Source organism: Talpa europaea (assembly GCF_964194135.1).
Source record: "Talpa europaea genome assembly, chromosome: 6".
Classification (NCBI taxonomy): domain Eukaryota; kingdom Metazoa; phylum Chordata; class Mammalia; order Eulipotyphla; family Talpidae; genus Talpa; species Talpa europaea.
Genome location: NC_140072.1, coordinates 21,869,422 through 21,941,510, shown reverse-complemented (window position 1 = coordinate 21,941,510; position 72,089 = coordinate 21,869,422). Strand labels below are relative to the sequence as shown.

The 72,089-nt window shown below is 39.6% G+C and overlaps 2 protein-coding genes across 3 annotated transcripts in view; one reads left to right on the top strand and one right to left on the bottom strand.

The window, feature by feature from the left end:
* Positions 1–3,737, top strand: part of CYP1B1 (cytochrome P450 family 1 subfamily B member 1) — a gene marked incomplete at both ends in the record, with an annotated part of 4,640 nt that extends 903 nt beyond the window's left edge. The window contains 2 exons of the mRNA XM_084235263.1: positions 1–140; positions 3,149–3,737. The exon at positions 1–140 is cut by the window's left edge and continues 903 nt beyond it. Of these exons, the coding sequence (XP_084091389.1) occupies positions 1–140; positions 3,149–3,737 (729 nt within the window). The remainder of the gene's footprint in view (positions 141–3,148) is intronic.
* A 30,337-nt stretch (positions 3,738–34,074) lies between these two features.
* On the bottom strand, positions 34,075–70,418 carry RMDN2 (regulator of microtubule dynamics 2; the record flags this gene model as incomplete). Of its 2 annotated transcripts, none has more annotated exons than XM_084235852.1 (10): positions 34,075–34,128; positions 35,138–35,218; positions 35,299–35,352; positions 38,719–38,817; positions 41,002–41,079; positions 41,894–41,969; positions 54,888–54,948; positions 56,307–56,409; positions 56,786–56,960; positions 69,955–70,418. In XM_084235852.1, 10 exons carry the CDS (start codon positions 70,404–70,406, stop codon positions 34,075–34,077), a joined length of 1,233 nt encoding a protein of 410 aa, XP_084091978.1. The 2 variants fall into 2 exon arrangements, with proteins under 2 accessions (XP_084091978.1, XP_084091977.1); XM_084235851.1 differs by having other exon boundaries at positions 41,002–41,076; positions 69,955–70,406.
* Positions 70,419–72,089: the final 1,671 nt, after the last annotated feature.

Sequence of the window (72,089 nt, the reverse complement as noted above, 5' to 3'; positions counted from 1 at the left end):
AAGGAGGCGGACAAGGTCCCCAGCGGCGGCCGCGCGGGGCTGCATGTGAAGTACGTGTCGTCCACCATCACCGACATCTTCGGCGCCAGCCAGGACACGCTCTCCACTGCGCTGCAGTGGATGCTCATCCTCTTCATCAGGTAAAGCCTCCTTTTCTCCTCTGTAAAAAGGGAGGTAGACTAGAACGTGCCCAGGTCGCCAGTAGCGCGCGGGGAGGGTTTGCGCTTTGCCTCCAGGTCCTCTTTCTCGAGGCGCAGCTCCGGAAGGCGTGTTGCGACTGGGCCCCGCCCGCGCGCGCACCCCACCCAGAGGCGCTCCGACCGCTCCCCCTTCCCTGATCCTGTCGCTACCCTCTGCGAGCGGGGACAAATTAGTGAGAACGCCACTGGAAAAAGATTTTTTTTTAAAATAAATTTCATTTTTATATTCCCCATACAATTGCAACCCCCTTATTTTGACCCCAGTCCCTCACCTACCCACCCCACACCCCCCATAGAGTGTCTCTGGTTCCTAGTTGTTTGTTGATTTTGATATTTTCTTTCTTATAGTTATTCATTTTCCTGGTCCCTTATTTAAGTTTTCTAGATTCCTGCTATGAGTGAGACCATCCGGTATTTTTCTTTTTCTTTCTGGCTTATATCGCTGGGCATGATCCCTTCCAGCGCCATCCATGTTGCTGCAAATTGCATGTGTTTATCGGAAAAAAGTAAGATTTTTAAGGTGCCATAGATTCGCCTTGCTCTCTTCGCCTTCCTGGCACACGGGAAGCAAAATTGGAAGGATCCTGGCGGAAAGGAGAAAGCTGGGATGCGCTCAGGAAGCACAGCAGCCCGGAGGGCGCGGCTAGCCATCCGCGGGAGTCCCTGGCCTCCGAGCGCGGACGCTGTAAGGGCTTGGTTCCCGGGCAATAGAAGCGCTGGCAGGAACACAACCCTAGCTAAGCGGGTGATTACTGGGAGGTTTTAGTCAAGCGCCCCGAAACCAGCGGATAATAACGCGTTTATGAAAGCGCCGCGCTAGGAGGGAGGCGCGTCGAGATAAAGAAGTGACAGAGGCAGTCACCTTTACCGTGCGCCCGGCAGGATCAAGATGAGCAAATGGGTTCTCAGGCGGCCCTGGCGGCCCTCGCGGCCTCTGGGCTGGGCTGGGTTATCTGGTCCTCACTGCCTATCTCGACGGAGATCGCGGACCTTCACTACGCACTGTTAAGGAATTAAGGGTTGCCTGCTGTACAAAAGAGTTAATTTTACGCAGTACATAATTATACTAAAAAAATAGCCACTGTTTCTCTAAAATTAAGATTTAACTGGGCGGCATGTATTTTATCTGGCAACCTTATCCCAGGGGCCAATGTCTCTTTCAAGGCATGAACCACTAGAAATCCTGGCCGTGCCATTATTTGAAGCACAAGAAATCGTTGCGGGATGCTGAATTGCGGACGATCCGAAAACTGGAAGGGAAAGAGCGTTATCAGTTGTTAGAATCCACTGCTACTTTTTATTCCTTTAGATACTGTACGGCTACTTTAGCAAATTGAGTATTTTTGTATATTTAGAATCATTTTACTTATTAGGGAAGGGAAGGAGCAAAATCGAATAAAGAGAAGTCAATCATGGGTGAGGAAGAAAACCACCCCCCAAATGGGATTCACAGGTCCTTGGAGATAAGGACAGTATCTTTGGAAACAGCCTTTACTTTCCCTAGAAACCATATTGTAAATGGTTCTTCGTGTACTCCGGTTGGGCAGCAAACAAATAAAACAATGCTGGAGTTACTGTCAACTCAATATAGTTAATTAATAATTTTTCCCTCAATTTAGTGAAAAGACAATATAACAGAGGTTGGCAATTACCCATTTGGGGGTCATTATAAGTTTCATTGAGGTTCAGCCATGTCCATTTTTCTTGTGTATCATCTGTGGCTGCTTTCCTTCACAGACCCAGGCAGAGGGTTTGGTCTACAAAGCCTAAAATATTTACTGACTTTTTATGAAAACGGTCTGCAGACTCATGCAGTATGATGTTAAAGAAGCAATTTTTAGAGCCATCCATAATCCCATCACATATGTGCTTAAATTTCTTCCAGAGTTGCAATAATTATTTACATATATATTTACTTCCAACATCCACTTATTGTAGTGGGCATTCCCCTACATTTTAAACTTTATTTTGGTATTTTTCGATGACTATGTTATATTTTGCCATAATGACATACCGTTGAATGTAATCATTTCTTGAACTTTAATTTTGTTTGCATTTTCAAAAATTTTATCGATTGTAGTTATAAATTTTTGTACCTGATATTTTCTGAAAATATATCTCTAGGCATGGATTACTGGGTTTAAAAAGAGTGGAGAAGAGTTAGCCATTTGAATTTGCTTTGAATGAAGACTTTGTCTCCAGAAAAATCGTACTAGCTTATCTCACCAATAGTGACTAAGTATTATTATTTATACCATGATCTCCTGAGTATCAGGGATTTGTTTTGAGATTTAGAAGATATATAGTTTTACCTATCAGGATACCAGTTATCTTTGTATACAATGAGAACAGTGTGTTTGCTGGAATTGTCCAGAGAATGAAGAGGAAAAAAAGGATCCCTTTCAGTGCCGCATTTTAGCTATTGCCTTTGTAGACTCTTTGTTCATTAAGAAAATTTAAAACATGTTTTATGACTACATCGGTATAAAGATACATATACTAAAATTACATATTAAAACACGTTCTTTGATCTAAAAGTTCATCCTTTCTTTTGATTTTTTAAAAGAAAGGAAAACATTTTTGTGGGACCCTAAAAATTATTGTGGGTCCTTCTCACTGTGTCTGCCATACCTAAAGGGAGAAGCCAGCCTTGTCCACTAGTCTGCTTCTTCAGGCCGAAAAAAACGTAAGCATTTCTGATTTGTAAGAGGAAAGGGAGCTTTTGCCATGTGAAGATTATTACAGGAAATATAACTATGAACATCGATCTTATAATTTAGAGAGAAATTAGGAATCTGTCTAGGATATTTTTTGGTGGGAAACATTCCTTCAGTTAGTAACCAAATTCAGCTAGCTTGTTGAAAATAGAATTTTTAAAAATTGTAATGTGCTTTCTACGTGAAAGAATTAATTTTCCTCACTCATTTTCCCTCTGCATGAAAAACCAGATATCCAGAAGTGCAGGCTCGGGTGCAGGCAGAATTGGATCAAGTTGTGGGCAGACACCGGCTGCCCTGCCTGGACGACCAGCCGAACCTGCCCTACATCATGGCCTTTCTTTATGAGGCCATGCGCTTCTCCAGCTTTGTGCCTGTCACCATTCCTCACGCCACCAATGCCAGCGCCTCTGTCTTGGGCTACCATATCCCCAAGGACACCGTGATCTTTGTTAACCAGTGGTCTGTGAACCATGACCCCGTGAAGTGGCCGAACCCAGAGAACTTCGATCCAGCCCGGTTCTTGGACAAGGACGGCTTCATCAACAAGGACCTGGCCAGCAGAGTGATGATTTTTTCAGTGGGCAAACGGCGATGCATTGGGGAAGAGCTTTCCAAGATGCAGCTGTTTCTCTTCATCTCCATCCTAGCTCACCAGTGCAATTTCAGGGCCAACCCAGATGAAACCTCAAAAATGGATTTTAATTATGGCCTGACCATTAAGCCCAAGGCATTTAAAATCAATGCCACTCTCAGAGAGTCCATGGAGCTCCTTGATCGTGCTGTGCAAAAGTTACAGAGCAAGGAAGATTGCCAGTGAGAAATCAGGGGCAGGTGGAGATTGTAGAAGTCCTCAAGTCTTAGGAGGTGGGGAGTAAAATTAAGGTTTTTTCTTAGTTCCCCTTTGCTACTTTCTTACTTAGCCTTAAAGTGAGCCTAAACTAACAGACCCCAGATGGTGTGCTTCCCACAGGCCTGCTCAGAGTGAGCCCTGGGCTTTACAGGAGCCCTGGGAGGAGTTTTTGAGTCAAAAGAGATAAAGGGCCCAAGGGGATTTTATACATAAATTGAATGCTGGGAATAATTTCTCAAGGGACAATCATTTGGAGTTAAAACACACAGACACATGCTCACATCAGTGAACAGCTCATTATCCATTTACTAGACACACGCATACATATTTTTGTTGTAACAAAACTAAAAGCAACCCCGTAGAGTATCCACTGAAATGTCTTTAGTTGATAAAAAGAAAAAAAATGGAGACTGCAGAGGTGAAGCACATGTACACAGATCATTGGCATCACCCAGCTCTCACCTAAAAAAAAAAAAAAACAAGTACACGAGCGCTCGCGCGCGCGCGCACATACACACACAAACTACCTAATGAAGAGACATTTCAGTAATCATACCTCCCTGGTGGGACTCAAGATTTATGTTTCATGTGTTGTAAATTGCCCCAGAGAAAACTATATTAAGCAAAGATTCAGACTATATCACTGAACTTGCAAAGACAAATAGTTTTGGTGTAGGACATAATTGAAGGTGATAAGGGAAAAGGTAAAGCCCAGAAATTTCCTTCAAACCTTTTCAATAAAACAGCTTAGTTAGGCTCTAGTATCTAATGGCTGGATTAATCTTTTTGCCCACTTTATGTGCTTTTTTTCATCCCTTTATTGGATGAATTGGAAAGCCATTTGCTCAAAAAAAATGAATAGTAGTGGATTTAGTGATTATAGTGCATTTCAGAGATTTAACATGGTTTAAAGTGTAAACTGTTAAATTGCAAACAATTCCAAGCAGAAATCATACCTCAGTACAGAATTTCAATTATGAGAGGGAAAAAAAAGATTTCAGTGTACTGATTTCAGTAAGTTTAATAGGTTAAAAAAGTCACCAAATAATATTCAATATACACTTTATTACATAATCATTCACAAGCAATATACATTGATTATTTTTATTAATTAAAAGTAATTATTTTGATCAAGAAAAGGTTAAATAATGTATGTCTTTTATAATGTCATTAGAAAGTAGAAAAGTACGGTCAATTCAACCAATTTTGACTAATACATATGTGTGTATGTATATATGTATGTATGTATGTATGTATGTGTGTATATATATATATATATATATATATATATATATATATACCTTTTTTTATGTCATGGCAAGTAAATTGAAGCAAGGTCTCTTCTCTCACCCCAAACTTGAATGAGACCTGAAAAATCTCAAAATTTGATCTGTGAGATGTATTCCTTATCACTTTACAACGTTTTTGTTTAAGTCATACTCACATTACAGAATCTCTTTTTGAAAATAATCTAGTTAAAACATAAGCATTCCAAACTCTTGATGTGCTTAAAATTTAATTTAATAGTGAAGTCATTCTGATGATTTTGCTCCATTTGAATTAGTGGAATCTGACCATTACCCTGTGGATGGCAGAGAAATTTAGCCTCTATCTGCCTGGTGAATAGTGAGGAATTCAATGAATTATCTGGATGTTCTCTTTATAAGGTAACAAGGGGAAAAATTCCTATTTTAATTGACCTAGTTTCTCTTTTCAGTGTTTTTTTTTTTTTTTTTTTTTTTTTTAAAGTAGCGTTAGTGTCTGTTTTGGAAGGTTAGAATCAGAAGATGGCCCTTGGGAGGCTGTTTTGGAGATTTGCAGTTGTGTTCCTGTGGAGTTGATCAGATTAGTGGGCAGCTTGGAAGGCAGTCACTTTGGTAACTGTGAAAACAAAACTTTAACAAAATATGTTCAGTTTATGTAAACACCTGAAAACTTAAAAAAAAAAAAAAAGACGGAAGATTGCAAAAGTACAAAATGAAGTTTGAAGTTTTAACTTGCATTGCATGTGTTTGTCCAAAGGAAGTTGTACAGTGTCTTAAAAGCTTATTACCTGTTACATTTTGTTAAGCTTTTTGGACTCTTTTATTTAAAGTTATAGAGATGGGAGGGTAGGATGCTGCTATTGGGGGGAGGAAAGAGACAAGACTGAGAAAATGACAAAGACGAAAGATGATTAGACATTTCCCCATCAGTTCCAAATTCATTCATTTGAAGCACTTAATCTGAAGCATCAACATTTGAGAAAATAATTGTTTCATGTGACATCCCAAGTAGACTTTTAAAAATCTACAACATAGATCTATTTTTAATTTGGGATTTTTTTTCTTAATAAAACTTTCACATAATTTGAATGAATGAAATCTCCTATCAGTACCTCTTGCCAATACATTTCAATTTTTTCTGCACTGGCTATTCTAGAGCATTATAACCCCTCACTACCTTACAGCCCAGCCATGATTTTGGGCTGCCCCAGTCTATTTGTTCTGATTGAGAAATGTGAGGCAGCAAAAGGAATCATGTCCAACCTGCCTCATTAAGTCAGCCAGGTCCAGATGGGCTACAATCTGTTTTCACATAGGCTCAGTCTAGCTGATGTTTTCAGCAACAGAAAAGCTGTGCTAATATAGAAGAGAGTACAGTGAGTGCTTGGCTGTTACCTGGCTGATTTAATGTTTATGGCCGAGTCAAAGGAAGGAAAGCAAAACAAAAATCAGATAACCAAACCAAATTTGGAGCCTACAGTAATCAGATTACTGACTTAATCAGAAAACCTCATTTTATTTCTAACAGAAAGATTATATTTGCTGATTACCATTAAAGTCAGAAGCTCTACTGTAGATGACTGCAATAGCTAAGGTATATCATTTATTAAATGCTTCATTTATAGATTAAAATTTTGAACTTGTAAGAAAATTGCTTTATAAAGTTTTGAATTTTTAAGACAATTGCTTTTTTCCCCAAGCAAAAAGATTTGTTTTGGGATTATCTGAAAGTTTGTTTTGTGGATTATCTGAAAGTTTTCACGTCTCAGAACTTAGCCTTTATCTGTGAAATGTTATTGCAGTCTTAATATTTTCATATTAGATCTATATTAGATCCAATAGTTGCATAGCATTATGTATTAGTGTGTATGATTTTAGCTGTGACACAACTGTGTGACTGAAAAAAAAAAGGTATGCTTTAGTAGATGTTTTTGTGACTCAAGGACAGCTTCTTATTTAACCTTTTCTTATTTTTATATTTTATTACATATGCTTTTATTATGTACATAGCAACTATAATACAGTTGTAACTGAAATAGATTTTGAGGACACGGAATTATTATGTAGCTTTTTCTATTTGATATACCACATTAAATAAATTCTGTATCTGCATTTACCTATAATAAAACACTATTACCCCCAAAATAAAAATCGCTTTCATATCTCTTTGTGAAGTTTGAGTTTGTGTTGTAGCAAATAGAGTCTAATGCATGTATTCATTTCAGCTAATGTTGATAAGTGCTTGAGTGAAGCATTTTAGGCTGCGGGCATTTTTTCCGTCCTGATAAGCTTTTCATCATACAGTTTCCTACTATTTTCCTGATCTCTATATTTTGGACTTAGAAGAACCAATAGCAAACAGCCTAGCAAAGTGGGGATTAATTTGTAATTTTGAAAAATGAATTCTGCTTCATCTAAAAAATGCACAACTTAATATTCCCCCAGCAGTCCGATAATCCTTTCCTTGAATTTTTTTTTGACATGAAGGCTTTGTTTTTAATTTGGTTGATATACGTTGATTCATTCAATTTTTAAAATGCATACATGCCTTAATAAGTGCAATTAATAAGTTGCAGTTAAGTACAAATTAAACTTAAGAATAATAACAAAAAAAGTGTAATTAATATCCAAGAGAATAGAATGGGTTTGAGTACACCATAAAATACTATGTGGTGATTTTTTTTTTTTTGGCTGATCTTTTTACCTAATAAAAGACTTGACTTCACAGGGTCCCTGGGGTGACTGTCCAGGTTTTCAACACCCCACCCTCACAGATGGCAGGGTTAGGTAGGCTAACAGTCCTTATTTCTCCCAGACTTGAGCTCCCATTACTGTGAAAACAGGAAGAGAAATCATGAAGTAAATTTGCAAGAAGTGACACTGATACTTGGGCTTGAGAGCATCACTTTAGCAGCCAAGCTGACTATGAATTTGTTTAAGAAAATACTGGCTTGTTTTCGGGAATACTGACATAAGATCTGGGAAATAATGGTCATGAAGGTCCGGGGCTAATGAAGTAAATATTGTCATAGGAAAGTTTTGTGTTTGTTTTTTTTTTTTTTTAAATTGTAATTGGAGTCAGGTGTTAGCAAAGTTGTCCAGCAGAGTTGAATTCTACCCAATCAGTCCCACTAGAATATAAACTGGACTGCAGGGTGAGAAATGAATACAGCTTTAGCCCTCAAACAGGTACATGTATATTTAAGAAAAATTACAATAGATACAGGGGTCAGTCCTATTTGCAGTTTCAAGCATCCCCTGGGGGTGTTGGAATGTATTCCCCAGGGATAAATGGGAACAAAATAAATCAGAGTCTATTCTTTGATCTGATTCTTGGTTCCACAAGCAATATTCCTACCTTTGCCTAGGGCACATCCAAACAATGGCAGGGAGAAATGACATTGTGAAGTGCCCTGAAGAAGTATAACACCTTTTCTTCTAAGCATCCTTAAGCTTTTTTTTTTTAAGATTTATTTATTTATGCATACACGAGCTGGGGTACAGGCCAGAGGTGCAGAGGGTGAGAGGATTCACAAGACTGAGTGGGGGACAGAACAGTCAGCTTGACCGAAGTACACTGCCGAGGGGAGCAGCGGGCGAGTCAGGAGAGGTCTGCTGCACTATGTGGGTTGATCCCCGGCCCACAAGGTTGAACTAGTGCCTGCAGAGGCTGCGGATTGATTCCTAGTGCGGTGCTTAACTCCTTGTACCACGAGGGAGCACCCCCCTTAAGCTATTCTTTATGTTAAAAAAAAAAAAAAGTTATGTTTTGTCTTGTAATCTTAAAACCTTTGTCCTATAATCTGTTTGGGCCAGGAATCCTGGCTAGCGCCAAAGGCCAACCAGCGATTAGGAAGTAGCCTGACTGGAGAACTGTGTCTGATGGGTGCGCCCTCCCAGCAAATGGCTCCTGGGACCAATCCGTCTCAGAGACCTCACGTAGACTGAACACAGAAAGCACTGACCCAGGGGGGAGAGAGCAAAAGAAGGCATGAGACAAGCATGCTGAAGGGAAGTCATTTTTGAAAAGAGCATGACTGGATTACTGGAACTGGTTTTGAGCCACTTGAAATACTTTTAGGTGATAGAGAGACTGAATTCAGTAGTAAGCTAAATAAACAACACAGAATTACAGCAAAAACCTACAGCTGCTGATGCCTTCAGTTCAGGTTAAGATTCCCTTCCTAAGCCTAAAAATCTTCTTGCCTCTTTAAAATTTTTAATTGCTTTTATGCCTGTCACCCACTTTTGTGTCTCCGCCTCTCAATACTGCTGAATGTGTACTTTTTGTTTGTATGTGTTCCAGCAAAATTTGTGTTGTCTTGTATACATGTGTTTTTAATTGTGTAACTGCTGTACATATTTCACCCTGTTACTTAATCTCTTAGCTCACTATTTTAAAGCCTGTTCCCGTCTGATCCCATGGCTTCTAGGAGTCCATGGTGTTCATCCATCACATTTCCCTCTATAAGTCTGTGGGGTAGGGGCCCCCAGATGACCTCCAACTTCATGTGTTCCCAAATAGTGCTGCAAAGGACATTCTTGTACATATTCCCTTGTGGATCCATGGAAAAGTTATAATACATACCAATGCACAACTACAATTGTTAGGTCTGCAAATCTTGTCTACATAATTTATGCACTGTGAGTGTGTTCTCCAGAATGTCAAACCAGCCACCAGCTGTGTGTGAGAATTCCCTTCTACCTATAGTCCCACCATCACATGGTATGGCTTCATCATTTTAAAATGAAATATAATACCTTCTTGGGAGGGATAATGCATTCAATAAATCTTTCTAACCCAGGCAAGAAAAGAGATTTCCACACTCATTTTTCATTACTCGGATAGTTATATTATAGGACAGGGAGAGGGGCAGCCCAAACCCCACAAACCTGCCTATTCTGAATGGGTTCTGCCATCCGCCGCATCAACACAAAACATATGAGACTTTAATGGGAAGGAACTTTAATAAAACTAGGAAACAATACAGGTAAGGCAAAGAGTCTGGTTTCTAAATGAAGCACCCAAAGTTACCCGTCCCCTCATGGGTAAAAGTCCATCCATATGGGATCGGCCCATAACAAGGCCCCAAAGCCTGCCACAAGTCTAAAGCATCTTCCAGTGGGGACCCACAGAAAAGAGTCAGAAACAACCAGACAAGCCCGGAAGGAAAAGAGCAAAATCAACATCAAGATAAAAGCTGCCATGGTCACCTCCCCACGGGTCTCACCCACATCTGTGTCACCCAGTCCACGACCAAAAGACAAGCGCAGTTTCTTCACGTGTCTCTCGGCTCCATGTGCCTCCTCGAGGTCTCCTTCTGGCTCCATCCTGCTTCCTTCCTCAGTCTCTTCTGCAGTTTCTCCTCTCCCTGCTCAGCTCCACCCTCCCTTGGGTGGGGCAGGGAACCTCCCCCTTTCCTGGGGACCACCCTGTTACAGTTATACTTGCCTTTATACCACACCTCCTCTCCTAGAGGGTCTATATTGAAAGCAGAAGCTGGATCCCAACAGCTCTGTCACCGAGCAGAGTTCTGTGTACAGGAGTGTCAGTGAACACAGGCGTGAGTTCTGTTAAACCTACTGCTCAGCACTCAAGGTCACTGCCATCTTTCTCCTGAAGCAGTTTTCGTTGGTACCCTTGAGTCTCACCTCATTTTCTTCTCCCTGCTGTGGTGTTGAGCTTGTTCTAGGTTTCCTCTAACTCACCCTGAAACATGCAGGAATGCTAACCCTCGGGGCTCCAGCCCTTGGTCTGAATAATGACTTTCAAATGCTATAACTCACAATATGAGATGCTGTAGAGGCAGGACAGCAAGGACACAGTGCAGGTTTCCTGTGATCCAGCAAACCGGGTAAAGGCGGAGTCAGAGTCCTCAGTGGTTTTGCAGGTTTTTATTGGGATTACCAGGTACACGGCAGGCAGGGGTGCTGGGGGGCTGAGAGGCTGGCAGGCCTCCCAGCCGGTCTTTACTCTGGGCTCTCCGGCCTTCTCTCAGCTTCTGCTTCTTTGGCTTCTCTCTCAGCTTCTGCTGCTTCTTTCTCGGCTTCTGCTGCTGCTGGCATCCCCGTGATGTCGCCCTTAAAAGTCCAGTCCCTCAGCCCAGGTGTACCCACTTCAGGTGCCCACCATCAGGCATGCATTCAGGACCACAGGGTTCCCTCATCTATCCTAATGGCGGGAGGGCAGAAAAGCCTGATACCTTCTGCCTTACCCTACAGATGCATTTTGCATTATGACTTAGTAACTGTGTATGTCATGATATAAAAACAGTACTTACATAAAAACAGTATTTATGATTGCATTCTGTAATGCAATGTTTTCAATTGATTTTACCTTTGTCATTGAAAAATACATCACAAAGGAAAAAGAAAATGAGCAAAACATTATTAAAAAAACCACCAAAACAAATAAAAAAGTACCACAATGAACTACCACTGAAAACCTAGGATAGTAATTAAATAAAAAAACAAAAGCGGGGCCTCCCTGGTGGCGCAGGTGGCTGACTGGCAACACTGTGAAGCTGTCCGCAGCCTCTGCAGTGCCAGTTCTATCCCCGCCAGCCTTGGAGCAACCCACATCACCAGCAGACCTCTCCTGTCTCGCCCGCTGCTCCCCTCAGCAGTGTATTTCGTCAGTCTGCCTGTTCTGCTCCCCGCTCTGCCTCTGGTGAATCCTCTCACCCTCCCACGCATCTGGCCTGTACCCCAGTTCTTGTATAAATAAAATAAATCTTAAAAAAATAAAAGCAAGCAACCCTGACAATACCAAGTGCTGGAGAGAATATGAAGTGACTAGAATTTCAAACATTGCTGGGGTGTGGAATAAGTGTGAAATGGTACCGAATAAACTGGCAACCCCCCTCTTGATATTTATCCTAGAGAAATGAAAACTCACTGTTATAAAAGTTTACATAAATGTTTATAGAAGTTCTATTCATAATCATGAAAAACTGGAAACAACGTAAGGATCCTTGATTGGCTAAATAAGCTGTGATACATTCATACAATGGAACCACACTCTGATTAAAAAGGAATCAATTACTGATCCATGCAACAACTTGGATAATAATGTTGAGCCAGTAAACCTGCCTCAAAGACATATACTGTCTGATGTTAACTATAAGGCCTTAAAAAGATAAAATTCAAGTGATGGAAAGCAGATCATTGGTTACAAGAGCTGGGGCTGGTAGGGTAGATGTTACCCTAAAGCATGGTGGAGATTTGGGGGGTTTCTGATAGACAAGGGTCTATACATATATTAACATTCATAAAACTCTTGTTAAAATAGATGGAACAAATTATTTAAGAGGTCAAATGAACATAAAAGAGGATGAGCTGAGGTTAGCAGGAAGCAGGGCAATGCTGTCAGATAAAGAAACACTGAACAAGGTGGGGACCCAGATGTGTGGACCACTGTCATGGCAGAGTGAGTCCTGGCAGGCTGGAGACAAGGTGGTACTAGGTTCCCAGGGCACAACAGGAAAGTAGAACATGAACCTTTGGGAGGAACAACAGCAGCTAAAGCCAAGGCTGAAAAGTGTCACTCAGGGCAATTTTAATGCAGTACAGTAAGTGTTAACTGAGCACCTACTAGGTGGCAGGCTCTTTTGTGGGCATCAGAGATACAACAATGAACAGGATACCCAGGGCTTGAGCCTTTGGGGTTGATATTCCAGTGGAGTGGTTGGGAGGAGAGAAAAATAAAGAAATAAGATTTCAGTTAATTTTAAGTGCTGTAAAAACAAAACAGAGTGGGGGGTGTGTGTGTGTATGCATGCATGCATGTATACACACACGTGCACTGGGGGCTCTTCAGAATGGGTAGGGAGGGAAGCCTTTCTGAAAGCAGTGCCAGGAAGGGGTGGGCATCAAGGACAAGCCCCCCGCCCATTCTGTTGCTGTGAAGGAAATACCATTATTGAGGGATGAGAAAATACTTACACTAAAAAAAAATGGTTGCAAAACAGTCCATGGATCCGGAGCTCAGTAATGGGTCATATCCCACTGTCTAAATAACATCCCTCCGCACACGGAATAGCAAACACTGTCGGTAGGCCTATACTTAGTCTTGGCTTCTGGTTTTGCCAAATGGCGTTGGCATTGTCCAGACCGTTTCCTGCCACTGACTCCCATGCTCAGTCCCCATCACTTTCCCTGGGATCACTAAAATGATTCCTGAAGAATGGCCAGGTAGCAGGCCCTCTATGTCCGCAAGTCAGAGAGAGCTGACATACTCAAAAAATGCAACAAAAAATCCAAGTTAAAATGACGGCTGATTCCTTAATTTTATGTGTACCGAAGAACTTGAAATTGATTCTTTCTAGCACTTAATGGATCTTTTTCTGGATCTTCATGGACTCTATTCTGGCCCTTGAATAAAACTTTTACTATATCTGCCTGTAAAGGATTTCCACCCTAATCTCGGTGGGGTTGCTGAGCAAAGCAAGCAGCTTGGGTTACTATTTTCAGGATCTTACATCCAAGCGCTTGGCCTGCAGGTCGAGCAGTACTTCTTTGCTTTAATTGTTTCACCACACTGCTCAGGCTGCGGTCAGGCTGGGGGCACCGGCGGGGGAGGGCCTACTCAGCTTTCAGAGTGCCACACAGTTTCAGCCCCACACTTGGAGAAAATGCTGGTGTGCCTTTGGGTCTGCAGGCATCTCCTGGGACTTGTTCTTCGCTCACACTTCACTGCTGCTCCCACTTGAGTAAGCTAGCAGGGCCTTTGGTTCTCCCACTGCCCTTCTCAACAATCACCAGCTTAATTTAAAACTCTGCTTCTGCAATTTCCACAGCCCCCAGGCAAATCCACTTAGCACTCTGCTTTCCTAGTGCTGATCTTGAGTGTGAAAGGGAAGCACAGGTTGGACAAAGGAGGGCAAGAATAGTTTCTGTTGTGTTTTCCGACATGGTTTTCTAGGCCTAATTACAGTACACAGCAGAATGAGCCTGCCTACCACTGAGTTTGGTTTTTGAAATTTCTTATTATGACTTTTTAAAAGTCACATTGGTTTATCACATTATACAGGTTTTGCCACTTAAATTTCCAACTTCAAGAGATGGTTCTGAAAACAAGTATTAAGGCTTTGCTAACAAAACTGACCCCATCAGGCTCATTTTCTTTGTGACAAGGTGTCAGGAAGTTCAGTTCGTCATATACACCTGCCACATGGCTCTACAGAGTCCCCCACTTTCTCACTTCCTTTGCCCAACCCCTTCACCTCTCTCTCTCTCTCTCTGGCACCCCAGACCTCATATTCTTCTTCTTTTTTTTTTTTTAGATGCAAAATAGTCATGGCAATGCATTGACTATAAGAACAGAAGACTAGAAACAACCCAATGGAAAATAAGTTAAATTAATTACATTACATAGAATGGATTACCGAGCAATACTAAAAGAATGGATTATGATTTGAAATATAAGGATGCCTTTGGTTGTCATCCTTTTTGTTTTGTTTTAATATATTTTTTACATCATTTTTCATTTTTGCACAATATGCATTTTCATCTTGGTTATAGTCCCCATACAATTCCCACCTTTGTTTTGATGAAGCCTCTCCCTTTAACACTCAGCTGATCTGCACCCCCAGGCACTCTCAACTTGCCTTTGCAGTCCTTTTTCTATTTTATTTTGTTTTGTTTTCTGTTTTTCATAAGACTTATCTCTTGTTAATAGAATGTAAAATTATCTTTTAATTTTGTTTGTGGTTTATCATCTGTCTCTACCAGACCCGGGTCCCATAATGTAAATGTCACAGGAGTGAGCTCCTTAATGTGGCTTGAAGAGTAGAATATCCAGTCACCCTGGTGGATTTTCTACACACTCTCCAACAACTGGCTTGCATTACATTTTAAATTCAGATGGTCTGATTACTGCCCAAATAAACAATACACTCACATAAAGAAATTAGCTAATCATCATTCTATAGATCTGTGCTATCCAATATGGTAGTCATTAGTCACATGTAGTATTTAAACTCAAATGAAAGACTATACTTTCAGGGGTCATTTCTACAGTTCGTCAAATTCAAATGAATTAAAATTAAATAAAATTAAAAGTTCACTTTCTCAGTCTCACCGAGTCTATTTCAGGTGTTCCCTGGGCCCATGGGGTTAGTGGCTACTTTTCTGGGCCTCACATACCCTCATAGCCGACAGCTGCCCTGACAGCATGGCTATAGGTGAATCAGTATGTCAATTTATAGATGCATCTGTTTATTCAATAGGTAACTATATATTTAACATCTACCTTGAGTGAGGTGTCCTGACAAGACAGACGACTGCTCAAGAGACTGAACTAAGGAGATTTCTGACCCTAAATTACGTCTTCATCTTTGTCACTGGTGCGGGTGATACCTTTCCCGGGAGGCACACTCCCTGGCACAGCCAGCCTCCCAGGCCTTGCTGCCCTTTATCCTCCTTGCTGCACACTCTGATTCTGCCACTTCCAAGTACTGAGCCCTTCATGTGCTTCACTTTTCCAGGTGGAAGTTTCATAAAAGCAAAGGATCACCCACACTGCTGCTTTGTATGTTGCTTCCCTGCTCTCATTTCCTTTGGATTTTAGGCATCAACCATTCTGCCTTTGCCTCAGCCAGGATTCTAGACTCAGTAAAACTCACTATTCAATTTTGAATTGTCAAGCTTCTGTTAGAGCGTATCAGAAGGGAATTATAAATTGAGCATATCAGAAGGGAATTATAAATTATAAAAGGCCTTGTCACCAAAAATTAAATAGAAACCCATTTCAATTTCTTAAACTCATGTCTTTTAAGTAGTATCTTGTTTTCAGTGTGCCTAATTTTTTAAGTTCTTTTTATATTTCTGTAGGGTAAAGAAAATATCAGGCTTTTCTGCCCTTCCGCCATCAGGATAGATGATGGATCCTTGTCCTGAATGCATGCCTGATGGCGGGCACCTGGAATAGGGTGTGGGCATAGGTAGATGGGATTCAGCTGAGCTAAGACTGTGCTTTTTAAGGGTGGCGTCACGGGGGGGGACGCCAGCAGCCCCAGCCAGCAGCAGCAGAACCTGAAGGAGAAGCCGAAGCAGAAGCAGAGAACGCCAGAGAGCCCAGATAGAGTAAAGACTTGCTGGGGGCTGGGAGGCCTGCCAGCCTCCCAGCCCCCCAGCCAGCACCCCTGCCTGCCATATGCCTGGTGAACCCCAATAAAAGACCTGCAAAACCACTGAGGACTCTGACTCCTCCTTTACCCGGTCTGCATGGGATCAGAAAACCTGCACTGTGCCCATGTCCTGCCCTTACAATTTCTCATCAGATTTTCTATTACATAGCTCCTATACACAATAGCATATATCATCACACAATAAAATAACATACGGTATTATACTGATTTAATAAATAGGTGAGGAGGTTAAAATAATCATTCAGAGTCATTTAGTGAAATGACCCTTTGTTCCCACATTAAGAAATACACATGGAGTTCATGCAGAATCACATTTTCTCTCACTTTTACTATCTCAATGGGGTGGCTGGGATTTCTGTTGGAAGTTGAGCCATGGCAATATATCCAGACCACCTTTTCTGCCCACCTGAAAACTAGTTTGTTTCCTCGTCAGGCTGGGTATAGGCTCTAAAAACTTTTAAACCTTCCATAAAATCAAAAAACTGAAAAAAAAAAAAAGTCATGAGATGATTCCTTGGCCTCCTTTTTTAAGAGCATGAGAGAAGAATCAGAGACAGGGGTATCTGGAAGGAGATGGATGGTCACAGCAGGTATTCTTGTAAAGTAAGTGTGGCTTAGGCACATGTGTGTGCCAATGACAGTGGTCCCACAGGGAGTGAGCCAGGATGAGGCAAGGAGAGAAAGGGGCTGGTGTCCCAGAGAAGGCTCTGTGGGTGGGACGCTGTGCTCGGTGCATGAAGCTCTTGTAAGGGGCGGGGGTGGGGGTAGGGTGGGGAGTTGTTAGAGCTTCTTCATGTCTTGGGTTCAAATCTTGTCTCTGCCACTTCATAGAAATGTGTGAATTTGTGCAAGTTCATCTCTTTAAGTGGATGTTCCCTCTTGTGTACAATGGAGGGAATAAGGTCTCAGAGGTCTCAAATTCAATAATTATCATGAATATTCACATAAATAGGGCTTAGCTTGGTGCTTGGAACAAAACAAACATGCCATTACTGTGTGCTATACTTGCATTATTATTGCTAATATTAGGCACAGAGGCTGAATAAACAAGATGACAAGATATATAAATCATGGTCTCTGCCAATGAGAGTTCAGTGGGTGAGAGAAATGTGTAAACAATGATAATGCAAAGCAATCACTGCTTTCACAGCCTTCACCTGTCACCCTCAGCAGGCATACAGAGGCCGGTGAGGACCCCGCCGACACAGGACTGGGCCTCTAGGTCTCCATTTAATCTTCTTTCCTCCTTCAGAATAGGTCCAGTCTACCGTCAGGACCTTTTAACACTTGCTGCACCATTAGTCCTAACTTTTCATCCCTATTCCTTTCTGCCTCCTTTCTCACCTTCCTGCCCCATAGGGGGAGGAGACAGATGCTCCTGAAGAAGTGGATTTTCCAGGTCTGACTTGCTCAACCCCAGGGAATGGTGTAATAAGAGCAAACCCCCAGACTGTGAGAGAACTGGCCCCATTTGGAAGCAGTTTTCTGGAAAACAGGATGGATCCATATTATCCATATTTTCCAGGTTAGAAAGAAGAACCTACAAGACAATTTATGTCAACAAGCAAGTTATTCAAGGTCATCTAAATTTTATTCGTTGTCTAGATCTATCACCTAATGCCACGCCTGACAGTGAACAGGTACTCAAAATCTGTTTGTTAAATGACCAGAACAAGTTCAATTAAATGACCAGAACAAGTTCAATTCATCTAAAAAAGCCATATAAATGAAGATTTATTATTGAGCTGCAAACAGATCTCAGGCCTTTCAGTTCATAGCTTTGTATTTCTCTCTATACCTTAAGTTGCAATGGATTTGGCAGCCCTTCTTCCTTATCACCTATGCGGGCTGCTAGCCAGGGATAGTCTAGGTATCCCTACTACTTACTTCTTTTGCAAATCACCTCCAGAGAGAGCAACTTTCACTTGGAAGGACTTATGGATGTCTGATGGGTCTACGTTTGTTAGAGATTCTTTTCCGAATGTATTGACTCCAAATTTAAGCCATCAGCTTTCTATTCACAGCTGAAACTCAGTTACAGGCATTTTACAAATCAGCTGTGGGCCTTCTCATCACTTCATTCCTTTTCATTGCTCAATAGTATTTGACTGTGTGAATATGGAATACTTAGCTGATTCATCTCAGTGGAGAATGAATAAAACAAACATCTGGATTGTTTCTGCTGTTTGGCTGATAAAACTTGCTGCTATGAACATCCACATACAAGTCTCTGTAGACATATTTATATAAATCTACTTGCACCTAGTATTTGCATTTTCCAGTGTTTTATTGTAGCTACAATGGGTGCAAATATAGAAAAGGTGTGATTTCTACTTGTACCATAGATCAGGGAGCTGAAAAGGGGGGTCCAGACTATGCTCACAACCATGGAGGCTCCTTCACTACACTTGCAGTTGGTTCCTCCTCTCCCTGATGCAAAGAGACCTTGGCAACCAACCCTCCTGAACCACACAGGAGATAGTTCTGAATTTCCCAGAAAACAGCTTACACAACATGGGCTATCAGTTTTCTGCTTGGCTCTTCCCCCATACACCAAGATAACTGAACCAGTAACACAGAACTCAGCTTATTTGATTGTTGGGAAAAACCAAAAACACCCTAAGGGAAGGCAGGGCAATGTGGCTTGTGCCCAGACACTCAACCTTGGCCCCCTCCTGCACCATGCTGGGTGCTCCTGCAGGCCCGGCTCCTTGAAAGGAAAGCGGGGTGGCAAGGGAGGACACTGCCTGCCGGAGGAAAGTCCCTAAAGGAGTGATTTCTGCCTGCTAAAATGGAGCCAGCGAGTGTCCCCGGTGTGGATGGGGACTTACAAGACCCCGAAAGTATTGATGTGAGTCTTTTCTCAAACCTCCCTTTCTCTCCCCATCGCATTCTGAAAGCACTGGACGCGACTCTCCGCGGAGACAGTCACTGGCTCAGTCAGCGGCTCAGTTTTGTTACTCACGGAGCTTGCGGGACATCGGGACATCGTCTGTGAAGTGGGCGTGATGACCTTGTGGGGAGCACGGAAAGCCGGGGTGCGCAAGCATTTCACAGAGGCGCCTCTAGGAGTAGTTGTGGATTTCCTCCCGCGAGTTTCTTTGACGCTCTCAAGAGCCCATGCGAAACGGAAAACAGCAGCAAACAAAAAATGTCAACCCCGGCAAGTATCTCAAGGCCCCAAACTCTGGCTTGAGACCTAATTAGGTCAAGAAAAGTAGCAGCGGTTTACCAGCTCGTGTGCGCGCGCGCTCCCCGCCGGCTGCAGGGGCAGCAGCACGTGTGATGGATTAAAGTTGTCCCCTAGGATTACACAAAATTCATTTGATGCTTAAAGCACTTCTGGGGTTCCAGGCAGTGAGCTCATTGCTGACCTTGTTTCCGCAGACTTCTATCAAACCACTAGCATCTAGGGCTATAGCCAACGAGCGCCAAGGGACGTGTGTGCAACAGAGGTGTGGGGCTAAAACACAATGTGGAAAGGTCGCAGGAGGTGGGTAAGTAGCTGGAAGAGACTCCCTGGAAGCTAACAAATATTCTCCCTTCCTAGGAGTCAGTTGTTTTATGTGTATTTGTGGAATCTTCCTAATAAAAATCCTGCATGGTAAGATTTTTTAAAAAAGATTTATTTATATATACAAGAGCTGGGGTACAGGCCAGACATGCGGGGGTGGGATGTGGGTTGGTGGTGGTGTGTGTGAGAGGATTCACCAGAGACAGAGAAGGGAACGGAACAGGCAGACTGACTGAAATACACTGCTGAGGGGAGCAGCAGGCGAGACAGGAGTGGTCTGCTGTGCCATATGGGTTGCTCCCTGGACAGCAGGGGATTGAACTCATGCTGCAGAGGCTGTGGATTGCTTCATAGTGTGGTGCTTAACCCCTTGCACCACCAGGGAGGCCCCATGGTAAGAATTTTTTTATACCAGTTTCCAGATGAGGAAACTAAGAGGTCAACTTCACTTGCTCAATTAAGGTACAACTAGTTACTTGCCAAAGGTCATACATGTTGCAAGTGGATTTGAATTCAACCCCGAATCCAGTACCTTTTTTCTTTTCTACTGTTCCACTTTCCCTAGAAGCCTAAAATTCCAGGAAATAAGTGAAGTTCAGTGATAAAGGCTTACATTTCCCCCATAGGTTTTGCTCTTGACCTCTTCCTATTCTTTCTCTAGAAACATACGCGAAAGCCCCCAGGACGCCTGAGACAGCTTTGCACTCAGCACAGTGGGTTTTTGACCAAGTGACTCTTTGATCTTTAGCACTGAGAATACTGTATCTGCAGCTCAGACCAGCACATCTCTAGTTCTACTTTCTCCCCACAGGAACCCAAGAGTCTGTCCATGTGTTATCAGAACAGCTAAAGAGTTACATATGTCAGCACAGAAGAGAGCTTTGACGCGAGCGCTGCGTCTAGGAAAGGAATGCTGCTACAGTGTTTTGGCAGGAGCTCCGGATCTCTCATTACGTTCCCCTTGATGCCTCGGTGCCTGCCAAAATGAAGGTAAATGAAGCGGGAGCCTCCCAGGGTAAACACTCCTCCCAGGGACCAGCATTTGGACAGGATAGCAAGATGCTAATTACTCCATTACTCTTGACTCCCACTTCCCGTGGGTGAGGTTATCTGGTGCTGGGTCTGCACTGCCCATGTAACCCCTGGCGCCTCTGGAAATAAAGATGACCACAGCCATGGAAGTCTTATTGCAAGCAAGTCTCCACTGACAGTGAACAAATAAATACCTCTGATCACAGCTGGTGAAGTGTATTCACATTTGTCACATCACGTCCTCCATCTGTGAATCCTATGAACCGGGCAAAACAGGAAAGAGTAGCCTCCACCCTCTTGCTGAAGATCCCAAGTCATGCCTCTGGGCTCCGGGTGCCAGTGTTCTGCGGGTGCCGATACCCCCAGAAGACACGTGAGCTTTCTGTGATGAGATCTCCATGATTCCCTGTCACAGATGTCTATTTTCAAGTTGGACCCATCAACAAGGGGCCCCTGGGTATGTGCCCAGCTAGCCTGTTCTTTCCTCCTAAGTTCCTCCTTTTCCAACCGTCCTCTTTTCTTCTGAGCCTTGCTCGCCTTCCTGGTTGGCATGCCTTTCCATGCTGTGGTGTTCAGAGCTAAAGAGCTCATGGTTTTTTCCTGGGCAGTTGCTCTGAGTGCTTGAAATGGAAGCATCCATTTCAGTGACCTGTGAATATCCTGTGCTGTGGAAGGACTAGCCCAAGATGCTGTTGCCCCCTTCTGGTGAAACGGATATGAACCAGTCTTTTAACAACTTTAGTCTATCCTATCATGCACACCCTCCTTTTCTTCTACAGGCTAATTTTTGGATAATCCATTTTACATGCCACTTTATATATATATATATATATATATGTATAATATATATATAATACATTTTTTACATCATTTTCATTTTTGCACAATGTATGCATTTTCATCTTGGTTATAGGCCCCATGCAATTCCCACCCTTCTTGTTTTGATCTTACTCCCTCCTCTCCCCCTTCCCCAGGGTAGTGTGTCTCTGGTTTATAATTGCTTGTTGATTTTGATTTTTACTTTATTAGAATGAGATTTTTTCCTGATCCCTTATTTAGGTTTTCTAAATTCCTGCTATAAGTGAGACCATCGGTATTTTTCTTTTTCTTTCTGTACATGCCACTTTTATTATCTATTTAATGTGGATGTGTATTTGATTGTATTTATTACCTTTCCATTCTGTTTTACAGATTGGTTAATCTACTCACTCATTATTCATTCATTAATTATTGCAGCTTCATAGTATTTTCGTTATATCTAGTGGGTATGGCTGTCCTTCATTACTTCATTACAACACAAGAAGAATCTTGGTGGCATTTGAATTGGAATTAAAACTTTGAATTTGTAAATTAACCAAGGAATCTCAGATAAATTTAACATACTATCTTTTAGTCTTATTTATTTAAACCATTAGGATCATTAAAGTTTTGCTTACTTTTCAGGTACAATTCTTAAGCTTATTCCCGGACACTTGATTTTGTTTTGTGGTTTGGTAAACAGAGTATTGTCTTCCATGACATCTTACTGAATATTATTTGTGTGTGACAGCTATTTGTTTCTATAAATTAACCTTTTACTGCATTACCTGAGTAAATCCTCTCACGGTTGAAAATAGTTTTGCAGTTTTTTTCTTTTCATGTCTGTAAGTTTATTTACCTTAATAAATAATTAAGGTAAATTATCATAATAATCATACTTCACTTATCATACTTCATTGATACATCACTTTCAAATGTTACACTATAATCTTATTTATCTTTTCTAATTAGAACTAATACTTTTAGAACAATATTAATAGTAGTGATGTTATCCTTTTCTTGTCCCTGACTTCTGTATAAATCTGCTAAATAGTGATAATATGTATGAGAATTCATGTAAACATCTTTTATCATGTTAAAAAAGTAGACTTTTACTTCTACTTTGCTAAGAATTTCTTTCATCATCAAGAAAAGAGGTAATCTTATCTCTTAAAATATTCTTTTTAAATGCATGCTTTATCATGAGCATTATAGTAAAAGGTTGAAATGCGTAAGTTACAAAAAATAAATGTAAATATATTGGAGGATGTCTGTTATTTCATATTAACTGAAGCATGCAAATGAAAAGTTTGGAGACCGGTGAGTTTAGAAGGCTATAATAAAATTACTTATATTAAAACATTAGCACTACATACCATTTAATCTTACTTTGTTAATACAGAAGACACTTCAGGATCTTGAATGCTTTAAGGTCATCATTACATTACCGCCCTATCTGGGTCTTATCCCTCAGGCTCAGAAATCCAGACTGAACCATGAGATGTTTCCACAAAGGAAGCCCTTGGTTAGCTGGAGCCACCATGGGAGACTAGCAGTTAGTATTTAAGGAAACCATCTCCTCGAGCGGTGAGTGAAGGAAGATTACAGAGGAAAGAAAATGACATTCGGATGTGAGGCCATGGGCATAGTTTCATTTTCCCACCTAGGAAGGCAGTCAAGGTGCAGTTACAGCATTACCAATGACCTTCCTGGAATACTTGTTTTCTTCTGCGTTATCAGCTTAAAATGGCCCCTACGTGTTCCTCAGTCACTGGTGTTAGCCTAATATTTCATCAAGCATTAACAACCCAGTACCATGGGCCTGAGGAATGTGACCTAGTAAACTGCTAGGTTATAGGTTATCTTTATGTTACCAGCCTAACTGGGTTTGTGTCACTGTTCTTGGCTCAGGCCTGACCACAATAGTGGTTATGGGTTATCAACTAATGGAAGATTGGTTAGCTGGGATCATTCATTGAAAGGCCTTGGTTTTCCTCTCAAAAAGTCTGATTTTTTGGCTTTCTGAATGTGGACAGTTCTAGTGAAGCAGCAATATGTTGGGGTCCCTCAGCTCCCCATCCCCCATCAAGCAGGCACCACAATATGAAGACGCAAGACAGAAGGTAGATACTTGTGGCCTGAGCTTGGCCTCTCTGCATCACACCTCGTAATGAGTATGTGTTGGCTGAAAGAGGCTCAGCCAAGATGAGGTGGGAGTGATCCCATATGGGCAGACCAGGGAGCGGGTTAGAAGGAAGCAAACCTCCATGGCTTCAGCCCAGTGGGACTTTCTGTCAGGGCCCCTGCCAGAAGTCTTCCTGAGTATTTGATTCTGAAAAGTAAGACAATACCATTATTCTTTGTTGTCATAAAAAGGGAATATATAGCTGGAGGGATAAACATCTCAACCAACTAATTCATGTTATGAGCTATATGGCTTTCTGCAAATTTTCACTCAACCAAGACATGTGTTCTTTTAAAATTAATACCTGCAAAACTCAAAGCAATATACTGATTTATTCCATAAAGATAATTCCCTGGCTAACTGGTTTGTTTTACATTGTCAACAAGAGTAAGGTGTTGGCAGGTGGAGGAGGTGGGTGCAGATAGAAATCTCATAAAGTCTTGGAGATGAAAAGCTTGGGTTCACATGAAATAACTGCTCTGAAATCTAGAGTAAATTCAATGTCAGCATCTCTCTCTCCCACCCCTTCTCACCTCCTCCTCCCTTTTTTCCCTTCCCCTTCCACCCAAGCAGTCCTGACCTGGGCTCAGCATTAGGCTGCCAAGGTCAAATCAGCAACCACATCCAGGTTAAGCTGGAGTGTGATAAAGTCCACAAGAAGGCTAGTCCTGTTCTAGCCTGGAGGGCCCCAAACTTGAACAGCCAATGGGTTCAGACCCTAATTCAACCAGAAGCTCCTAAAATGTAACAGGATGATGGCCTCAGCTCAGTTGGAGGCCAGGGGCTCAAAGAATGGATGTCCCTAGGCTCAGCCTAGAGGCTGGGAAGGTCGACCAGCAGGCTGGGCCCAGGATAAGCCTGGAGGCTCTGAGGTCTACCAGCAACCTGCACCAGCCTATGGCTGGAGGGTTATGAGGTTGACCAGCAGGCCGGCCCTGAGCTATAGGCTCAGAGGCGTTAGCTATCAACCATGAACTGCAATTAGCCTAAGACTGGTGGGTGATGAGGCAACAGGCAGACTGGCCCCCAGCTCAACCTGGAGGCTGCCATGGTCGACCAGCAACTGGTCCCAGCCTAAAGCTCCAGGGTGATGAGCTCGACCAGGAAGCCAGACCTGAGCTAAGCCTGGGGTTTGTGGAGGTCGACCAGCAACTGGCTCCAGCCTAAGCCTGGATGTCGCTGAGGTTGACCAGCAGCCCGGCTCAGTACTCAGCCTGTAGGCTGCCGAGATTGACCAGTTATCAACCCAGCCTAAGGCTGGAGAGTGAGTAGGTCGCCCCACAGGCCGTCCCCAGCCTAGGGTTAGAGGAGGTCGACCAGCAGGACAGTCTCTGGATCAGACTGCAGCATGCCTTGGTCAACTAGCAACCAACTTCAGCCTAAGGCTGGAGGGTGATAAGGTCAACCAGCAGGCCAGACTTGGGCTCAGCCTGGATGACGCTGAGGTCGACCAGCAACCAGTCCCAACCTAAGGCTTGCGGGTGATGAGGTCAACCAGCAGGCCAGCACCGGGCTAGCATGGAGTATTCTGAGGTTGAACAGCAATCAGGTCCAGCCTTAGACTAGAGGGTGAGTAGGTCGACCAGCAGGCTGACCCCAGCCTAGGGTTAGGGGGTGAGGAGGTCGACCAGCAAACCGGCCCCTGGATCAGACTAGAATCTGCAAAGGTCAACCAGCAACTTGTACCAGAATAAGGCTGGAGGGTGATGAGGTCGACAAGCAGGCCAGCACTGGGGGCTCTACCTGTACGCTGACGAGGTCAGCCATAACCTGGAACCAGCGTAAGACTTGTGGGTGATGATGCAACAGTCAGGCCAGCCCCTGGCTCAGCCTGGAGGCTGCCGAGATTGACCAGTTATCAGCACAGTCTGAGGCTAGAGGGTGATGAGGTTGACCAGCAACCAGCCCCAGCCTAAGGCTGGAGGTAATGAGGTCAACCAGTAGGCTTGCCCCAGCCTAGGGTTAGTGAGTGAGGATGTCGACCAGTTGCCGGCCCCTGGATCTTACTGGAGCCTGCTGAGGTTGACAAGCAACCGGCCCCAGCCTAGAGGGTAAGGAAGTCGACTAGGCTGGACCTGGGCTCAGCCTGGAAGTAGCCAAGGTTGACCAGCATCCGGCCCAGCCTAACACTGGAGGGTGATGAAGTCGACCAGCAGGCCTTACCTGGGCTCAGCCTGTAGTCTGCTGAGGTCAACCAGCAACAGGCCCAGCCTAAGGCTGGAGGCTCATGAGGTAAACAAACAGGCTGAACCTGGACTCAGACTGCAGGCTGCCTAGGTTGACTAGTTGCCCAGCCCTGGGCATTGGAGGAGGTTGCTGAGATACACTAGTAGACCAACCCTGAGCATTGGCTGGGGGCTGTCGAGGTCAGTGGCTCCAGCTCAAGGCTTGAGGCTAATGAATTTGACCAGCAGGCTGGCCCCTGGCTCACACTGGAGACTACTGAGGTTGACCAGCCTAAGTTTGGAGGCTGATGAGGTGGACCAGCAGACTGTCCCTGGAATAAGCCTGGAAGTTGCTGAGGTCAACCAGCATCAGGCACCAGCCTAAGGCTACAAGGTGTTGAGTTCCACCAGTAGGCTGGCCCTGTTCTAGCCTTGAGCACCCCAAACTTGGGCAGCTGGTGGGTCCAGACCCTAATTCAACTAGAAGCTCCTAGAGTGTAACAGCATGATGGCCTTGGCTCAATCGGGACACCAGAAGCTCAACTAACTGGATGCCCCTGGCCTCAGCCTGGATGTGGGGATAAGCCCATAATAGAGTAATGTTTTTGCAAGGGATGGCATCAAGATGGAGAAATACTTCATGTATTCCTGGTTGTGAGAAGAGAAAATAGAGGCCTTAGACATGAAATTTTGCCTTATGCAGTTTTTAAAGAATTCTGTAGTAGCTTTAATGAAAATGGAATACGAAGCTCTTTTACTAAGGGCATGTTGGAATTGATAAGCACTAGACATGAGCTGAATGCCTGGGATTGGAGAGTACTTGTAAAAACTGTACTGACTCCGGCACAATATTGTGTATGGCTCCAAGAATTTCGTGACTGTGCTGCGATTACAGCGGCTGCCAATGAAACAGCAGGTGATGCCATAACATTAGATATGACTGTAGGAGAAGGGCTTTATGCCACGCCCCAGGAAAAAATTCTGTTAGGGGAGTTTTTCATCAAATTTCAGAAGCTGTTGTTAAAGCACGGTAAAAATCCTGGAAACAAATACCCCTTCAGGCTCATTTTCCACAATTAAACAACGCCCCACTGAGCCTTATTTGGATTTTATTGATCGGCTTCAAAGTGCGATTACTAAACAAATTGATAATAAGGAAGCAGCAAATGTTCTCCTGTTGTAATTAGCCTGTGAGAATGCAAATGGAAATTGTCAAAAGGTTCTTGGCTCCCTAAGGGCTACTGCCCATAACATTCCTGAAATGATGAAAGCCTGTCAAATTGTCGGCACGGAATCCCATATGGCTCAGGTCTCTGCAGCAGTTTTATAAACTGTTTCCAAAATGTTTTACCTGTGGTAAAGAGGACCATTTTTTTCTTAAAAACTGCCATTTACAACAAAATAGTCCAACCCAACCCAGAAAAAGATGTTCCAAATGCTGTAAAGGATTTCATTGGGTCATCGATTGTTACTGCAAATATGATGCTGAAGGAAACCCGATTTCAGGAAATGAGCCGGGGGGCCACCAGCTCCTGCACCCCATCAAAAAAAGGGATTCGAACGTACAACATGCAAACCCTGACTTGGAAACCACAGAGATGCACCCCCTTTCCTGCAAGCGCAAATCTCAGAACTAAAGGCTACACCCAGCAATGCAGGGCTGGACTTGCAAATTTCACAAGATTTAATTTTAGATGAAGCAGGTGGACCTTTGCCCATGGGCTATGCTGGTTTGATTTTAGGAAGATCCAGTTTTTCAGCTCAAGGAATCCAAGTGCTACCTGGAATCATTGACTCAGATTTTTTTTTAATACTATATACATATATATGTATTTTTTAAAGATTTATTTATTTATGCATACAAGAGCTGAGGTGCAGGCCAGAGATGCATGGGGGTAAGAGGATTCACCAGAGTGGGGAGCAGAACAGGTGGATCTACTGAAATACAATGCTGAGGGGAGCAGTGGGCGAGACAGGAGAGGTCTGCTGCTCCATGTGGGTCACCTCCCTGACCTGGGATCGAACTCGTGCTGCAGTAGCTGCGGATTGCTTCACAGTGCTGATGCTTAACGCCTTGCACCACCAGGGAGGCCCCATTGACTCAGATTTTACTGGACAGATCAAGCTAATGATAACCAGTACTGGATATCACATTATTTCCTCTGGAACCTGGCTCACTCAATTAGTGTTAATTCCTTTTTCACACATGTGAAATTCTGGTGCATTATGATCACATGTGAGATTATGGTGGTTTTGGTAGCTCTGATGCCTATTGGGCAACAAAAATTTCTTCTAGTAGACCCCTTCTGACTTTTAATGTTGATAATCACCACATTACTGGGTTAGTTGATTCTGGGGCTGCTATCACCATGATAGCTTCCAAAGATTGGTTACCTAATTGGCAAACTTGTTCCTCTTGCTTTTCAGGATTAGGAGGAACACAAATTCCACGTGAGGGCAAAAAACTTTTAAAATGCTTTGGCCCGGAGGGACGGAGGGACGAACAGCTGTAATCTCACCCTTTGTCCTAGCTCTCCTAGTTACTCTATGGGGGAGTGATCGTCTAACCCAATGGAATTTTACACAGGAACCTCCCCTCCAAATTTATATTTAAAAAAAAAGATTTATTTATGCACACAAGAACTGGGGTGTAAGCCAGAGGTGCGGGGGTGGGGGTGGGGGTGAGAGGATTCACCAGAGACAGAGCAGGGAGCAGAACAGGCGGACCTACTGAAATACACTGCTGAGGAGAGCAGCGGATAGAGACAGGAGAGGTCAGCTCCCTGGCGGGCTGGGCATGCTGCAGTGGCTGGCTATAGCTTGATAGCACTGTCTTTAACCCCTGTGCCACCAGAGAGGCCCCCAAATTTATCATAATGCCACTGCTGTGCTGTCACCGCTCCGGCTACGGTGGACCCCAGGGCCACCAGACTGGATGGAGCAGTGGCCCTTAAAAGGAGAGAAATTACATCAGGCTAAATAACTAGTGCAGGAACAAAGAGAAGCTGGCCATATAGAGCCTTCCAACAGCCATGGAACACTCCCATCTTTTGTATACCTAAAAACTCAGGTAAATGAGGAACCTCCACCCAGCTTTCCATAGTGGTTGGACCAGCTTGCACTCCCACCAGCAGTGCAGGAGAGCTCCTTTTTCTCCACATCCTCGCCAACAGTTGTTGTAGCTAGTTTTTTTTTAATATGTGCAGGAAAAAGAAGTAATTATAATAAAGTAAAAATCAAAATCAACAAGCAGCTATAAACCAGACACACACTATCGAGGGAGGAGAGGAGGGATTAGGGTCAAAATAAGGGTGGGTGAGAATTGTATGGGGAATATAACCAAGATGAAAATGCATACATTGTGCAAAAATGAAAAATGATGTAAAAATACATAAAATTAAATTAAAAAAAAAGTCAGGTAAATGGAGGTTACTGCATGATCTCAGTCAGGTTAACGCCCATATCATCCCAATGGGGGCTCTACACTTGGGTATCCCTAACCCAGCCCTTATTCTACAAGGACATCATCTCTTAATTATGGACATAAAAGATTGCTTTTTCACTATCCCTTTACATGAGGAAGATAAAGTAAAATTTGCTTTCTCTTTACCTAGCATTAATGCAGGGGCTCCTCTAAAACACTAGCAGTGGAAGTCTTGCCTCAGGGAATGATAAACAGTATTTGTCAAAGTTATGCAGATCAGGCCTGAGAGGCATTCCCAGGTGCCCTCATTTATCATTGTATGGATGGTATTCTTTTTGAAAATTTTTTTATTTTTTACATTATTGTTCATTTTTAAACAATATTTGCTTCCCCCCACCCCCTCAGATGTAGTCCCCATAGAGTTTCCTTCCCCATGCACCCATGCACCATCACCTCAGTCCCCTATGCTCCTCCCTCCCTCCCTCTGATCCCTCTCCCTCCTCCTCCCCTGCAGGATGCCTCTGATTTATAATGGTCTGTTTTGCTTTGTTGTGTTTTGTACTGTTACTATTTTTTCACACTGATGTCTTATTTGGTTCCCCTATATTCCTGCTATAAGTGAAACCAACATGGATGATATTCTTTTGGCCTATCCTGATGCCAATACCTTGGCTAAATTATACACCCATTTACTGGATAATACTTCCCAGGCTGGTCTACAAATAGCACCGGATAAAATTCAAAAGACTGAACCCTGAAAGTATCTTGGTTACACTATTACACAAAGAAGTATTTGCCCAAAGAGAGTTTCTTTTAATATTCCTGACTAGTTAACGCTTAATGATTTACAAAAATTACTGGGCAATATAAACTGGCTTTGTCTCTTCACGGGAATCCCTATCAGTTAACACACTTAGTTGGTATACTTAAAGGAGCTCCCAACCTCTCCTTTCCTCCAATTCTTTCATTAATGGCCAAATCTGAACTTAAACAAATTGACCAATGGTTGTCCACTCATCAGAATGTGTACCTCAACAAACCAGTTCACCTCATTATTCTCAACACTCCTCATAGTCCTACAGGACTGATATGTCAGTTCCATCCTGCTGTTGGAGTGATTGAATGGATATTTCATACCCCCCACCCCAAGAAAAAAAATATGCACTCATTTAGAGGTCCATACCTTTCTTCCAGAACAGGGATGGCTCAGATGCAAAATGCTCACAGGATCCTGATATTATCAATCCTGGCCTCACTAAGTCAGATTTTCATGCCACTCTCCGACAATCTGAACCCTTCCAAATAGCCATGGCTGACTATATTGGACAATTAAACTTTTCTTTGCCTCATGGAAAATCTTCATGATAAAGTCCTCCAAGGAGATCAGTTATTACCTGTTTCCCTTGCTACTATGTTTCTGCTTCACCCATTCTGGGTGCACTTACTGTATTTCTGGATGGGTCTGGAAAAACGGTTAAAGGTGCATTTACCTAGCAGGATCAACAACAGTGGAAACATTTTATTACATCCTGGCAGAGTTCCACCCAAAGAGCAGAACTGGCAGCAACTATCACTGCTTTCCAACATTTTTCTAATCAACCATTAAATTGTAGCTGAGGTGTTTCAAAATAGAAGCAAAATTATAGAATCTTAAAAATTGTCAAATACCACAAATATTGACCACAGGGACCAAATAAGGATTCTGTTAAAACAAATAAAAACTGGTTAGATCTTACGTCATATTCCAATTATAAGTCCCAAGTCCCATCATTACCCATGAAGAATATTCTCAATGTTCCTCTTAGCTGCTCCTACAAATGAGCAGCTCATTTGGAATGAGCTGCTCCTGCAAAGCCTGCAATGTGGTTGGTTCTGGGTCATTTGCTGCCAGTTTGCATCACCTGTCTCCACTTGCACATTCTTTTAACTGTTCAGAGCTAGGCAGAGGGATATGTAAGTTCACTGTGTAGATGTGAGGGGAACTGCAACACTTTTGCCCCTTTTAACCAGCAGTTTCAGTATTAGGTCATTTGTCAGAGGAAAGTGGGTTGGACTCAGTGTACTGATTCAGGTATCTTGATAGACTATTATAGAAGATGAGAGTAGCTCAGTTTGATTAATTGGTATCACTAGGTGACAGCTTGAAATTGTGTGTATGTGCATGTGTGTGCTTGTGTGCTTGCATATCCATGTATTTGGGATAGTAAACAGGAAATACAATTTTGACCTGATTTCTAGGATGATGCTGGTTAAAGAATAATGGGCACTCTATAGGTCACTGACAGCTAAGTTAAATTTAAAAATGCCTTTTAGTTTATTATTAAAAGTTGGGAGGTGTAAGATAAAAACAGGACTCCACAGAAATATAAACTGCTACAGTTGAGGATATTTTCTTTTTTTTTAAATTTTTTTAATTTTTATATTCCCCATACAATTGCACCCCTCTTATTTTGACCCCCCCCATAGTGTGTCTCTGGTTCATAGTTGTTTGTTGATTTTGATTTTTTCTTTCTCATAGTTATTCTTTTTCCTGGTCCCTTATTTAGGTTTTCTAGATTCCTGCTATGAGTGAGACCATCTGGTATTTTTCTTTTTCTTTCTGGCTTATTTCGTTGAGCATGATCCCTTCCAGCTCCATCCATGTTGCCGCAAACTGCATGTGTTTTATCTTTTTTGATTGCTGAGTAATATTCCATGGTGTATATGTACCACATCTTCTTGATCCAGTCATCTATTTTTGGGCATTTGGGTTGTTTCCAAAGCTTAGCTATTGTAAATAGTGCTGCTATAAACATAGGGTTGCAGGTGCTCTTTGGAATTAATGTTTCTGTGTCCTTTGGGTAAATACCTAGGAGTGGAATTGCTGGATCATATGGAAGCTCTATGTTTAGTAGGTCCAGAAATCTCCACACAGCTCTCCATAGTGGTTGGACCAGTTTGCACTCCCACCAGCAATGCAAGACAGTTCCTTTTTCTCCACCTCCTTGCCAACATTTGTTGTTGCTAGTTTTTTTAATATGTGTCATTCTCGCTGGTGTAAGATGGTATCTCATGGTAGTTTTGATTTGTATTTCCCTGATTACAAGTGATGTTGAACATTTTTTTCATTGCCTATTGGCCATTTGCATTTCCTCTTTGGAGAAGTTTCTTTTTAGCTCTTCTGCCCATTTTTTGACTGGGTTATTTTCTTTGTTTTTGTTGATTCTCCTCAGCTCTGTGTAGATTTTGTGATCAGTCCTTTATCATTAGTGTTGTGTGCAAAATTTTTCTCCCAGTTGGTGGGGAGAAACAATTTTCTCCCAGTTTCTCTTTGTTTTGGTTATTGTCTCTTTTGCTGTGTAGAAGCTCTTTAATTTGATGTAGTTCCAGCTGTTCATCTTTGCCTTCACAATCACTGCTTTGGGTGATGTGTCTGTAAAGATGTCTTTGAGGTGCATGTCATGCAGTGTTTCACCTATATTTCCTTCTATATATTTTATGGTTTCACGTCTTATGTCTAGTTCTTTAATCCATTTTGAGTTGGTTTTTGTGCATGGTGTGAGGTAGTAGTCAAGTTTCATTCTTTTGCATGTAGCGACCCAGTTTTCCCAGCACCATTTATTGAACAAACTTTCTTTGCTCCAGTGCATATTCTTTGCTCCTTTGTCAACGATTAGTTGACCATAAATCTGTGGGTTTATTTCTGGGTTTTCTATTCGGTTCCATTGGTCCATGTGTCTGTTCTGGTTCCAATACCATGCAGTTTTGATTATTATGGCTTTGTACTATAGCTTGAAATCTGGGAGAGTTGAGGATATTTTCAATAGATCCTTTTCTACACACATTTTCATATAGTTGAGATGATATGTATATAATAGTTTGTCTTATCTTTGCACTTCAGATTCTCAGGCATTTTCTTATAACATTTCTGTAATTATTTTTAATGTCAAAATAATTCAATGTAGTTATAGTCTAATATGATTAACTGCTTTCATATTGTTGGACATAGTGTTTTTTCTGTAACAAATAATGCTGTTGTGAATCTGTGTATAAATAATTGTACTTTTTATTTTTAGGATTATTTCCATGAAATGAAATTGTGAGAGTAAGGAGGTAATATGTTTTTAAGGTTATGGATACACTTTATGAAATGTTTGTGTAAAAATAAACTCCCTCACCAGCAACATATGAGAATGTCCACCTCACAGCATCATTGCCAACACTGAATGTTTCTTGAAAGAAAAAAAAATCTCTGCTAATTTGAAAGTAAAACAGCAGGTTATTATAATTTCACTGATTAAATTTCACAGAAAAATTAATAATCTTCCTCATTATTAATTATGATATATCTCCTTTACTTTTTCTCTTCTACCAGTAACAAGTTCATGGCCTTTCCCATTTTTTCCCCACTCTTCATCAACTTTAATGAAATGATTTTCTTTTGTAAAATTTCCACTGAAGCAACAATAACTCACCAGAGTTCATTTCATTGCACTAATTTAAATATTTTATTTAGAGAAATATACTGAAGACTACTGTTTATTGATAGGAAAAAATATAAAGCATACATTTGTAAAGATCATTTTGTACTAACATTATAGGAAATAGAATTCTCCAAAAAACATGATTAGTTTTGTAGTGCTACTGAATGCAGAGATTGGTTTTACCTTTACATCTGAGCACATTACTATTACATCAAAAAGAAAAAGGATAATAAAAAATAACCCAGAATTTTAATTAATTTAACCTTTAGTAGACCATGTCTGACTTGTTGAAGAGTAAGTTCTTTTATTTACCTCTTCAAGGAAGTGATCATTTTTTCCACCATTTTCTGTATATCCTTATCCTATAAAAAAAATATATACATGGTGAAACATCACATTGTCCTGATACTCTAGGTTCTTTGAGACAGGCCTTTGTTGAGTGAGGGGATGTTTTGAAAGACCATTAGAAAGTAACTGGGAATTTCTAAGGAGCAGACATGATTCAGATCTCTGTGAATTGGGATAAAGTAGGGAATTCTTTCCAGATTTTTCCTCTACCAGGCCTGGAGTGGTGGGACACAGGAAGGAGAGCCTTCCAGGAAAGCTGACTCACTACATCTTACTGGCGTGTTAAGGATAACACTGCTTTCTCTTTCAACACTAAGATGTGGAGGTAATACTAGCCCTAGCAGCAGGATTTGAAGAGATCTGAGCCTCCAGAAAAATCCACACTCCAATACTGACTTTATCAGGGAGTTTATATTTAAGATTAAAATTATGTAATGTGCTTTGTAGGATACCATATGTATTTTTTTAGGGGTATGTGTGGGAAACTTTCATTTTTAAATTGAGTAACAATTATCTTACAATGCTATTTAAGTTTCAGCAGTATAGTTTCACACCTTAATACATATCTACCAAAGCATGCCCACCACCAAGGGTCTATTTACCATAGACCAACATCCATTTACCCCTTCCACCTATTCCTTTCCCCAACCCCTTCCCTCTGATTTCACTGTCAGATTTTAAGACTTTATTATTTGTTTTGTTTATTTATTTGCACCTCAGAGACCAAAACAGACTGCATCAGAAGGGAGAGATCCAAGCACATGTGTGATGGAAGGTGGGTGCAGAGGCACATATGGAGGTGGCAGTCAGAGACTGGAGAGGCCCAGGCCCTGGTGATTGTAACATAGTATATACAGATGCTGATTTACAATGATGTACACCTGAAATATACTGCTAAAAACAAATGTTACCTTAGTAAAACATAAAAAGGAAGACTTCATATGTATCTAAGTCAGTGGATGGTGTCTGACACTGGAATAGTACTGAAAAGGCAAGAGCACCATTGTCACTGTTTGGACTTACCTCATTGGTAACACAAGGCAGCAGCAATGCCAAGTTACAGAACTTCAAAGCCTCAGCTTTCTGTTCAAGATCTATATAACACTAAAAAAAAATCAATATAATGATAATCACATTTTTATGTAATGGACTCAAAGTGGTCTTAAAATAGTGATTTTCATTACCTTGGCTAAGTACATGTAGTTGGACTTAGAAAAACCAGGGTTTAGTTCTTCAACCTGATTTTAAGAGAAAAGAGAATAACAGGGCAATATTAAAACAATAGTAGTAGCCACTGAAGAGGATATGGTTCACTAAATCAAACAATAGGCAAATTGTATCAGAATTTGGGTTGGTTTTATCATATCTAAATTATGCATACAAGAGCTGGGGTACAGGCCAGAGATGCGGGGGGTGAGAGGATTTACCAGAGACAGAGTGGGGAACAGAACAGGCAGATTGACCAAAGTACAGTGCTGAGGGGAGCAGCAGGCGAGTCAGTAGAGGTCTGCTGCACCATGTGGGTTGCTCCCTGGCCAGCCGGGGACTGAACTCGTGCTGCAGAGGCTGAGGATTGCTTCATAGTCCTGTGCTTAACCCCTTGTGCCACCAGGGAGGCACCCCCATATCTAAATTATCTTATTTCAAGTATACTTTGGGTAGAAACGTAGCTTTTGACTTTATCCATTAAAGTGAAATTACTTTTATGGTCAAAAAGTTGACAAAGCAATGAGATGCTCTAAGGCTTTGGGGTTCCTTTGTATAACCATCTCTATGCTTTCCCTTTTTTCCATTTAAGAACAATGCCAACTGCTGCTACACATGCCCAAGAACAAGCTATGGGCATTTCATAGTCTACACAGAAAACTGGAGTGGAGCATGACTGATGTCACATGGCCAATATCTTCCACGACATTAATATTTGATTTATTATTTCAACACATTCCACTTTAGTTGAATACTATGAAGTCCAAGATAGCAAGTACTTTCATGGAAAAGAGAAATCCTTAAAACAAGTAATAGAGCTACTTATAGATTTTAACAAGAGAACACTATGAAGTACTTTACTCCTCATCTACTAATTTTTAGTGTACCAGTTCCTTTTCTTTATCACTGGTAACTAAGAATTCTTTCCGGTATATGGCACTGCTACCAGAGGGCTCTCCTGGGACCCTAAGCCAGCTTGTGCCTCACAGTGAGCTTCTGCAGTTATAAATGGAAGGCAAGTCTGCTCCCAACCTGATCCTGCCCCACCCAGAGGGATGCAGAACCCTAGAGAAGCTGTAAAATATTTACAAAAATTGCTTGTTTTGGGACTCCCCGGTGGCGCAGTGGTTGAGCGCTGGGTTGCGAAGCTGCCCGCAGCTTCTGCAGCGCCGGTTTGATCCCCGGCCACCAGGTGAGGGTCCCACATGGCGCGCAGACCTCTCCTGCCGCCCGCTGCTCCCCTCAGCAGTGTACTTCGGTCCTTCTGCCTGCTCTGCTCTCCCCTCTGGCTCTGGTGAATTCTCTCACCCTCCTGCACTTCTGATTGTATCCAGTGCTTGTATAAATAAATAAATAAATAAATCTTAAAAAAAAAAAAAAGCTATAAAAAAAATTGCTTGTTTTACAAGACACAAACAGTCCAGGAATTTCCAAAATTAGAAGGTGAATGTTTCTCCATTTCAGTTTTACTCTCAATTTGTTGCAGGGAGTATGGGGAGCAGCATTCCTGGTGCTTCTCACTCTCTTTTGACAAGCACCTTGGAATGGATTTTTCAGACAGAGTTTAAGTCAAGGTCCCCAAGATGGTTTGTCATGGTGTTTACATTTTAATAAAGCTAACAGTCTACAGGATTTATCGAGCACTTACTAAGCAATTTACTTTTATTAACCTATTTAATCTTCACAGCAACACTATGAGGCAGGTACTATTATCTCCATGTTATTGATTAGAGAGAGAGAGAGAGAGGGGTTGGGGAAGAGAGACAGAGTGGTGCTAAGTAACTTGCCCAATATTAATCAGTCAGTAAGTAGTAGAACTGGGATACCAGAGTTTCCAGAGCTTCCACTCTATTTCTACATTATTCTGCCTCTTAATAACTTGATTTTATCTTATAATATTTCAGGTCTGTAAGCACCTTGAGAACTTTTGTGCAGGGCCTCCCCTGGTGGTGCAGTGGTTGAGCGCTGGGCTGCGAAGCTGCCTGCAGCCTCTGCAGCAATGGTTCGATCCCCGGCGGGGGTCCCACATGGTGCACAGACCTCTCCAGCAGTGCCCACTGCTCCCCTCAGCAGTGTATTTTGTCAGTCTGCCTGCTCTGTTCCCCGCTCTGGCTCTGGTGAATTCTCTCACCCTTCCGTGCTTCTGACTGCACCCAGTGCTTGTATAAATAAATAAATAAATCTTAAAAAAAAAAAGAGAACTTTTGTGCAGTGTATTGAAAATATGACCCCCTTCCCCATTATAACTTTGATATTATGAAGAAATATTTAATTTGTTATAATTTAGCATCTTTTATAAATCATTTATCTCAAATATACCATGATCTGTAGTCTTATAACATTTAAAGTGAACTACTAATTCTCAGTGGTAGAAAGTGAAAATATGGGGATGATGCAGTCACAAACTTCATTCTTTTGTAGATTTTTGTGTGACACTCGAAAAAATTAAGTTCTTATGGTCTTGATTTCCTTTCTTTTTTAACATAAAGGATCATACTAAATAAAAAATAAGAAAAGGATCGTCCTAGAACTCTTTTGTGCTCGATCTCAGCACACTAAATTTTCCATTAAGCACTCGAGAAGCCAGTAGCTAGCTCAGAGAAGTATGAGGAAATTCATTTACACTCTGAGACTGTATGGTAGCTCAATTCCCTCTCAGTTCTACAAAATTGATACTCAACAACAAAAAAATATCACCAAGTACAATGTGGTGGACAATACCATTCAGGGCCTAATTTTGTCTATATGGTTACAAATCTGAAATAGGTAGGAAGGGAAAGAAAAGACATCTTTCAAGATTCTATAATTGGTTCCCTGGAAAGGGGACAGGATTAGCCCAATAGGAAGTTGATTATATGGATGTGTATATAGTTGCATGTGTGCACCACACATATTACTAGGCAGTTTTATAGCATAGCAATTATACATTTTAAAACAGGAATAAAAATGCTGGCTTGGTTTGATGCTCCAAGAATGTTCCAGAGAACTGTTTGCAATTTATGAAGTGGTTTACGAAATAACTCTTCCTTTTGCATCCTTTAGTTCCTTAAGATTAGTCTCCATATTAGCCTCATCAAGAATTTTTGGACCTAAGTCTAATAATCAGGGCATGAATGCTCTTGCACATACTCCCATGACCTGGAGAGCTGCTTTTGGATTTGGTAGTCAGGGCTGCCACACCTAGGACCTAGAGTGTAGCCTGAAGCACTGAGAAATAGTTTGGATTTAAAACACATTACAAGAGCCCTCGAACAGAACATGCCAAACATAGGGTTCAAACTGTGGCTTCAGTAAGAGGTCTACTCATGAGAGGAGAAAGACTTCATTAACAAAGGTAGGAGGGACAGGTGGAGAGAGCAGCCAGTCTGGCACTCAAATAACTAACAGGCAAAATATACCTTAAGGAAATTTTGCAAAGCTTCTTCTACAGTTGAGGATGGTGTTTTTCCAAACAGAGTAGCAGCCATTTTTTTCTCAAGCCAGCTCAGTTTTGAGACCTGCAAATATAGAGCAGCATCACTTTTTGAAAGTTGTTCACCATTTGAATAAATAATCATTTCCAAGTTAGGTATGTATATATGTATGTACATCATATAATATACAGAAACATATTCATAAATAATAAATATATGAGATTTATTGCCTTTGTCATATTTTGTCTTTCTTTTCCACAATTCTGACAAACTAACTCAAAGACCACTGGTTAAAAAACCCTTTGGAAATACACATAAGAAGATTTGTATTCAATCAGAGAAAAGGGGAGGGGTAGGAAGTAATGCTGATTTTGTTTGTTCTGATGGTGAATCTGAGATGAGCACATGGTGATTCTCTGCACAGAGTGCAGTAGCTGTTAAGACCCGCCTTTGCCCTCTTCTTGCCTATTTCATGCTCCCAACCTGATCCAAAGAGCAGCATCTCCAAAAGAAATTATCTCACATAGATACTTTTAAATTTTATCCAATGGGTAAGACTAAAATAGCATCTCCTTTTGGTTTTTATTATCCTTTCCCATGATATCTAATTTCAAGATGTATGTTTGTTGTTTTGCCTTTTTATTTCTAATTGCATTATGATCAGAAACCCTGTATATCAATTCTTTGAAATGTATTAAGACTTGCTTTACGACCTTACATAAAGTCGAATTTAGAAAACATTCCACATAAACATGTACCCTTTAATGATTAGATACATATTTTCATAGATGTCTATTAGATCAAGATGATTAAATGTGAGGTTCCAAAGTTTTATGTATTTTTTTTGTTTCTTGTCTTATTAGTTACCTAAAATTTACCACTAGTGGTATCCTTACTTCACTTCCATGTCTTTTTTTAATTCTTCCTTTCATATTTTCCATCTCTTTGTTTCTCTGGACAACATTCCAGGTAACATTTTTAGACTGAGAGTTCATGAATTCTTTCTTAAGGAGTGGCTATGTACTATTAAACCTTTCCACTGAGTTTTCTTTTACTATCAATTAATATACTTTTTATATAAAAAGTTGTTTCATCATTTTTTAAATTTTCCTTGACATTTTTATAGTTTCATACTTCTTGTTTTTTTTCCCCTTAATTCTTCTAATTTTTTTGAAACATGATCCATAGATGTTTAAATTCTATATTCTGTGTTTCCAAAATCTGAAATATGTTTAGGTCTATTTCTGTTCTTTTTTGTTCACTTCTGTTGACTTGTCATTCTGACATCTTATTTCCTCTTGTATTCCTCTACTTCTGACTGTGAGCTCATCAATGCAAGGCCATGCTGCAAGAGTTTTACAACTTTATAACTCTGAGAAGGTGTGTTCCTCCAGGAGGTTTAGCTTCTGCCATTTATCTATGGTCTGAAGATTAGGATTCATTTTGAATTAAAATTTCTTTCTTGGCATTTTTAAGCCTAAATAAATAATATATGTCTAACTACTAGACTCATGTGATGTTGAGTCGACGGTTTTTAAATCTTAGGGGGCATTACCCACCTTCATGAAGACTCAGATTCTTAATATTTAAAGCTGCAATAATATAAAATATTTATAGCACTATTAGAAGTACTAAATAAAATAAGAAATATCAAGTATTAAATGCACACCATAGGTGCTCAATAAAAACGATCTTCCTTTATTTATTCTTTATCGCTTTCAAGAATATTTAAAAGACTATTCTTGCCTGCCCTAATTTTCTCATTCAGAAACAGCATTTCTCTTCAAGGTAATTTTTTCATAAATCTCAACACACATTTTCACATTCTGCTAACATTCCGTAAACTAAAGTCATTTAAGACACTGGGCCTTCAACTTAGAATCTATCTTAATTCATTGCATCTCACATCCCCTTCAAGTTCCTTGAAGACAAGGACAGTGTTTTATTAACCTTAACGCAAGTGAGCACATAATTTATGCTCAATATAGTCTGATAAATGAAAAAAATCCCTCCCACAAAATGGAGATGAGTGCTCCAGTCCAGGGTGCACATCACAAATGCAGAGGAGAGAGCACAAAGGAAGCATGTGACTGCTGTAGTAAGGACAAAATACATCAAATCACATTAGTATACAAATTATAAACTCATCAAATATGTATTGAGTTTATAATTTTCCCTACCATTGGCATCTGGTAAAGCAAAAGCCATTGAAAATACGTAATCTTAGTATACTCAAATAAAATTTATAGATAAAAGTATTTAACTTACAGTGTAACAGTATCTTCCCTTGAGGTAATACAAAAAGGGTTCTTCAGGTAAAAATAGGATTGCCTTATCTAGATGGTCCTGAAAGAAAATGCAAAAGAAATATCATCTCCCAAGTTACAGGAAGTATTGGATAGAAGTGCACTCAGTGAATTCACAGGGGCTTTACAGTGCTGTTTCATCCTCCCCCCCAAACCCCATCATTAATTGAAGTCTTACCAATAATTCAATTCTCAAAAACAATTGCTCGCAGCTAGAACCAGAACTGTGACTATGATTTAATTAGGCTACAGATAATTTAAAGCCAAAATGTTACTATAAAAACAGAAAACATCCAAGGCAAATGTTCATCCATAATTTGCCTAGATAACACTTACTGATTCAGAGGCAAACTTACACCTAGCAAATGATTAGCGTATAATGGAGGAAAGAACAGCAGAACTAGGTGGGAGAGGAAACTACTCACCTGGTATTGTCAAAATGGTTATAGGAAGCTGGAAAGCAAAGAATTCTTTGTCCATCCCTACAGGGCACTTCTGATGGGGATTCTACTTTTCCCACCAAGTCAACATGTGGAAAATATTAACTAATTATGATGGTGAGGATCTCGTGAAAAATAAGTTAATCCTCTGTCTTTGAAAAAAATAATACCCATGCACTATGTGACTTCATTCAGGATCTAAAATGATCATCTTAAATCACCCACAGTTTTAATTCTTTTTGTCACAATACTATTTAAAGACTGCCATTTCATTTAAAGAAAAAAATAATTCAAGCAGAATAGCTCTGAGTAATCAAAGATTAGTAACTAGTAGTTAATTTGTTGAATCATTTGATTAATACCTGTTAGTGGAACATGAAGCTACACCAATACATTTTTAATATCAAGAAATACCTTGAAATGCTGTCCATAGTTCACTTTGTTTTGTAAGCTCTCAAACTCAGATACATGGCCACATAAAACTGCATACCTGCAAAGGAAAAGAAACAGTGGGTGTTGTGTGAATTTTTGACATTCATTAATGTTTAACAAAGTATTCATATAGGTGCCAGGACGCTAACAACAATAAATATTTACTTTAACATGAGGTCAATAATGATGTCATGGTCTCCTTTAATGTCATTTGAAAATAAAATAAATATCATGACTAAAAATGAGGAAAAGTTAAAGATAACTTTAAAATATACTTTTCCAAAAAATCCCCCATGTGCCTCAATCCCTCAGTACATAACTAGAAAAGAGTATCCCATGGATTTTTTGTAAAGCTTTCTTTTTTCCATTGGGAACACAAAATTGATATAATTATTTGACTGTAAATTGGGTGCAATATTTGTTCAACAATTTGCTTACTCTAAATATTGGGAATATATTACTTTTCACATTCAGAGTGTTTTTGTGCAAAGGTCTTCAATTATTTCATGGTGTTTCTGTCTGAGGCAAAATACTCATTTACTGGAATTATTTTAAGAGTAGGTGTTTATTTTCACTTGCATTATTATAATAGCAAATAGGAGATGTAATTTTGAGTATCTTGATAAGCATAACTTTTAGGTACAAAAATTACAATTTTTTTAATCTAGAGCAGAAGACCCTTCCTGGACACCAAAGATCACATAATTTCATTCATTTTATACACAACCAATTAGTCGACCATTTTTAGTGATGACTTTTTTGACCTCTTAATTTCCAATTTCTTTATAACCAAAAAGTCTTCTATTCTAGGAGCAAAAATGATGACTAAATTAACCTATTAAAGATGATCCAAGAATGTAGCCAGATCAGGAAATACTACTACTTCTTACAAATTCTAAAATCAGACTGTATTTCACATACTTGTCTGCACCTACCAGAGACTGAACTTTTAAGGAAAGACTGCTGGAAATGACTGTTGAGGTCTCTTGTGAAAACCGCTAGCATCACCTTTGGCTGCCCTGTGTTCTTTTGAATGACTCTGTCATTCTGTTCTATGTCATTCCTCCCAGAGTTCCAGATGGGGGAGCAAAATTTCACACAACTGCATCCTTAAATTCCTCATTTTTTGATATGGGAATCGCCATTTCCCAAATTTTTTGAGCTTAAAACCAACCTTAAGCCACTTTAAAAAAGAAACACTTTGGAGGGGGCGGAGCAACATGGCGGCGAGGAGACGCTGCGAGTAAGATCTCCCATTAGGGCCTCCCCGGTGGCGCAGCGGTTGAGCGCTGGGTTGTGAAGCTGCCCGCGGCCTCTGCGGCGCCGGTTCGATCCCCGGCTGCTCCCAGGCCACCGGAGGAGGGTCCCACATGGCGCGCAGACCTCTCCTGCCGCCCGCTGCTCCCCTCAGCAGTGTACTTCGGTCCTTCTGTCTGCTCTGCTCCCCGCTCTGGCTCTGGTGAATTCTCTCACCCTCCCACGCTTCTGACTGTACCCAGTGCATGTATAAACAAAACAAACAAACAAACCAGCAAACAAATAAAGCATGCCTCTATAAAAAAAAAAAAAAAAAAAAAAAAAAGATCTCCCATTAAAAAAAGTTAATAGGGAGGAAAAGCGGCAGGTCCCAGTGAGAACTGGGACACGGAAGATAAACGGGTGACTCCAGCAAACTACCCGAAGAAGAAAGTGGCCATAAAAGAGGACTAGAAGGGAGGGAAGCGCAGAACCCTGCTCCCCTCCCCCGCCCACAGAGGTGGCACTCTCCCGGCAGAGAGGAGGGAAACAACAAACCAAAACGGCCAACAAGAACAAAGGACGCAGCAAGCGGGACTGTGAGTGGAAAGGAACTATTGCAGCCACCACACCCCGTGAACGGGAGCTGAGGCGAACCCTGCAGGATTCGCCGCTGCGGTGCGCGAACGGCTCCGGGCGCCATTAGAGAAGAACAAAGACCCCGGGAGACGCGCACACAGCCCGGGCTGCCGGTAAGCTTGCGCGGAAAAGGGCGCGCTCGGCGCGCTTGAAAAGCAAGTGCAGACCGGGATAGCGGCTGCCCAGGTCCCCGCGCCTGCGACCTAGGCTTGGGAGACGACCTAGGCTTGCGGGGAGACGCGCGGAGGTCCTCACTGAGGTGAAGGTCCCTCCCTGAGTAAGCAGGAACCAGGCGCCCAGGCACGGGAGCGGTGCAAAAGGCGCCATTCCCGCGCCACTGATCTGGGCTACAGCCCGCGTCCTGGAACTGAGGGCTTTGGAACTGAGACCCGGGGCACGAAATTAGGGGCGTGGGTTCCCCACGACGGCGGGGCACAAGGCAGACACAGCACCCCAAAGCCGTTGAGGTGTACCCTACCATCCCCGCTCTGCTCCCTGTCCCACGGGGTGGAAAATCAGCTCCCCAAGGGCTCTAGGAGAGATCTCTGGCGCCACCTAGCGACTTGAAGCCAGCACAGGCTCCTGAAGGAGCTAGTGGCCAGCTGGGGAGTTAGCCCACATCCGGCCCCTTCCGAACAAGTAGTCTGAGCCTACAGGGAGAGCGAGCACCCACAGCCAGGGCAGACCAGGCACGCAGAAGAGTGTGCCTGACACCGGACGCGCAGGGAGTGTGTCCCACATCACCATTTTAGAACAGGGACATTTTTTCAGTAAAGACTACCTGCAGAAGGCTTCCTCAGGAGCCAGAGGTGAGCGGGGGAAGTTCACCCACGACAGACCCCCTCTGGCCTGCAGTCCAAGCCCAGAGGGGGAGCAGGAACCTACCGCCGGGGCAGACCAGGCGCACAGGGGAGTGTGTCCCCACATCGACATTTTAGGACAGGGACCTTTCTCCAATAAAGACTGCTTGAAACTGACAGATGACTCCTGGAGGAACCAGAGGGGAGCAGAGAAGCTCACCCAAGATGCCGGCCAGTCCCAACAACACAGTGTCCCAACGCATACGGCAAATTAGAAAACAGACAGTAGGGAGGAGAAGAACCACACACAACCTAGCAACTCTCCAGAGAAAAAGCACACCACAAAAAGAAAACCAGCCCCCAGATTGCAACGACAGTAACTTGGAAGAACTTCTGAGCCTTCCAGAAAGAGAATTTAAAATTGCCGTGATTAAAAAACTGACAGAAGTCATAAAGGAAAACAATGATAAGGGAAAAATAATCAACGATCAGAAGAATGAAATTGAGTCCCTAAAGAGGGAAGTAAAAGAAATGCAGGAGATCAAAGTATTAGTGGAAGAACTAAAGAATTCTGGGAAAAGCAATGAAAGCAGAATTGATGAAATGGAAGAACGAATAAGTGCTCTTGAAGACACAGAAATAAAAAGAACCAAAACAGAAAAGGAAAGAGAAGTACGAAGGAAAAAGAATGAAGAAAGACTTCGGGAACTATCTGACTCCATGAGGAAAGGAAATATAAGAGTTATAGGAATACCAGAAGGAGAGGAGAGAGAGGTAGGAACAGAGAAAATATTCAAAGAGATAATTGAAGAGAACTTCCCAAATGTGAAGAAGGAGCTGAAAATTGATATACAAGAAGCAAGAAGAACACCAAACTTCCACGACGAAAGAAAAAATACAGCAAGACACATAATAGTAAAGCTCCCTAGAATCCAGGACAAGGAAAAAATAATGAAGCTGGCAAGAGGGAAGAAACAGATAACATTCAAAGGAAAGCCAATCAGGCTGACATCAGACTTCTCCGAAGAAACACTACAGGCAAGGAGAGAGTGGAGGGACATAGTCAACAGACTCCAAGAAAACAGATGCCAACCAAGAATACTCTATCCCGCAAAGCTCTCCTTCCTCTTTGAAGAAAGAATATGGACCTTCCCAGACAAACAGAAACTCCGGAATTTCATTGCAACTAAACCCCCACTCCAAAAAATACTACAAGGAGTCCTAAAGCCAGAACCTCAGAGGGACGAATAACAATGAAAGAAGGCCAAAAAAAAAAAGTTATTAAAAGAATAAATAAATAAAATCAAAGGAAAGACAAACACAATGGCAAATACAGATGTTAACATATCAATATTAACTCTAAATGTAAATGGACTAAACTCTTCAATAAAAAGACACAGAGTTGCATCCTGGATTAAGAAACAAAACCCAACCTTTTGCTGTCTCCAGGAAACACATTTAGCTACAAAAGATAAAAATAGGCTCAAAGTTAAAGGATGGAAAACAATCCTACAAGCAAATGGACCAAAAAAGAAAGCAGGAACAGCTATACTTATATCAGATAAAACAGATTTCAAACTCAAAAAGATAAAGAGACCCCAATGGTCACTACATTATGATCAAGGGGACAATACTTCAAGAAGAAATAACACTCATTAACGTATACTCACCAAACGAAGGAGCACCAAAATATATCAGACAACTGTTGTCCTCTCTGAAAACAGACATCAGAGAAAACACATACGTAGTGGGAGACTTCAACACACCACTATCAACAATGGATAGATCAACAAGACAAAAAATAAGTAAAGAAACCAAAGCTCTAAATAAGGACCTAGAGCAATTGGGCTTAACAGACATCTATAGAACACTAAACCCCAAAAAAACGGAGTACACATTTTTCTCAAGCGCACACGGATCATTCTCCAGGATCGATCACATACTGGGGCACAAGACAAATATCAACAGATACACCAAGATTGAAATCATATCAACCATCTTTTCTGACCATGAAGGCATCAAACTAGAAATAAACCATAAAAAGAAGGCAAGGAACTTTCCTACCTCATGGAGATTAAAAACCACACTACTGGAAGACCACTGGACTAATGAGGAGATCAAAGAAGAAATTAAAAATTTTTTTGAATTGAACGACAAGGAAGACACCAATATCCTAAATGTATGGGATGCAGCAAAAGCAGTAATAAGAGGAAAATATATAGCAATAGAAGCTCACATCAAGAAACAAGAAAGAACTCAAAGAAACAACCTAATCTCGAAGCTCAAAGATCTAGAAAAAGAACAACAAAAAAACCCCAAAACCAGTAGAAGAAATAATAAAAACCAAAGCAGAAATAAATGAAATTGAAACTAAAAACACAATCCAAAAGATCAATGAAACCAAGAGCTGGTTCTTTGAAAAAATCAATAAAATAGACAAACCCCTAGCCAGGCTCACAAAGGAAAAAAGGGAGAAAGCACAAATAAACAGGATCATCAATGAAAGAGGAGAAATCACAACGGACACAGCAGAAATCAAAAGAATAATCAGTAACTACTATGAACAGTTATATGGAAACAAGTTTAACAATCTAGAGGAGATGGACAAATTCCTACAACTCTACAATCACCCAAAGCTAGATAAAGAAGAAATAGAACACCTAAACAGACCAATTACAATTAGCGAAATTGAAATGGTAATCAAAAACCTCCCCAAAAACAAAAGCCCAGGACCTGATGGATTTACAAATGAATTATACCAAACATTCAGAGACGAATTAGTGCCTATCCTTCACAAACTCTTCCAAAAAATTGAGAAGGAAGGGACAATACCAAACACGTTCTATGAAGCCAACATTACACTAATACCAAAACCGAACAAGGACAACACAAAAAAGGAAAACTACAGGCCAATCTCCCTAATGAACACTGATGCAAAAATCCTCAATAAAATTTTAGCCATCAGAATCCAACAATGTATCCATAAGATAATTCACCACGACCAAGTAGGATTCATTCCAGGGGCACAAGGATGGTGTAACATCCGAAAATCAATCAACGTTATCCAATACATCAACAAAAAGAAATATAAAAACAATATGATAATATCAATAGATGCTGAGAAAGCTTTCGACAAAGTGCAACACCCATTCATGATAAAAGCCCTTGAAATTCTTGGGATACAAGGAACATACCTCAACATCATAAAGGCCATCTATGACAAGCCAACAGCCAGTATCATTCTCAATGGTGAAAAGCTGAAAGCAATTCCATTAAGAACTGGAACAAGACAAGGATGTCCACTCTCACCACTGCTTTTCAATATAATACTGGAAGTCCTAGCCAGGGCAATAAGACAAGAGAAAGACATCCAAGGAATCCAAATAGGAAAAGAAGAAGTCAAACTATCACTATTTGCAGACGATATGATATTATACGTAGAGAACCCCAAAAACTCCACAGAAAAGCTAATTCAACTCATCAATCAGTTCAGTAAAGTGGCAGGATACAAAATCAACACGCAAAAGTCAGTAGCCTTCCTATACACAAACAATAAATCTGAAGAAGAAGAAATCAAAAAAACCATCCCTTTTGTTATTGAAACAAAAAAAATCAAATATTTGGGAATAAATCTAACAAAAGAGGTAAAGGACCTATACAAAGAAAACTATAAAACACTGTTAAAAGAAATAGAAGAAGACACAAAGAAATGGAGAGACATCCCCTGCTCGTGGATTGGAAGAATAAACATTATTAAAATGGCCATCCTTCCAAAAGCAATATACAGATTCAATGCTATTCCAATCAAAATTTCAATGTCATTCTTCAAAGAAATAGAACAATTATTGATGAAATTCATATGGAATCACAAAAAACCCCGAATAGCCAAAGCTCTCCTGAAAAAAAAAAGAAGGGAATGGAGGCATTACACTCCCAGACTTCAAACTATACTACAAAGCCATAATCATCAAAACTGCATGGTATTGGAACAAGAACAGACATACAGACCAATGGAATCGAATAGAAAATCCAGAAATAAACCCACAGATTTATGGTCAACTAATCTTTGACAAAGGAGCAAAGACTATGCATTGGAGCAAAGAAAGTTTGTTCAATAAATGGTGCTGGGAAAACTGGGTCGCTACATGCAAAAGAATGAAGCTTGACCACTACCTCACACCATACACAAAAATCAACTCAAAATGGATTAAAGAACTAGACATAAGACCTGAAACCACAAAATATATAGAAGGAAATATAGGCGAAACACTACGTGATTTGCACATCAAAGACATCTTTACAGACACATCACCCAAAGCAGTGATAGTGAAGGCAAATTTCAACAGCTGGGACTACATCAAATTAAAGAGCTTCTGCACAGCAAAAGAGACAATAACAAAAACAAAGAGAAACCCCACCAACTGGGAGAACATTTTTGCACCCAACACTAATGATAAAGGACTGATCACAAAAATGTGCAAAGAGCTGATGAGACTCAACAACAACAAAGAAAATAATCCAGTCAAAAAATGGGCAGAAGAGCTAAAAAGAAACTTCTCTGAAGAGGAAATGCAAATGGCCAACAGGCATATGAAAAAATGTTCAACATCACTTGCCATCAGGGAAATGCAAATCAAAACTACCATGAGATACCATCTTACACCAGTGAGAATGGCACATATTAAAAAAACTAGCAACAGGGCCTCCCCGGTGGCGCAGCGGTTGAGCGCTGGGTTGCGAAACTGCGCGCAGCCTCTGCGGCGCCGGTTCGATCCCCGGCTGCTCCCCGGCCACCAGAGGAGGGTCCCACATGGCGTGCAGACCTCTCCTGCCACCCGCTGCTCCCCTCAGCAGTGTACTTCGGTCCTTCTGCCTGCTTTGCTCCCCGCTCTGGCTCTGGTGAATTCTCTCACCCTCCCGCGCTTCTGACTGTACCCAGTGCATGTATAAACAAAACAAACAAACAAACCAGCAAACAAATAAAGAAAGCATGCCTCTATAAAAAAAAAAAAAAAAACTAGCAACAACAAATGCTGGCGAGGGTGTGGAGAAAAAGGAACTCTTCTGCACTGTTGGTGGGAGTGCAAACTGGTCCAACCACTGTGGAAAGCTGTGTGGAGATTTCTGGACCTACTAAACATAGAGCTTCCATATGATCCAGCAATTCCACTCCTAGGTATTTACCCAAAGGACACAGAAACATCAATTCCAAAGAACACCTGCACCCCTATGTTTATAGCAGCACTGTCTACAATAGCTAAGCTTTGGAAACAACCCAAATGCCCAAAAATAGATGACTGGATCAAGAAGATGTGGTACATATATACCATGGAATATTACTCAGCATTCAAAAAAGATAAACACATGCAATTTGCAGCAACATGGATGGCGCTGGAAGGGATCATGCTCAGCGAAATAAGCCAAAAAGAAAAAGAAAAATACCGGATGGTCTCACTCATAGCAGGAATCTAGAAAACTTAAATAAGGGACCAGGAAAATGAATAACTATAAGAAAGTGAAAATCAAAATCAACAAAAAACTGTGAACCAGAGACACTTTTAGAGGGGCGGGGGCGGGAGGGGAGGGATTGGGGTCAGAATGGGGGGCTGCAATTGTATGGGGAATATAACAATAAAATTTATTATAAAAAAAAAAGAAACACTTTTATTTTAAAATAGCTTGAGATTCACGGTAAAGTTGTAAAGACAGAACAGAGTCCCTGTAGACCCACACCCAGTTTCCTCCACTGTTTATACCTTACAGGCTATGGTACATTTACTACATTACCACATGTTGACATATGATAGCAATACATAATTTTTCAATGAACCAATGTTAAAACATTACTAAGTGATCTCTACACTTTATTCAAATTTCTATTTGTTTTTTCTTAGTGTTCTTACATTTTGACACTTTCCTCTCCATCCTTCCTTCCACACTTATTCCTATTACTTTACACCTGGTTATGTATCTTTTTCAACACGTGAAAAAATTTTGAATTGCTATTATCACCCATCATATGCCTTTCCCTCCCGTTTTGTGTTATTTGCAAGTTTTATAAGCATGCTTTCAAAATCTTCATTACCCAAAAAAATTACTGAGTACACTACTACATAAGATATTCATCCTGGAATCCTAGACTTATTTCTATATTGACAATGAGATAGCCAAAACTATTCTGCTGAATAACTTGCCTCCAAACTTTCCATCGTCACGGACAAGCCAGCAGTTGCTTGCCCATATTTCCACACATTTGTCCACAAGAATTTATATGTGAACTTACCTTGATGCTTTGCTTAAATATAGATATAAGAGCTCAATTTCCCTATTCTACCTACTAGTAAAGAAGTAAAAGAGCATGTCACATTTTTAGAAATATCTTATGTTGGGTCTATTTGAATATCTTCATCCAGAAATTCAAAGAACAATCTAGCTGACTGTTGGAATCACAGAAGAGCACATGTTCACTCATCGTTAGTGGTGGCATCAATCCTCTATTTTCTGAAAATTAGAACTACTTATGTCAATCTTATATTGCTAGTATTGTTCTTATATTGTTCTTATATTGCTCTCTCAGCACGTTCTCTCCAAGTTTCTGAGTGATGAAAAAAAATCCATGAACTATGAATACCTTTATATGAAATTTGTATTTTTTTCTTATAAAAAAACTTCACTAGGGACTTATAGTTTTTCATAATCTTTCTAAAATATGCTTCTTAACAGTCTAAAATATTATTTATCTTTCTACACATGATAAATTCAGAGTTTACCTGACCTCTTTTCCTCAAAGAATCATCACTTTTCTGGCAATCAATTTCACCCATTTCAGTGTGTGTGTGCGCGTGCACACACACACGTGTGTGCATGCATGAGTTATTTTTATGTATTTTTCATTTAAAAAATGGGATTGTAATTTGTATTTCATAAACTCTCAGGTTGATGGGAACTCTGAAGAAAGTTGATTCACTATATGGTCTATTACCTCCATCTAGAGGTCATTCTAACTAAGCTTTCACAAAAATTCTGTATTTTCTTTGTATTGATATTGAACTATATCTTTAATAATTGACAAACATCCTGTTTCAACAACTGCTGGAATAACCTCATTAGCTTCCTGTAGTAGTAAGAAAGACAATTCAGCGTCAATGCTATTTATACTGCAAGAAAGCAGAGAAAGACTATTGTATAGAAGGGACACTCAGTATATAAGAATATAAGAACTGGATTTTGTTTTTGGTTTTTTTTTTTAGATTTATTTATTTATGCATACAAGAACTGGTGTACAGATCAGAGGTGCAGGAGGGTGAGAAGATTCACCAGAGACAGAGCGGGGAGCAGAACAGGCAGATGGATCGAAAACACTGCTGAAGGGAGCAGCGGGTGAGACGGGAGAGGTCTGCCCCACCATGTGGGTATTTCCACGGCCGGCTGGGATTGAACCAGCACTGCAGAGGCTGCGGACAGTTTCACAGGGCTGCGCTCAACCCCCTGTGCCACCAGAGAGTCCCAGAACTGGATTTTGTTTTTCCACTTGTTTGATCCTTGGTTATGAGTAGCCCTCCTTACCACCCTACACACAAGCACACTGCCTTATCTACTCTAGCCATAAAATGGGGGAAAAAAGAAAACTAGCAGGCAAACTATAACTTGAGACACACAACAGGGGAAGGGGAGGAAGAAGGGTTAAAGCGAGAGAGGGAAAAGCACAAGAGACAAGCCTGTTGCCAAAAAACTGCAATCTATTGGTGATCTCAGTCTTTGATTTTAGGAGTATTTTAGGCTGGTGCAACAAAAACAATAGGATCTTATTGAAAGTTGATAAAGCTTATACAGCTCATATACAAAGCAATTCTACTTTAGAAAAGATGAAGATGAAAAACAAGTCTTTAAAATGGTATTTGTTTTTCAGTTATTCCCCCAAATGTCAATCCTTTATAGTAACTACTCATAAACTCTGCATCTTTTATTTCAAACTGAGGGCATATAAACTATGACATAACCTTATAAACCAAAATTTTGCTGTAGAGCTAGATGGCAAACATTTTAAATCTTAGGGTCAAAGAGTCTGTTATAACTACTCGACTTTGTCACTATGCTTATAGGCTACAGTTTGTCAACATTTGTGATGTTGAATGAAAGAAAAAATATCTTAACATATTAAGAAAGATTCCAGCAGAACAAGATCTTTTCTCGACATTTTATTATAATTAACCTAAATTTCATCCATTGTTTCTTAAGTCAAAGTTTTTCTTTCTTTTTTCATCACTTTAAAGCTCCACTATTTATGGAATGAGAACTCTTATATTCAGTAGACACATTATAATAAGCTCTATGAATTAAGGTAAAATTGAAATTTGAATTTAGTGTTAACTGAGTAGACTTAATTATATTTTTTAAAGATTGATTGATTGATTTATACAAGAACCGGGGTACAGACCAGATGCACAGGAGGGTGAGAGAATTCACCAGAGACAGAGCGGGGAACAGAACAGGCAGACTGATGAAATACGCTGCTGAGGGGAGCAGCGGGCGTGGCAGGAGAGGTCTGCTGCAACATGTGGGACCCTTGCTGGCTGGCCGGGATCGAACTGGCGCTGTAGAGACTGCAGACAGCTTCACAGCGCTGTGCTCAACCGCCTGCGCCACCAGGGGAGACCCGACTTTACTATTTTTAAATAAAAAACTAATACTAAATAAGAAATCATATGAAAGACAATTGGATCATTACTCTGTGTGCGTCAGTAAGATATAACTTTAGATTAAACCCCACAGTTATAAACAAGGAAGTTAATTCAGAACAAAAAGATGAACAAAGAAGAAGTAGCCAGACTGGGAAAGACAGACTAAAAAACTCTCTAAGAGAATTAATAGTAATTTTTCTCATAATTTGTTCTCATTAAATGGATTTCAAGATATTTATACACCTGTATGCCCATTACAGCATTATTTATGATAGCTAAGATATCGAAACAACCTGTGTCTGTAGATGAGTGAGTGAATAAAGATGTGGTAACATGGTGTGTGTACACACACACACAAACACAGTACCCATACATGACACACTAAAGAAATGATTCACAGGTTCTGCCAAGCTTACCCTTCACCTACCTCTGGCTATAGGCTATGTGAGCACAAAGAATTCACTGTGGAAGGAACAGACCTGGAGGGAGAATTTCTGTTGATAGAATTGTTCGGATTTTACGGATTCCACCATTTACCTTTTCATGGGAGATAATTGGGGCTAGACTTGCATTTCACCTTAAGTCAAGTGAAGATGGTTTCAAAAGATAATCTTATTTTGGCATGTGTTTAGTGGCGTTTAGGGTACATAAAAAGGGTTACACACCTGACTCCTGCCCAGGAAAGCTTTTAAGATAAGAGTTTATGAGTGGAGCTCCCCCTGCTGGTAGCAGAGTAAAGAAATAGGTCTGTTTTGGAAACTGGTTTGCACTTCACTTTGGTGGGGCAAAAATAAATCTTTCCTAGGAGAAACGTGGTCTTATAGAAAGTGAGCCTTTGGGAGAGGTTCTGCCTAAGAGTGCCCCAGAGAAATAAAATAATTTCAAACTGGGGTGCATTTCTGGAAAGCTAGGGCTGAGTGAAGGGGGATAAATTAATGTTATCTTCCTAAGCAGCAAGTATACCTGTATCACTCAGGAGAAAAAAAACAACCGAGAAACTAAAAAAACATTATATACATGGAAATACAGGTAAAAGGAAGCATTAATTGAAAACAACATATTTCTTATTTATGTTTTACAATTCTAAACATACAAAGGATTTAAACTAAAACATATATTCAATAATTTTTTCCCTCTAAGACATTCACCTATACCCATTTAAGTAATGAAATTCCCTTTTTTAAATCTTTCTTACATTATAAATGGCTTGTCTTTGCCTTGTGAAATTTGTATATCCTACTCATGAAGGTATAAGAAGAGGCTAATGTGCTTTTATTCTTTGAAGCATTCTCCCTATATTTTATTTAGAAACATGATATCATTTTAGTATTTGCTGTCAAACAAAATGTTATATTAAATTAGATTTAATTAGAATTTATTACATACAAAGTCACTGAATATGGTAGATTCATTTATGAAATCTTCAGTGAAAATTAACCTAAATATATTTAAGATATACATACTGAAAAATACATGAGAATAAACAGAACAAGAACAGTTACTGGACTATTTACTAAATACATGTTTCAGTGAATGTGATGGACAGATTAAAGGAGTCAATTATCATTTATAAAGAGGTATGTCAGAATTTAAAGAGACTCACAAATTCTATGTACTTACCACAGATGACAATATCCATTCATGGGTGCTCTAGATATAGCTTTTTCACCTAATGTTTTCCCTATAAGATAAATGTACATATATTTAGTACTTTCATGTGAGCTGGTAAGATTATTGAATTCAGTCAGTGGTTCCCCAAAGTATAGTCTCAAGACTAGAGGTATGAGTGTCACCTGGAAACTTGTAAGAAGACATGAATTTTTGACAAAATGAGATCTCCTTGATCACAAAATCTGGAACTCAAGTTGTTTTAATGAGCCTCTAGTTGAGTTTAATATATGTTCAATTTTGAGATTCATTGACCAAAGTGATTTAACCAAGTGTAAAAATGTCATCCAATCATTTAAAAGCTTTCACAGAAATAGTTTTTTTTATTAATGAATTACCATTGTTTTATATCCTTGTTAACATTTTGACAATATAGGATTTCTCCCCTTAGGTGTGGTCATAGCAGCTCTCCCACCATAAAAGCAGAGTCCTCAGCTTCAGTCCCCTGTATTCTACCCTACCCCCCCTTTCCCCCCAACCCCTTCCCCAGCTCCCTCTTAAGTCTGCTCTCCTGCTCGCCACTTGGATGCCTCAGATGGTCAGTTTTCAAAGATTAGTTTTATATAGTTTGCCTTTATTTGACCCTTTGTTTGGTTTCTCTACATGTAAGTGAGACCATCCAGAATTTCTTTCCCCTTTTAGCCTACACAGATAATTTTGTAATTAACTCAAGCAACATCATTGAGTGTTTACTAAGTACTATATTATATAAGTCTCTGGGAATAAGAAGTCAAATAGGATACAGTTCTTGACTTCTAAGGGTTCACAGTGGAGAAGGCAGCAAGTAAGTATATACAATATATGAAAATTAAAAGCAAGATTTGACATACTTGTTTTTCTTTTTTCTTTGTTTCTTTTCTTTTTATTGTTGTTATGGAAAATTTAGAGGACAATATAATGAATTACCATATACTCATCATTCAGCTTAAACAAATGTCAACTCAAGGCTCATTTCATTTTATCAAGATAAACTGAAAAATATTGAAGTCTGAGAAGTTATTTCTTTGTGTTACATGGAGTTCTAGTAATGGTTACTTTTGGTGAATGACTACTGCTGAAAACAATTGCCTATTATTGCTTCTTAAACATCACCACTGAATGTCTTCTCTTTCTGTGATTTTATAAGCTTTAAAGGCTAAAATGACTTTTTCAGTTGCCTAGTACAATATGCACAAATATTTTAAAAGAATATATACTTTAGTATTTAAAAAAACCTTTCTGTCCTAAGGCTTTGTGCATTTTTTAGCAACAGGTAATACTGTAATAAACATATTGGTTTTAGCTAAGATAATTGAGCTTTAATTAAAATTCATTATGGATTATAGACAATAAATGTGGAATATGGATAATCAATCTTTACAAAATACTTACCAATATTAGCATAATGTTTCTTTTCTTGTTTATCTGTAGATAGCTCACACATGTCTCCATATGCACGGGCAAGCCGCCAAATAAACTCAATTTCATCTCTAAACTGAAAAGGTAGAATTGCACTTCAGATTAACTCAGTGTGTGTAAATGCTAAGTTGTTATATTAATAACTAAAAGACAGAAAACTTAAAATACAGTTTCTCCTTCACCCAGAGTAGTATGTCTTATTCTTTGTTATAAAAGTCATTAAATATATATCAAATGAATAAAATAACCAGTAAATCTGCATAATCATATTTCTAGCTCTTAGAGACTAATGAATTCACATTTACTTTTCAAAAATTTTAGTCATATTAAACAAATATTTTGCATCAACTATTCAGCTTATGTCACATTTGCTATAATCATAATATGAATGAGGTAGTAGATTAAATAAAAATAAAAACTATACAAACATGTTATTGTCATATATCTCTTACCTTTTCCTTGTGGTCACAAAGTAGTTCAAAACTCTCCATCTTACTAGCCTCATTCTTACGTAAATTATCTGCCTTTTGAAGAAGGACATCTAAATTTAATTCTTCTATTTGTGTGTTAAATGCCTTTGGGTCAGGAAAACTCTGTTCTTCTGTGTCAGTATTAGCTGTAATATACCTAAAATTGCAGAAATAATCATCAATACCCTTGAAAATTATAGTATAATAGCCAGAATGATCAAATCATTCCATACTTACGCTTCAAACTCTGCAATGGTGTTCCTTTTAAACAAGGCTCTATAAAATTTGTCTCCTAACCCTGTCACCTTTCTGACCTTGCTTTCCTACCACTCATCTCACTCACTTAATTCCACACTGCCTGCCTAACTGCTCCTTAAAAGTGTCACGTATGCTCCTACCTTAGAACCTTTTGCTTGCTATTCCTTCTGATGGAATGCTCTTCTCTCAGAGAGCATATAACTTCATGCCCTCACTTCCTGTAATGTCACCTTCTCCATGTGGCCATTCAGACCTTGCTAATGCTGCAAGCCCCACACTCCAACCCTCCCCATTCCCTTTACTTCCAACCTCTCTTATCATGCCTGACTTTTTTCTGTAGTATATATCATCTTCTAATATACTATTTAGTTTACTAATCTACTACAAGTGTAATTTTTCATCAGTATCTCTCCCACTAGAATACAAGCTCTCTGACAATAGGATTTAACTTATGCATCAAGTGCCTAGAACAGCACCTGATATACAGTGGATACACAGTGAATATTATTGAATGTACAATGCAGAGTTGTAGGAACTGAGAGGACATTCAACTTTATAAAAATAATATACATTTATATATTTCATAGAAATATTTTTACATGCAAAACATTTATTTATAGTTTAGGATGATGTTCTGACTCAGCTTAGTTTTAAAAAAATTCATGTTGGGGCCTCCCTGGTGTCGCAAGGGGTTAAGCACCACACTATGAAGCAATCCACAGCCTCTGCAGCATGAGTTCGATCCCCAGCCAGGGAGAAACCCACATGGTGCAGCAGACCTCTCCTGTCTTGCCTGCTGCTCCCCTCAGCAGTGTATTTCAGTCAGTCTGCCCATTCTGTTCCCCACTCTGTCTCTGGTGAATCCTCTCACCGCCCCCCCATCCCCCACATCTCTGGCCTGTGCCCCAGCTCTTGTATGCACAAATAAATAAATCTTAAAAAAAAATTAAAAATTCATGTTACCTCCACCTTTGCTTTTGGTGACATACAATGCAAATAAATCACTTTGATTTATTCAAATCCTGTCCTGTTCTGAAAAGATTTTAAGGAGTTATATGAGGATATACAGCATAGAATACATTGGAAATAGAAAAGATAAAAACTAGGTAAAATGTTAGTGAGGTCAATTAAAAAAATACATCTACTTTAGATATCTACACTTGCCACGAGAGACACAAACGCAGTTCTTTATCTTCCAGCAGCCAATACAGTCACATTTCCTTGCAGATACTAAAAAAATACAAATGCAGCAAGTTCTTGAGAAAAGTGTAACCATTTCTAATACTAAAACTCAAACTTCTTGCAGTCTTTATTATAAAGACTTTATATAAAATGATATTTAACTTCTTCAACAAATTAATGGAAACTTCATTCTTCCAGTTATTTAGAATCATCCATAACTCTACTTTTTCTCTCTAAGCAATATCCAGTCTGTCAGAAATTTCTTTTGGTTCTATCTTCAAGATACATCCAGAATACAGGTACTTCTCACTACCTCAACTTACAACTGCCCTGGTCTAAACCACCATCTTCCTCATCTGAGGTCCTACTAAGGGCTTCCTATCATGACTCCCTGCTTTAATATTTTAACACATAGCTTATTTTCAACACAGTAGCCAGAATGATCCACTGTAACCTTTAAATGATCCTTTAAAACCTATATCAGATCATGTCAGTCTTTGCTAAAAACTCTTCACTGGATGTCCAAATTAAAATGAAAGCCGAATGGTCTGAGGACCCTAAGTATTCTGAGTCAATTCCTCCAATCTCATCTCCTATCCCTCTTTTACTTTTGCAGAGTACTGCAGGCATGCTGGTTGGTATTTCTGGAACACATCCGTGACACTCCATCCAATCAGTCAAGGAAATGAAATAAAAGGTGGTCAGATTGGAAAGAAAGAAATAAAGAACAAGATGGGCCTCCCTGGTGGCGCAGCGGTTGAGCGCTGGGTTGCGAAGCTGCCCGCGGCCTCTGCAGCGCCGGTTCAATCCCCGGCTGCTCCCCGGCCACCAGAGGAGGGTCCCACATGGCGCAGACCTCTCCTGCCGCCCGCTGCTCCCCTCAGCAGTGTACCTCACTTCTGCCTGCTCTGCTCCTCGCTCTGGCTCTGATGAATTCTCTCACCCTCCCACGCTTCTGACTGTACCCAGTGCATGTATAAAACAAGCAAACAAACAAACAAATAAATAAATAAAACATGCCTCTATTAAAAAAAAAAAAAGAAATAAAGAACAAGATGACATTATCTTGTTCATACAAAATTCTAAAGAATACACACACACACACACAAAAAAAAAAAAAACAATTAGAACTGGGCCTGGTGGCGCAAGGGGTTGAGCACTGCACTATGAAGCAATCCACAGCCTCTGCAGCATGAGTTCCATCCCTGGCCGGCCAGGGAACAACCCACATGGCACAGCAGACCTCTCCTGTCTCGCCCGCTGCTCCGCTCAGCAGTGTACTTCAGTCAATCTGCCTGTTCTGCTCCCCACTCTGTCTCTGGTGAATCCTCTCAACCCCCCCTTTTCTGGCCTGTACCCCAGCTCTTGGTTGCATAAATAAATAAATTTAAAAAAAACTATTAGAACTAATAAATGAGTCCAACAAGGTTGCAAGATACAAGATCAACCTAAGAAAAGCAATTGTATTTCTATATACTAGCAATGAACAATTCAAAAATAAAGAGAACAATTTCACTTACCATACTATTAGAAGAACTAAATTCCTAGGAACACATTTAACAAAAGATATGTAAGACCTGTACACTGAAAACTGCAACATGTTGAAATTAAAGAACCTAAATATGTCTCACTCTCATTGATTTAAAGATGGTATTATACAGAGATAAAGCAGTTCGTACTAAAATATCAGGTGGAAAATTTTTTCCAGAAATTGACAAGCTGATCCTAAATTTCACAGGTAATGCATGCAATGTAGGGTCATCCAGGATACCCCAAAAAATCTTGTTAAAGGAGAAAGTTGAAGGATTCAGGCTTCCTGGTTTCAAAATTTACTATCAAGTTACCATAATCAAAATAGTGTAGTCCATAAGGATAAACATATGGAATACAGATTAAAGGTCTATTAAAAATTAAGCCTCCAGAAATAAACCCTTATGTTTATGGTCAATTTATTTTGACAAGAATAACAATACAATTCAATGGAGGAAACAATATTATTTTCAACAAATGGTACTGGACATCCACATACAGAAGAATGAAGCTGAATCCTCTCTCTCTCTCTCTCTCTCTCTCTCTCTCTCACACACACACACACACACACACACACACACACAGACAGACACACACATACACATATATATACACACACACATATAGCACATAAATATTTATGATATACACACACACATACACACACTCTCTTCAACTCCCAATGAATCAAAAACTCAAATGTAAGAGCTAAAGCTAAAAACTCTTAGAAGGAAACATAGGAGGAAATATTTTGAGCACACATTAAGCAATGGTTTCCTAGCTATGACACCACAACCAACCAAAGAAAAAATAGATAAAATGGATTTTTTCAAAATTTAAAACTTTTGTGCTTTACAAAACAAAGCGTAACACAAAACCAAATCAATAACAAACCCTGGAAATCTGAATATGGAACTGAGGCTACAGGAGCGGGAGGGGAGAAAATGGAATGGGGAGGGTGCACAATGGGCTAAGATGGGGGACTAAGGGCGCTTTGGTGCAGGATGTGGTGTGATGACATACATCTGCCTCTGAACCACATATAGAGCTGGAAACCAATATTACCTCAATAAAAAAATAAACAAAATTTTTGTTTTCAAAGACATCATGTAGAATAAAATAGTCATTTTATTTTCTAAAAAGGAAATACTTAGAAATCACATATCTAATAAGAGGCTTGTATACTGAATATAAAAAGAACTGCTGTAACTAAATAATAAAGACAATAACTCAAGTTAAAAATGGGAAAGGACTTGAACAGATATTTCTCTAAAAGATGCTAGAAAGGAAATACACAAAAAGATACTCAATATCATTAATCATTAAGGAAATAGAAATCAAAACCATACACAAAAAAATCATTTAACGCCTTCTAAACTTAAACGAGATAATAATAAGTATTGATAAGGATATGGAAAAACTGGAACCTTCCTACATTGCTGATAGGATTATAAAATGGGGTATCAAGTTTGAAAAACAATTTGATAGTTTCTCAAAATGTTAAATACAGAACTACCATGACTCAGCAATTATACTTTTAAGTACACATTTAGGAGAAATGAACACATATGTTCACATAAAACACTGTTCAGGGAATACTCATAGGAATATTCATAATAGTCAAGAAGTGAAAATAACCCAAATGTCCATGAACTGAAGAATGGGTAAACATTATGATGAAACAAAGAAATATTATTCAACCAAAAAAAAAAAAAAAAACCCCGAAGAAGAATGCATGATACAACATGAATGAACCTTGAAAACATTATGCTAAAGGAAAGGTCACATACTGCATTGCTTCATCTTATGACATGGGCAGGGGCAGGGAAACAAACCATGGAAATAGCAGATTAATGGTTGACAGGGCCTAGAGATGGAGATAGGGAGTGGGTACAAGGTCTCATTGTGGGGTGATGAAAGGGTTTGGAAATTAGACAGTGGTGACAGCAACACCATTCTGTGAATAAAACTTTCAAGCTATATACATTAAAAGGGTCAATTTTATGGTGCATGAATAGTATCTCAACAAAAATGTTATATTTTATGAGAACAAAGAATAAAAACTTGAATACTCCATAACCATTAAATAAATCAAATCAGAAGTTATATTTATTCACACAGAGACAGACACCCACATTCACACCCACATATGCATGACAACAGAGAGAGAACACAGATAGCTTTATAGTGAAATCTATGAACTATCCAGAGACTCAGACTTACTCAAATTCTTTTAGTAATTAAAAAAGAGGAAACAACCTCGGTTCATTTATGAAAAGCTGAGACAAAACCAAACAAGGTTAGCATAAGAAATAAAAATTATATACCAATTTCACACATAAACATAAGTGTAACACTCCTTAATAAAACTGTATCAAGCAAGGGAGAATGCATCATCATAACCAAATTGAGTTTATCCCAGGAAATACAGCACAGTTTAATATAAGACAATTTCTCTAGTTCAACAAAGTGAGAAAAACTATATGATAATTTCAGTGGTTACCAAAAATTCTTTTCAATAATATTCAATACCATTTCAGGACAACAGAAATATCAAATCCACACACAAGGAATAGAAGAGGATTTCTAAACCTGATAAAGGTTAGATACCCAAAATTATAATACATTTCACACTCAATAATGAGGAAACATTAGAAGCATTCTCCTTAAAAATCAGAAGGATGTCCAATGTATAATAAACTATCTTTCAAAAAATACAGCAATTGAAGTTAAATTTAAACTGCAACATAGAGATCTTTTGAGAAAATGCAGTAAAGCTTATGAGGAAAGAGACTGCTATGAGAACCAAGTAAAGATTTCTAGACTACAGTCGTTACGTCTGAGATAATCTCTGATTTTAGATGCCTTCTCAGAGAGGATAAAGTCTGAGGAGACCTTATTTAGGAATTTTAATAGGTGAAGATTTGCCTTCATCTTGAGATGAGATCTCAATTTTTCAACTTCAAAGGGAACTGAGATGATGTTATTTTGAGATGGGGTAAAGCAACTACCATTTTTATAAAAGGAAGAAAATCCAACATTAAGAAGAGGAGAAATTACACGTTGAGAAGGATGCTGTTGAATTAAAGCCGTAGAATAATTTGTACCACGCCTTTGAGAATCAAAATGAAGGGAATCTTTCCTTATCTGGTCTCTTTCTTCATCCTCAGAGAGAATTCCACTTGGCTCATCGGAAAAGCTACTGAGAGTTGGGAGAGAATTAAAGGTTGCTTTGTCTTGTTGATAGGTGGTTTTCTCTGTAGAAGTCCATTGGGGTGAGTAATTAATTCTTGTTTCAATCGTTAATTGCATAGTGCTATATTCAGGAAGAAAAGAACTCGTGTATCTTCGAACATCAGTAATTCTTGAGTTTCTAGAAATGATTTCAATTTCACTCAGAAAAAATGTGTTCTGACTACTTGATTGAAAATCAAAATTATTAGAGTCCTCATAACAAGTAACCATACTTAGTCTAGGGCTAGACCGCAGTCTTAGGGATTTGAAACTGAAGAAGCGTGAGGGTTTTAAATCACCAAAGCTTGTTTTTCCTTGCGACTCAAAGTTAGCTCTACTTTGTCGACCACGAAGGTAAGCATTGCTTTTCTGAAATTTAAGAGATAAAGAACGTCTTCTTTTAGAAAAAGATAAGCTAGTAGATATATCTGAAGAAGATAAAACTTCATTTCTTTTAGCTGAATTGTCTTTACGCCTTGAAGGAGGTCGATGGGTTTTTTTAGGACGAGAAGGTTTGGCTGAATGGGTTTTAGAAGGGGCTCCGGGCTGTGGGTCTGAAGTAACTTGGTCTGCATGATGCTTTCGTTGGAAGCGCCAGTCCTGTTTGCAGCAGCTAGAGTGAGAAAAGGGTCAAATGAGGAAAAAAATAGGGAGCTTCCAAACCTCCTGAAGAATAATATCCACCTTATCATTATGGAAACAATACAGAATAAGAAAATTATGGCAGGTGAAGTTGATGGTCACACAGATGGGCCCATAAAAGAATGCCTATGTAAAAAAAAAAAAAAAAAAAAAATCTCTCTAATTATCTACACAGTACCTGCCCAGTCTCATAATCCTGGGGAAGATAAGTTGAAGACTCACAGAAAAAGGAAGAAAGAAAATGGAGGGAAAACATAATGTGAGTGCTTCAGAACTAAAGGGTCCCCAGAAGGAAAAGGTAGAACTTCCTGTTTTAAAAATAGTAATACTATCTGTTCCAGACTATTAAACTCCTATTTGAAAAGAATTAAACAGAATAAACGTATATTTTGTTGACTAATGCATTTTACAATATTAACCGTGGATGAAGCAGAACCTCTCTGGAGAGACTATCTCAACTGATAATTCAGGTACTCAGTTATTGTGGGAAACTGAAGGAAGCATTAAAGCTTGGTCTATGGATATGTCAATATTCATTAGCACATGAAACATAAAGAGAAGGCGTTTTTCTTCTTAAAGGCTTACCTTAAGCATTTTCCCATACTGAATTTAACAAAAAATAGATCTCTCCCCTCTTCTCTAAGCCATCTTCTTTAAGTCATAAAAATGCTCTGTGTAGGTGGAATGGGTCAGAAGACTGAATGCTTAAATTGTATGTGGAATTAGCATGGCAATAGCACAGAATGTGATGAGAGCAGACTCTAGAATCTAATGACATCAGCTTAGAATAAAATTCTTCAGTCGCTCCCCTTTCTGTAAAGTTGAAAAGCTCTTGACTATGGGATGCATATTCTGACTTCACTGTGTTCAGAGTCAGCCAACACATCAAAAGGTGAGAAAACAGCAGGATGAAGGCAATGACATATGTGATATCTGCATAAACCTTAACTTGCGATTCTCTCACAAGTTGCTCTCTACACCCCTGGTCTAGTAACTTCTTCTTTCACTTGAACCCTCTTTACTTCAGGTTTTTACACCATCCAGTGGTAAGGAAAAATGATTGTTACAAACTTTGGTCCAAAGATACATTGAAAAGGGAAAGGGAAAAAAAGCATAGATGCTCCCAAATGAAACAAGTTTCATCGATGTCAGCGGTAAAGTGTGTCACTGGACTGGAAGGGCCACAAGCACAGATCATGGAGATCTGCTCTGCCATTGTTCACGGCCCCTTGAAACAACTTAAACCCACTAACAGGCAAGGTTAACAGAATTATTACAAAGGAAATACTGCTCTCTCTTTTTCCAAATCAACTTGGAGCACCATCCATACAACAGGTATGTATAAACACACCTATGCATAAAACACAACCCAAATACAAGTTTGATTTCTCAGTATCCTACTTTGGGGTATCCTTTGGGAATCTCTTAAATTCCTTTTTAGAGGCCTAAAGCTCTTTAATTCCCACCATACAATTGTTAATTTGCAATTTGATTTTACACTATATACAAGCTAATAAATTAATCTGTTACTGTTTCCTGGATACTAACAGAAGATACACAATTATTAGGTCAGAGACAGAGAACTTTATTACTCACAAGCATATCAAGCAGTGTGATCACCAGCATATTACATTGGTTCTCCTTGGCTTCAGGTCCCGCAAGGTTCATGCAGAGGACATAGAGAGTTTTGCATTCATGGTTAGTAGTATCACACACAAAAAAGAACATTAAGCTTAGGGAATCTACTACTTTTATAGCAAGCAGTAAGTAAATATTCTAAGCCTGCTCTTGGCCCTGGAGGGAAACATTATCTTGTTCCTCAATGTTTCTCACCACAACCATGAGAAATGACCCGGCTAAAGAGGGATCACACAGACTATTACGACCTTCACAAAAATAACACTAAATAGATCACAGACATAAATGCAAAACTATAAAACTACTTAAAGATACATAGACATAAACCCAGATAAACCTGGTTATGGCAATGACGTTTTAGATGCAAGCACCAAACGCACAATCCATGAAAGGAAATAATTGATAACTTTCTGTGAAAAACGATGTCAAGAGACAGAGAAGCCAAAGACTGAGAGAAAATATCTGCAAAAACACATGTGATAAAGGACTATTATCCAAAACATACAAAGAGTTCTTCAAACCAACAATAAGAAAACAAGCAGCATGGTTTAAGAATGGGTGAAATACCTTAACAGATATCTCACCAAAGACAACACAGATGCCAAATAAACAACAAAAAGATGTTCCACATCATATGTCATCAGGGAGATGCAAATTAAAACAGCAAAGAGATAACTACTATATACCATTTAGAATAGCTAAAATCCAGAACACTGACAACACCAAATGCTGGTGAGGATATATAACATCAGGAACTCCCATTCATTGATGATGAGAATGCATATGATACAGCCACTGTAGAAGAGTTTGGCAGTTTCTTACAAAACTAAACATATTCTTACCATATGATCGGGCAATCATATGGATGTTTCTTACCATATGGATTGGGCAATCAACTCCTGGATGTTTACCCAAATAAGATGAAAACTTATGTCCACTCAAAAATCTGCACAAAAATGTTTATAGAATTGTCTTCATAATTGCCAAAACTTGCAGGCATGCAAAATGCCAAGATGTCCTTCAGTAGGTACATGGATAAATAAATTGTGATGTATCCAGATGATGGAATATTATTCAATGTGAAAAAAGAAATGAGCTATCAAACCATGAAAATATATGGGGGAAACTTAAAGGCATATAACTAAGTCAAAGCCTACTTTACATACTTTATGATTTCAAGGATATGGCATTCTAGAAAAAGCAAGACTATGGAGACAGTAAAAAGGTCAGTGGTGGGGGTAGGAGGTTGTCAGTAGGAGGGATGATAAGCAGAGTACAAGAATTTTTAGGGCAATGAAAATATTCTGTAGATACCATATGATAAATACTATGATTACATGTTTATCAAAACCCGTATAATGCACACCCAGCTTGGAGCAGAATGTAAACTTGGGTGATTATGGTGTGTTGTACATTGTAAGTGCATCAATTCTAACAAATGTGCCACTTTGGTACAGGATTGGAAGGGGGCTATCTGTACATGTGTGGAGGTAGGGGCATATGAGCTCTCGCTATATACCTTCCCCTCAATTTTGCTGTGAAAATGAAAACTGCTCTAACTAAAGTATTAATTTTTAAATATCAAGGACATAAAGTGTAGTTAGGATCTTACATTCTCGGCACACCAAACAAGATGTGCAGGAGAATATGAGGGCCAAGGATGATTCTCACTATAGCAATCTATCATTTATCTCCCCTTTTTTTGTGAGATTGTTGTCTGTTCCTAATAATGAGACGATGAACACCTTTCAAGTGCCTATTTGCCATCTGCATATTTTCTTTGGAAAAGTGTCTATTCACATCTCTATTCATTTATTTTATTTTATATATCTTTTACAGCATTTTTCATTTTTGTACAACGTATGCATTTTCATCTTGGTTATAGTCCCTGCAAAATTTCCACCACCCTTGTTTTGATCCTACTCCCTTGTCCCCCGCTGTAGTGTGTCTCTGGTTTATAGTTGCTTGTTGATTTTCTGTTCATTTTTTAATTGGGCTGTCTGGTTTTATTTTGTTGTTGTTCAGCTTTATGAGTTCTTTACATATTTTGGATATTAGTCTTTTTTCAGACATGATGTGCAAACATTTTCTCCCATTTAATAGGGTGTCTTTGTTTTGGTGCAGATTTGTTCTTTCACTGTGAGAAGCTCTTTAGTTTGATGTAATCCCATTTATTTATTTTTGTTTCCTTTGCTGTTGGAGTCAAATTCCCATTTAGCAGTAGGTGGTCTGTGGCTTTACTTTTATGTTGTTGTTGTTATTATTGTTGTTATTATTATTAGGATTGGCCCCAGTAGGTTTCTGTAGGCCAGTGTTACAAGTTGTTGTGTCAGCGAGGTAGGGGAAGGACATGAAGAGGAACAGTCACTGTTGCAACATATTACAAAGGGGATCAGGATCATGTTTGTGAAACCTCTGATAACCTTCTTTTCTGTAGTCCCAGAACTGAGACTAAGTGCTCTGCTGTGAGTGCACCTCACCATGTCCGTATAGGTTCTGAGAGCTGCAGTGGGGGCTGCATTCTAGACTGCTTTCTCTGCTCTCCTTGCTGGGATCTCAGCCCCTGCGGAGAACCTGTTTTCTTCCCATGGGCTTTCACCTGTGCGAAGGGCATGCAGCTCCATAGTGTCTACTCTTTCCTCCCAAGGGCTGTGGGTGGGTGGTACCCTGCCCGAAGTGTCTCCTGCCCTGCACTGCCAACTCTACATATTTCCACCCATCGTCCATCACACCTGTGCTTGGATCTTGCTGACGCCCCTCTACTTAGTGTGTGGTAGTTGCTGTGGTGCAGGGGTTAGTTCAGCCTCACTCTGTGCTGTGGGATTCTCAGAGTGGCATCTCTTTCTCGCTAATTGTTAAATATTCCTCTTGAAAGCAAAGCAAAGAACCTCCTCTATTACCATCTTGTTGACATCAATGTTAAAGTTTCAATATGTTTAGTTTTTCTTAATAACCTTATGTGACTGTTATTCATAAATCTTACAAATCCTTCTTGAACCCACATAAACAATTTGTTCATACCATTACTTAAAAGTAATTAGGTTCCATAATTATCTGCTTCTTATTTGTCCTAAACTTATCAAAAGTCCCCTCTCTGAAATTTAAAAAAATTTTAAACAAATCTGTGCTCAACTTAAAGAGGGTCTTTTTGATCCGAGGCCATTCATCTTTTTGGCCTTTATTGGTCTACACTACAGAGGGCTGCCCTCTCCCCTCTTAGTCTATGGGTCTCCTCTGATTAGTCACTAGATTAATTTACAGAAAGATAAGATAACCATACACTCATCTTCAAAACTCTCAACATTACATTGGGATTTCTATCTTACTGTTGTTTTTCATACCCTTAATAATTAATTTCTTTTTTCTAAGTTCCAGTTCTCATTTAGAACTACTTTAGATTCCTTTCAATTATGTCATTGTCTATTTTGAATCCAATCTACAACTTTCTTTTCTTCATGAACACAAATTTTTAAGATCTTCCTGTTATTGAGATGTATCATTTGTGCCTCTTTCTGAAAGATTGGTGAGAAGTTATTTCTCTGACTCATATATAAAGATGCTAAGTGATTTTAGTCCAACATCTGATGAATTGTTTACATTTCCAAATCTTTGAAATCTCCATTTTATCTCTACCCTTTGTTTCTACTCCAGCTTTCTTCTCCAATCCCAATGTAATGTAGCAGATCATGCATTCATTCAGGAAATATTTGGTATCTACTCAGGGTTAGGCATAAGGTATTAGGCATAAGGATTACATCATTAGGAATACAATAATGAAAACATAGGGTCCTTGCCCTTAAGAATTTCAGGCTGCGTCATATTTACTAGTGCTTTTTTTTTTTTTTTACTAATTTGCCACTTTTTCCTCAAAACAAGTCAGGCACATTTTCTTTATTCATAAATCATTTATTTTTCTCCAAAAATGTGTTCTTGCTTTTATGTTCTTGGTTTTTGAATCCAATTTCAGGCTGCGTCATATTTACTAGTGCTTTTTTTTTTTTTTACTAATTTGCCACTTTTTCCTCAAAACAAGTCAGGCACATTTTCTTTATTCATAAATCATTTATTTTTCTCCAAAAATGTGTTCTTGCTTTTATGTTCTTGGTTTTTGAATCCAATGTACTATCCTGTGAGGAAAAAACTGAATCCTTACATATTCTCAAATCATTGTAGGTCTATGCTGCTGCCCAATTCAGTAGTCCCATCTAGTTATTTAGATTTAAATTAATTACAATTAAATAAATTAAAAATTCAGTTCCACAGGTGCACTAGCTACATTTCAAGAGCATCACAATCATATATGGCGAGTGGCTACCGTACAGGGCAATACATAGAGACCTTTTCCGTCATCATGGAAAGTTCCATTGGACATAGACACAATTAAAAACAGGTTACTCGTTTTGGCAAATAGTTACTGTTTTCGTCAAAACTTACATGATACCGCTAATCCTATTATTTACATTCCTTTTGTCTATACAGTGTAAATTACCTCAGATATTAACCACTACTGAATATGGTTTTAATTATAATGTAAACCAAAATAATGACTCCTTTTTATGTCTTGTTAGTAGTGGAAATATATGAATAGAAATGCATAATGAAAGTACCTAAATAATAGCAATTAGGCAATGAATAGTCAACATGGGAAACATCTTAAAGAAACTTACCCTCCTTCACTTTCTGCTTCTTCTGAACTATTACTTGTTGCTGAACTGTGAACTGTGGCCAGCCTCTTTTTTCTGGCTCTGTGCTGAGGACTTATCTTATGAACTGTTACCTTCCCTCCAAGTTCACCCTGTATATATTCCTCCAGCTTTGGAACAGTTTCCTTAAGAACTCTGATCTCTTCCTTGAGTTCCTCCATATTCTTCAGTACTTCATTTAACTTTTCTAATATTTGAAGTTGTCTTTTTTGAAATATCGCTGCTGTTCCTTGACTATTATGCATTTCATCTTGAAAAGCGATGGAATCCAGTGTATTGCCCAGAGAGAGAAAGTTAGGCATGTTCATTGCCATCCTTGGCTTATGAACCTTGTGATACCACAAAAGCAGCAAGCTGATTCCAGTAGTTCCCACCATTATGCCAAGTATCAGTTCCTTGTTTGTAGAATGAGGCATGGCTTGCTTTTTGTTTCTAAAATGAAAAGCATAAATGTGAATGAATATTGTTTCTGGCTTTGCCTAAGACAAAATTAGAGCTTTGTTTATCAATTGAAGCCAGGCCCATCTACATGATAAAAAAAAGAGAACTTGATAAATACTAAATCATAAACTAAAATATTTTATGAGTACTTGCCTCTATAATGTATGTGACTCAACAAAAATACTTACTTTAAAAATATCACTGATGTCTAAAGTTTTACCCTGAATTTAGAATCTGTATTCTACATGACTGTTCTGAAACATACTCCTTACCATGTATTTATTAAAGGTGTGAGAGAGGAAAAATCACTATACATTTGTGAAAAAACTAAGAATTCAAATTCTTAACTGTGTCTGAACCTTTCATTTATATAAAATTAATCAGTGTATAGATACCTGGATCTTATCTAATATTTAAGGAAGGCGATGGAGAAATTGTTGCTTATTAGCATCTAGTTACATTTGCACTTACATTTAGAGTGACAGAAAACATTTTTTTTTAAGTCAAGGGATTTAGAATATAAAATATATTAAGGAGCTCTGGCAAGTTTGTAACACATCTTCTTTGCTCTGATCCAGAATTCCTTTGGTCTACGCATTTCTATTTCTGAAATATAAATATTTTTATTTTCTTTCAAATTTTAAGTAATAACAAAAAGTCAGTTTTTGACTCCTTTCTCCTTTTGGGCTGTCATCTTTTTGCATTCAAGGCCCAAATTTTGGCCCATCTAATTCCATATAAATTGAGTTACTTTAACCATATACAGCATACTCTTTCTTTAGTATATTCCATCTTAGTTAATTTTATTACTTATCTCTGTTCTTAAAGTTAGAAAATCATTAAAGGAAAATAATAATATAAAGCACTCTTATGAGATTTTAGAATGGCAATATTAGTACTATGACAAATTTTTGTAATTAGAGTAAAATATGAGACTTTTTTTTTACAAACTTTGAAGTACCCAAAATTATTTTCCCATTGATTATCCATATTTTTAAGTAGGTAAACATCTGTGTTAAATTATATTAGCAATTTGGGAGAAATGTGACAAATAATGGAAAACTGTCCATTATAAAAAATTAAACTTGAAAGTTTTTTTTTTTTTGGGTGGGGAGGGAAGCTCGTTTTTCCTAACACCTTCTCAAGGAATAGATTATTACAACAATATCATCTATGATCACTGAGAAAGAGGAAACAAATGAATATTAAGTCCTCTCCAGATTTCCAACTGGAGGCAATTTCTGGAGTATGGCACCGGAAAGGGAAAAACAAACAGAGCCTGGTAGACTCACTGAGATAAATGGATCAGAGTTCAGGGATCAGAGTTCAGAGATCAGAGTGCAGAGAAACTAAAACACCTAGAATTTGTGCAGCCTGCTACTAAAAATGAAGGAGAATTAACTCTAGAAATATGCATAGGGATCGCCTTGAATCTTTAGCTGAATACCAGCCTGCACATAAAGAAAGAGAAACCCTGTAAGGCCAGACAAAGAACAGTCTTCAGGGAAAGAGCAATTACCAGGGAGCTATAATCTGAACTATTCAAAAAGATTACAAAGAACTAGGAAGTATTCTAGTTCCCACCAGCCACCAGAGAGTGCTTGTAAAATACATGAGACTTTCAGTAGAGACCTCAGAAAGGTAATGCCTTGGTAATG